Here is a 71,578-nt window from a genome sequence, read left to right as displayed (position 1 = left end):
TTCAGCTCCTTGGCTCCAATTCCCACCTGCTTTCCTTGGAGAAGGAGCTGCCCGAGACACAGAGGGATGTTCATTTCTTGCCAGCCAACAAAGCCAAGGGAAGGCACAGCTCCATCATATGCCAAAATCATTCCTCTGCAAGGTATTAAATCCACTTTGCACAGCAGGCATCGCAGAGCAATGGAAAACACCTGCTGTGCCCAGCACAGATCCCAACAGATCCTCCTGTGCAAACCCTCCCTGCCCCAATTCTGCCCAGATTTGCTCTTTGCACACATGAGTCACACGCTGAAGTGAGGAGCTCCCTCCATACCCAGAGGGAGGAAAAGAGAGAAAGGAGATGAAGAGCTCTCCTGCACAGAGCCAAGGTCCAAGTGCCCCTGCAATGGGAGCCACAACTCATCAGGTTTGTGTCCTTTGGGCTCAGGGACTGGTGACACTCAGAGACAAGAAAGGTTTCTTGCCAAAAAACAGAAGTTGAACATTTGAACAGTTTAATAACCATCACAGCTCTTCCCTTGGATCTCTGGGATGTCCCAGCACCATCTGACATGTCCACCATTCCCCATGGATTGTCGTATAGCAAGAGTTTTGGACAAAGACATAAGAAGTTATTCTATGATAGATATAAAGACAATTAGGATGCTGTCTAATGTGATATTTATTTAAACTTCAGAAAGATTTGACAACTCCCTGATGTTCAATGCATGAAACGAGTCAGTTGAGAGGTACTTGAATGACCAGAGAGCATCTGGATGAGAAAATCTGGGAGCGATGGAAAGGACATAGATGCAGCTGCTCTAAATGAAGAGATGTTCTTAGACAGGGCCATTTCAACAGGAGAGCTGGAAATACCTGAAGGGAAGGTGTGATTAAATATTAGAGTGAATGTTTGTGGCAAAGGCAGAGGGGAAGATGAGTATTTCTTCTCCTGCCTTCAGAAGAAGAATCCAGAACATCCAGGAAATTCCTGTTCCAGAAGAGAAAACGTTTACATTTCTCAAAAGTTCTCAAAAGACCCAGAAAATAAAGATTTGCTTGTATATTATGAAACTAACAGGTATTAACACCTGTGCCCCTTTCCAGACATCAGCTGTGTGCCCATGAACAGGCAGCGCCACTTGTGCCCTGAGGTGCCCAGCTGGGATTGGATCTCTCTGAGAGCACCTGAGGGAGAGCAGAGCACCTTGCAAGCTGCAGATCCCTGACAGCCCCGCAGGGCTCCTGTCCCGTCAACATCTGCTCTGCTCCAGTCTGAAACAGGGCCCAGCATGGTGCCGGGATCATCAGAGAGCTGAGGTGTGTGCTGGAATTCAATGCCCTCCCCATCCCGCAGCAGCCCTGCATTTCCCTGCTGCAGCCTTGGTCTCCAGCACAGCCATGGAGACTCTTTGGGCTCTGGAGTGTTCCTGCAGCCCCCAAGGGCAGCTGAGCTCTGCCTTTGGCACAGTCAGGCCTGGTCAGCACAGGCCATGCTCAGCAATTGCTTGTGTGTGCCTGGCCTTGCTGTCAGCCCCGGCAGCGGCTGCGTGGCCCCTTTGTGGCCCTGTGCTGGCCCAGCCATGGTGGCCCAGCCCCTGTGCAGGCCCAGCCCAGGCCAGGAGCATTGCGGCTGGGAACAGCCCCTGTGCCGTGGTGCCCACAGCAGCCTTGGGGCTCTGTGCCTCATGGCCTCCCTGCTGGGCAGCCTCTGCCAGATCCTGCAGAGCCCGTGGCACCTGTGGGGCTGCACAGACAGCCCTGCCCCGGGCTATGCCACCCTCTGGGCCAGCAGAGATGCCGGCCAGGGCTGGCCATGGCCGGAACAGGCCCTGAGCCCCGCAGGAGGATGGAGCTGGGCCACAGCCAAACTCAGCCCAGGCCAAAGCTGGGCTCAGCAGCCAGGGCTGCCAACACATGGGCACAGAGGCTGGCAGTGACAAATGTCCTGGGCTCCCTCCCTGCTCTGTCCATGCCACCAAGGGCACAGAGCAGCCTCCTCTCTGGGGCACTTGCCTGTTTGCAATGCCTTGCACAGGCGCTGGCCCTGCCCCACAAGGCCTGGCCTGAGTCCCGCCCCTGCACGCTCAGCCAGGCTGAGATGTGTTGGAATCCATAAGGTTAGAGGATTTTTAAGAAATGGTTAAAAAATGTATGCAGGCCTTTGCCGGATTTCTCCCGGCTGATTTATGGCCTGGAAAGGCTTGGAGATGTCCTTGGACAGCCCGCGCTTCAAAGGATGAGAAGAGGCTTCAGGTTTTTTCTCAATCTTCAGTATTTATTAGTTGTTTATCTAAAAGATTTTCTCTCGGCCGAACAGAGGTCTGCACAGCATGTCAGCCATGAGCACACTGAGAGCCCCCAGGGCAGTCACCTATCTTTATACTCAAATTTACGTATACAATATTTACCTTTTCCCTCCAATACTTGTCACCCTTATTGATCAGTGCACTTCTAGCAATAACCAGTCCCAAAGTGCCAACATCACCACAGAAGATGGAGGCGAAGAAGAAGAAGAAGGACAGGACATGCCCCAATTCCTCCATCTTACTTCTCTAAACCCCCCTGTACAGAAATCCTAAACCCTGTGTTTTACACTCTAATTAACTTATCCCTTCACCATTTACCCCAGTGAAATACTCCCATCCTCATACAGGTGTCGTCTCCCATGTAGGATCAAAGTCCAGCCACCAGACACTTCTGGCAACGTTCCAAGACTCCCAAGCCCCCCAAGGGTGGTCTCGGTCTCTCTGCACATCAGTCCTGAGGTGCTGAGATCCCACAGGCCTTAGATTGGAGTTTTGTTAGCATTGCAGAAAAGTTTCCCATGCAAGCAGAAAAGTTTCCTGTGCAAGCAGAAAAGTTTCCCAAGCAGTAGACATGACAAATAACAATAGGCCTCTGTAGAATTTGCTTTAGGATGGCAACAAGGTTATTTATTGTATATCTTTAGAGGTTAGCATGAATAGAACTTTGTTCTTTGTCTCTTATGAACCAGTCTTTTTTTTAGCTACGATTATGTATGTTTTATAAGATTGGATAGAATGCTTGTCAATATGTGTTTTCTGTGTGTGATTGGCTGAAATCTAGACTGAGATGATTTTATGTATTTCTGTATCAGCTATCCCGAGGGGGACATTTTGGTGTGGATCAGTGAGCTGTCATGTCTCCATTTTGTATTTTGAGACTGATGTGCTGGAAATAAAAGCAAAAATCTCTTCACTGGTCTGGTTACAATGTTATCCATATTTGGATATTTTGCCGCGGCCTAGTGGGTTCCTTTTTAAAGACGTGGTTTCCTGACACAATTGGATTATATCTACCCTTCCCCCGCAGAGATGGACACTGATGGTTTCTGGGCCAGGCTCCCTGAGCCCAGCCCAGCTCCCTGCAAGCTCTGCCAGCTGCCCTGAGCTCTGGAAAGCACCAAGGGCCTCTCCCCAGCCCAGCCCAGCCGGCTCTGGCCCCACAGCTCTGCTCAGGCCAGGCTGCTCTGGGCACTGCCCCACGGCCTCAGCCCCTGGCAAGGGCACAGCAGCAGCTGCAGCTGCCACAGGACTCAGTCCCAGCCATGGGGGAAGGATCTTGGCCAAGGCCAAAGGAGGCTCCCTGGCTGCCCTGCTCCCCTCTGCCTGCGGTGCTGAGATCTCAAGGGCCCAAATCCCTAGCCCTGCCCTGCCCCTGATCCCCACAGCCTGTCCCGTTTCCTTCATCCCTGCATTGCCAGGGACTTTTTAGGACAAGGGAGATCTGCTCTGTGCATGGAGGGATGAGGAATGCCACCACTAGTGTGGGAACCACAACTCATCAGGTTTGGGTCCTTTGAGGACTAGGAACTGGTAAGACTCAGAGGCACAGAAAGTTTCTCTTCATGACCAACAGACCACACTTGAAGAAGACATAATTTAATAACAATCTTGCTCTTCCCTGAGCTATGTGCAATGTCCCAGCAGTGTCTGATGAGTCCTCCAAACACAAGTGATTTCCATATTAAAAGTAATTTTAGACAAACGTGGTTCTGTGATAGATATACACACAAATGAGTTCTTGTATCAGGATGCTCATCCTGGAGTGGGAGCAAAACAGATCCAACAATTCCTGATTTGCAAAGCTGTCAGTGGTGGATGGAGATGGGAGGTCAGGCTGCTCTTGGTGTTGAGGAAATGCTGAAACCAGCCTGACTCATTTCATCTCCTCATGCCCTGGCTGATCTCCCCTCCTTCCCCTTCCACCCATTGGCTTTTGTCTCCCCGCAGGCCCCCTGGTGAGGAGCCTGGCTCTGTGTTCTCCATCCCCTCCTCGCTGGCACTGCCAGGCTGGGATGAGGAGCCCCTCAGCCTTCCCTGCTCTGGGCTGGACAAGCCCAGCTCCCTCAGCCTCTGCTCACAGCCCAGGGGCTCCAGCCCCACCTTGGAGGCCCTTCCCAGACCCTGCTCCAGCTGCCAAACATCTTTCCTAGCCTGGGGAACCCCACCCAGGCCACAGTGACCTGATAATCCACGTCCTTGTGTGGGGGCCTGAATATATGTATTATTATAACAGCAATAAGAATACAACAACTGAAATGTAGTGAGAGTCCTATGTATTAGATAAGTGGGTCCTAGCTATTCTAAATGAGTCACTGCTGTGAAGTCCTTAGTTGGGCAGCAGCTGTGGTTCGTAAAGATAGCTGGGATACAAGGGGTCGGTCAAGAGCCCAGGAGGAGCCCCTGTGAAACCATGAGGAACTGTGCTACAGAGAAGGACTGCGTGGTAGAAAACCAGCAAGAAGGTATGGACTTTAGATATGATTGCAACAGTATGGGACTCTAGAAATATGGAATACAAGAAGATAAGAACATCCTTGATGTCCTGGTCATACAGCCCTGGCCCCTTGTCCCCTGTCAAGCTCTGGGATTGATCTTGTGGAACATCCTTTGGTGGAGGCTATGGCTCCAGGTGGGCCGGGGGGATCCCGGGGGACAGTGACCCTGCTGGGCATGGACAGCATTGGACTTGTTGGGAGAAACTGTGAGGGGGAGCTGGGGTGGAGTGACCAACCCAGCGACCTGACACAGCCCTGCTGGGATGTCACAGCCTTCTCTGTGATGGCACAGCCCATTCTCTAATGTCACACAACTGGTCTCTGATGTTACAGCCAACTCTGTGATGTCCTAGTTGCTCTGTGATGTCAGACTGCTGCCCTGTGCTGTCACAGCTTGCTCTGTGATGTCATAAATGCAATCTATGATGCTGTAGCTTCTCCATGACCTCCCATTCTCCACTCTGTGGTATCATAGCCCACTCTATGACTTCATGTTACCAGATGATCAATTGTCTCCACCAGGTGAGCTGACACCTGGAGCTTGTTCTCCACAACCCCAGGCCTATGGAAACCACACAATGCCCATTGTGTGAGAAGGGGAACTGGAAGTTCAGCAGCCTCAGTGTCCTCCCAGCTCAGCCAGACCCACTGGAACATTGGGGTCCACAACCACCAGAGAGACCCCCAGAAGAGAAGAACACGTGGGTATAGGGGATGGGAAATATGTTAATGATTTTAGGGAAATGATTATCATATGTAAGTTTAGTCCAGGAAAATCAATGAATATGTGTGCAAAATAGAGAAAATAAAGAGAAACTTTCCTGCACTCAGCATGCACAGCTTTGGGAGGAACTCTCCCCCGTGCATCCAGCTGAATAAAGAATGCTGATTCTTAATGCTGCATTGGTGTTAAGGAGTTTTCTGGTTTACAGAATTTTTGGTAACACTCCCATTGCCAAGGAAAGCTCTGTCTCCTGCTGTTCACAAACAGAGAAGGGCTGCTGGCAGATGTGGGGTTCAGAGGCTGCCTGGGACAGAGTGACCATGAAATAATCAAGTTTTCAATGTTGTTGAAAGGAGGGGCAGCAAGAAAACTTCTACACTGGAATTTGGAAGGGCAGACTTTGTCCTATTTAGGATGCTGATTTGGGGAGTACCAAATCAGGTCCTGATGTTTTTGAAGGGGAAACAGCCCTTAAAAACAAAGGGATCCAGAAGGATGGACACATTTCAAGATAGTAATCTTAAGGGGGAAGGAGCAGCCTGTCCTAGTGTGGCAAAAGATGAGCTAGTGAGGAAAATTACTGGCCTGGCTGGCCGTGGAGCTTTTGTGGGAACTCAGGGGAAAGAAAAGAGAGCATCAACTTTGGACAGAAGGTCAGGCAACTTAAGAAATGTTTACGGATCTTGCTAGGTTAAGCAGAAAGAAAAGCTGAGACATGAAAGCTCAATGAGAACTTAACCTGGCAGCTTCTGTAAATAAATGCAAAATATTTTTATAAAAAAAATTAAACCAAAGAGAGGGATAAGGAGAACCTCTACTCTTTATTTGATGCAGTGGAGAATATAGTAACTAAAGATAAGGAAAAGGCTGACCTACTTAACACCTTCTTTGTCTCAATTTTCAATATTAGGACAGGTTTACCTCAAGAAAAGTGTTCTCCTGAGCTGGTAGATGAGCACAGGGAGCAGAACAGCCGCCCTGTAATCCAGGAGGAAGCAGCTGGGGACCTGCTGAGCCACTCAGATGCTCACAGGTGTCTCTGGGATCAGATAGGATCCATCCCAGGGGGATGAGGGAGCTGTGGATGAGCTCCCCAAGCTGCTCTCCATCATTTACCATGAGTGCTGGCTCAGCAGGGAGGGCCCAGAGGACTGGAGGTGCCAGTGTGAGCCCATCCCCAAGAAGGGCTGGAAGGAGGAGCTGGGGAACTCCAGGCCTGACAGCCTGACCTGGGTGCCCAGCAAGGTTATGGAACAGATCACCTTGAGTGCCATCACAGGGCACCCACAGGATGACTGAGGGATCAGAGCCAGCCAGCACGGATTTCAATATCTGCATTGACGATCTGCATGAGGGGACTGAGTCCAGCGTCAGCAAATTCGCAGATGAGACCGAGCTGGGTGTGAGTGTGGATCTGCTGGAGGGTAGGAGAGCTCTGGAGAGGGCCCTGGACAGGCTGGATCCAGGGCCCAAATCCAACAAGGTGAGGTTTAACAAGTCCAAGTGCTGGGCCCTGCATGTTGGCCACAACAACCCCTGCAGTGCTACAGGCTGGGGACAGAGTGACTGGACAGCAGCCAGGCAGAAAGGGACCTGCAGGGAGTGATGGACAGCAGGCTGGGCATGAGCCAGCAGAGTGCCCAGGGGGACAAGAAGGCCAATGGCTCCTGGCCTGGATCAGGAATGGTGTGGCCAGCAGGAGGAAGTGATTGTTCCCCTGTGCTCAGCACTGCTTGGGCAGCACCTTGAGTGCTGTGTCCAGTTGTGGCCCCCCAATTTAGGAAGGACATGGAGAGGCTAGAGCGTGTCCAGAGAGGGGCAACAAGGCTGGTGAGGGGCCTGCACCAGAAGAGCTGTGAGGAGTGGCTGAGGGAGCTGGGGTTGTTTGTCCTGGAGAAGAGGAAGCTCAGGGGAGACAAGGCAGTGCCAGGGCACAGGTTGGACTGTATGATCTCCAAGGACTTATCTGGCCTTGCTGACTCTGGGGTTCTCTGGAACCACCCTTGGAGCAGTTGCAGGAGGAGCCCTGGGCCTCCTCTTCAGAAGCTCCAGCAGCCCAGGTCCCTCAGCTTCTCCTGCCAGCCCCAAAGCCCATCCTGTCAGTCCTGTAGAGCCTTTGCAGCTCCTCCTCACTGCCCCGAACAGGGAGCCCCAGAGCCAGACACAGCAGCCCAGATGTGCCCCCCTGGCCTGGGGTGCCTCTGGCAAGGGAGCAGCACGAGGCACTGCAGGAGCCTGCAGACAATTCCTGCAGCACTTGTAGGATGATCCTGCTGCCCAAGGGATGTTCCCATGGTGCCAAGTCAGGAACTGCAATGGGGAGTGGGGCCAGAGAGGAAAGGGCAAACAGGGATGGGCTGTTTGCAGGGCAGGGAACAGGGATGGGAAAGAGGAAGAAATTTGTACAAGCAAAGAGTACAGAAAGCAAAGGTGAAGCCAAGGACATGCTCAGGGCAGTTTGGGAGTGGCTGCCAGGCAGCCCTGGCTGTGAGCAACAGCGTCTGCAGTGGCACAGGAAACTCCCAGCTGACGGGAACAAACTTTCTGGCTGACTGCAGAGGCCAGGACAAAGCTGAGAGGTTTCCCTGCTGTCCCCCAGCCCTTGCTGGCCCTAGGGGCTGATGGCATTTGTGCTCCCTCAGGTTCATGTCCCCACAGCAACAGCATGGGGGTGCTCCCCCTGCTCTGTGCAATGCAAACAGGGGCTGCTGAGCCAGTGCTGCCGTGTCTGTGCCTGCAAGGATGGGGCACCTGTGTGAGCTGGGGGAGAGGCCAGGGCTGCAGAGGGGGGATGTTGTTGGCAGCTCCATGAGGACGCTCTGGGACGCTGCCCTGTGCTGTGCAGCGCACTGGGGATGGATCAGCCCCTGCTCTGCTGCTCCTTCCCAACTGCCCCAGGGCCCTTGCAGAGCCCCAGCCATGCTGTTTGCCCCCAGCCTGCCCACGGCCAGGTGCTCACAGGGCTTTTCTGTGCTGAGCATTCACCTGGCCGTGTTCTTGAGAGAGCCTGGGCAAGGAGCCTGGAGCCCCCAGGGCCTGGCCTGAGGCGTCAGCACTGCCCCAGCAGTGCCCATGGCCTGTCCCTGCTGCAGCCTCAGCACTGCCACTCCCAGGACTGTGCCCGGCCCCGAGAGCACTCAGGCCCTGCAGCAACACCAGGGCCACCAGGGCAGTGGGGCAGGGCCACAGCAGCAGCACTGGCAACACCAAGGGCAGCTGCTGCTGGGTACAGCTGCTGGGCCAGCACTGATCTGCCCCCAGCTCTGCACACAGACATTGCTGCTGCCGCTCCAGAGAAGGCAATAAAAGGGGCATCTCTTCTGAAAACTTGGCTGGGAGATCCTTTAGTTCCTTTAAAGCCACAAGGAAACCAGTCTCTCATTGACACAGTCTTTCGCCACATGGAAGGTGGAGAGAAACAAAATGAGAAATGGCACAAAGAATGACATGTCCTTGTGGACTATATGAAAACAGTAAAAGAAAAGAAAAAACAACCAAACAAACAAACAAGAAGTATCAAAGGTGACTTTCATTACAAATGATTGGCAGAAACTGGCTAGCAGTTTAATATTTCTGAAACCATCCATTCATCAGTGTCCACACTGCAGCCTTGAGCTCCCGGTTCCTCAGGCTGTAGATGAGGGGGTTCAGGGCAGGAGGCACCACCGAGTACAGAACTGACAGGGCCAGATCCAGAGATGGAGAGGACATGGAGGGGGGCTTCAGGTAAGTTAATGTACCAGTGCTGAGGAACAGGGAGAGCACGGCCAGGTGAGGGAGGCAGGTGGAAAAGGCTTTGTGCCGTCCCTGCTCAGAGGGGATCCTCAGCACAGCCCTGAAGATCTGCACATAGGAGAAAACAATGAACACAAAACAACCAAACACCAAACAACCGCTAACAGCAAGAAGCCCAAATTCCCTGAGGTAGGATTTGGAGCAGGAGAGCTTAAGTATCTGTGGGATTTCACAGAAGAATTGACCCAGGGCATTGCCATGGCACAGGGGGAGTGAAAATGTATTGGCTGTGTGCAGCAGTGAATAGAGAAAGGCACTGGCCCAGGCAGCTGCTGCCGTGTGGGCACAAGCTCTGCTGCCCAGGAGGGTCCCGTAGTGCAGGGGTTTGCAGATGGACACGTAGCGGTCGTAGCACATGATGGTCAGGAGGAAAAGCTCTGCTGAGATGAAGAAGAGACAGAAAAACAGCTGTACAGCACATCCTGAGTAGGAGATGGTTCTGGTGTCCCAGAGGGAATTGTGCATGGCTTTGGGGACAGTGGTGCAGATGGAGCCCATGTCAGAGTGGGCCAGGTTGAGCAGGAAGAGGAACATGGGCGTGTGCAGGTGGTGGCCGCAGGCTACGGCGCTGATGATGAGGCCGTTGCCCAGGAGGGCAGCCAGGGAGATGCCCAGCAAGAGGCAGAAGTGCAGGAGCTGCAGCTGCCGCCTCTCTGCCAATGCCAGCAGGAGGAAGTGCCTGATGGAGCTGCTGTTGTACATTTGCTGTGCCTCGCCATGGGGATCTGTAAAAAGAGTAATCATGAAATAGTTGGGTTTGGAGAGGACTTTAAATATCCCAGCACGGCCTGGAGGCACTTTCCCCCCACAGCCTGCCCAGGGCTCTGCTGCCGGGAGCTGTCCCTGCCAGCAGCTGCTTCCCTGTGCCCAGGGCTGGGCCCTGCCAGAGCTCCCAGAGCCCAGCCCAGCCCTGGGCACTCAGCTCTGCCCTGCAGACCCCTCCCAGCTCAGGCACCGCCCAGGGGCAGCTCTGGCTCTGCAGGCTCTGATGGCAACGTCAGAGCAACCCTGAGGAATCTGGAAAAGCAACACTGATGCTCCCTCTAAGGGGTCCTGTGCTGATTTCTGTCACTGCCTAGTTTATTACTAACCCTGAAACGGTAGGTTAAAAAAGGAGGATTTTCCCTTTTGTGCAGCCCTGAGAAGTCTGGAGGAGCAATACTGATGCTGTCTGTAAAGGGTCCTGTGCTGATTTTGTTACTGCAAGGTTTATTAATATCTGAGAGAAAATGTTTTATTTTTCTCAACCTGAACTGAGAGATGAATATCTATGTTCAGTTTCCAACACAGAGCCGTATGTGTAAAAAGCAGGATTTTCCCTTTTATGCAGGCCCTGCCTTGCTCTGCTCCCTGTATAATCTACTTGGAAATGTCATGCAGTTAACTGCCATGCTGGGAGCAGTCCTGAACAATGCAGCATCCTCCCCACACAAGGAGAACACTTCCAAGCCTTACCAGCTGTCTCCTCCCACCCAGATCTTGTCCCCCAGTGCTGGGAGCAGCTGCCAGGGCTGGCTGAGAGCTGCCCCTGGCAGGCAGCAGAGTCCCTGCCCCAGCACAGCACCCTGGGCTGCAGGACCCTGCTCTGCAGGACAGCCCTGGGCACCCCTGGCTCCTCTGCACAAGAGACAATCAGAGAATGTACTCACAGGGTCTGTAGTCATTGGGATGTTCCAGCTTTAGGAGATGGCTCCAGGAGCTGCAGCTGCATTGTCCTGCAGCCAGAGGTTCCTGTGCCAAGGGCTGGCATTGATTCTGCCCCAGGCACTTCTCAGCACCTTCCCAGCCGTGACTGATTGAAGCTCTCTGTGCCTCTGTGCTGTGCCCGGGGTGACTGCAGGCAGTGTCCCAGCCCTGCTGGGCTGGCAGAAGAGCTGCTCATGAAGAGAAATGTGCTTTTGAAGCTCTTCTTGGTTACCAGGAGCTGCCTCTGTGCCAGGAGCCCAGCCCAGCTCATCAGCACAGACACAGCACAAGGACATTAATGAGCCTCTGGGGCTTTGTGCTCAGGCCCTGAACATCAGTCCCTGAGAGGGAGTTGAAGAAACTTCTCCAGAACTCCAAGTCAGAATCCAGCTCAAACTTTCTTGGACTTTTAATGGGTCCCACTGAGGAACACAACTGAGAAAGTGTCCCCAGGTGCCAGGCAGAGCAGAGAACTGGAGGCACTGATGACCGGTGGGGACAAGGAGAAGTCAAGTCTTTGTGCCCTGGGGCACAGCAGTGTCTGTGCCACCAAGGGCTGGGAGGAGACACCTTGTCCTGAGGCCCTGGGGCCTCCTGGCACAGCCCCAGCCAGGCTGGGCACTGTCAGCCCCTTGTCCTGCCCTCAGCATCCCCCCTTAGCCCACATCGCAGTGGCCTCAAGGATCTGCTGGAAGGAGTCCCTGGGGAGCCTTGCTCAGCAATGGCCCCGGGGGCTCCTTAATGCTCACAGAGTTTTTGAAAGTACTTTGGGTTTGGTTTTTGCCTTGGAGTCTCTGAGAGGTTTGTGCAATCATGGCCTGCAATTATCTGCTGTAATTAGTCCCTGGAGAGGCTTTGTCAGTAACTACACTTTGTGGGCTCATTAATGCTTCAAGGTACTTCAATTATTTTAAGGTACTTGGTGTTTCCCTTTAGATAGAGACTCTCTGTGAGAGGTTTGTGCAATCATGGCCCCAATTATCTGCTTTCACGAGTCCTTTGAGAGCTTTGTACTGACACTCAGTGGAGCTCATTAATACTTTAAGATACTCAAGGTTTTTAAAGTACTTTGGATTTTCCTTTCCACACTGAATCTCTTAGAATTTTTTGTGCCATCCTGGCCTCCAAATCTCTCCTCCAAGAAGTCCATGAGGGGCCTGTGTAGCAGATGGACCTCAGTGGGACACATCCATGATTTGAGACACTTTGGGTTTTTTTTCTGACTTGGACTCCTGGAAAGGTTTGTGCAATCTCCTCTCAGGCCCTGAGGTTCCAGGGCTCAGCTCCAAATGCACCACGTGGCTCATTAGGATCAAACAAGTCCTGACAAACCATGGCTCTGCCTTGATTTCCCTCTGCTCTAGTGCAGTTCATCAGAAATATTTCTGTAGTGGTTTTTGTTCACCTATTTGAGATTTCTTGGTAAATGCAGCAATTATTGTGGTGGCTTCAGTGTTGGCTAATTACCAGTGCACTCACTAGAATATCCTTACTCATTTCCTCCTGTGTGATAGGATTAGGAGAACAGCAAAGCAGGCTCAAAACTTTAAGAGGGTATAAGGAAAAGTTCATTAATAGCAACTAAAAGAAGGAGTAATAAGAACAAAACTTTCAGAACACTTCTCCTCTCCCTACAACCTTTTCTTTCTTAGTGACAATATAAAGAGACAAACCTAGAATTTTCAGTCAGTTTAACCCTACTAGAATAGTCTTTCTTGAGTTCACTTAGGGAGAGGAGTCTCTCTTTCATGCTATGGAGACTTCTCCAGAAGAAACTCTTCTGTTGTGGCTCTCAATTTCCATGAAAAGCAACTGCCCAGAAAAATCTGCAATTGTGACATCCCTCCCAGTTGTTCAAAGCTCTTTTACAGTTGTGTTTGTGGGCCAAGTCAACTTATGGGGTATTAGTTTAAAGATGAGCTGTGTAAGAGCAAAGATTCTCCTCATCTATTTCTGAAATCATCTTCATCTCTGAGAACAGAGATCTTTTTCTTCTCCCTCTGAATGCACAGGATCTCATCACTCTTCACTTTTTCAGTGTTCTAACTTCTCATGGGATCACAGCTACTTCAACGTTTGCTTACTTTAGCACGGAGGCCTTTGCTGAACAAGTCATTTCCTCATACTTTTCAATGTGATACAGGGGAAAAGAGAGTCTGATGTCTCAGTTACATCCTTCTCCATGGCTTTACAAGAGGATTTCAGCCCCAAGATCAGGACATCTCCTCATCCCTCCCATCTGGGACTCAACTTCCTCTTCGCTGACCTCAGTGTCTTCATGTTGCTCCTCTATGTGCCTGCACTTTGTCCTTTTCTCTCACTCAAGGGAGAATGGAAGCACTGAAAGAGTTCATATCTCACCTGCGGCCTGCAGATGGTTCCATGACCCCGGCCAGGCTCAATGCTTGCAGCTAGACCTGCTCCCTGTTCCCTCAGTTCCATGGGGCCCCACAGTGTCCCAATGGTCCCTTGCTTCCATGAGGACCTGAGGTGTCATAATGCCCCCTTGGTGACATGAGGCCCTGAAGGGTCACAATAGTCTCCATGGTTTCATCAGGCCCCACAGAGTCACAATGGTCTCTGGGTTCCATGAAGCCCTGCTGTGTCACCATGGCCCCTTGGTTCCATGGGCTCCAGTGGTGCCACAATGATCCCCTTGGTTCCATGGGCTCCAGTGGTGCCACAATGATCCCCTTGGCTCCATGGGCTCCAGTGGTGCCACAATGATCCCCTTGGCTCCATGGGCTCCAGTGGTGCCACAATGATCCCCTTGATTCCATGAGGTCCCCACAGTGTCCCAGGGATCTCCCAGGGATGGGAAGGAAAGAACCCAACCCCAGTGTTGCAGGGGCATCCACCAGAGGCCAAGGCCAGCCAGACTTGATGGTACTGACAGATTTACCTGGGAGCAACCCTTGGATATACAGAATTTTTGAGGTGGAATCCTGTGGAGAGTTTTGTCAAAGAGTGGCTCAAGGAGAGGGGACACAGCCAAATCAATTTGGTAAAGATGTCCTAACTAGGGCAGAGGCCCTTTCGTGGGCAGGGTGTCCTTGTTCACAAAGAAGATGCTGAAGTTATACAAGAACGGGATGCGGAATGCCGAAGTTGCTATTCTTGCTAACCACAGGAATGCAGCTAAAGGCTAAATTAGGTGGGGTTGACATGTAGCTGAATAGCCAACCCTGAGCTCAGCTTTTGCAATATGTATGATGCTCATTATGTACTGTATTTAGGTTGCCAAATCAATCAATAAATTAGACCTGTTGATGACCATCTGGTGTCCTGGTCTCCTTCTTTCGACGTCTGCCTCCATGTCTTGCTGAAAAAGAAAACGGGGGAGGACATGCCATGGTCGAGGAAGTTGGAGTTGGGTCCTTATCACAGCCGGAACGGTGTCGGAATTTTGAAGCACCCTCGAAGTTCACATCGGTGACTCGGGCCATACGTGTCTGCCGGAGCCTGGAAAGCTGCAACAGCGCTGACATATACGAATAGGTATGGATAGGCAAGCAGCATATGATCTTTTCACCGCGTATTTAGAAACGCGAGGAGTAAAGGGGATAGATCTAAAAAAGGAGCTACCAGGGCACAGTTAGCCTACGGCTATGTTAAGGGGGTTTTCCTTAACCCACATACAGTCCACGAGCTCGCGGAATGGAGAAAATTTGGGGATATACTGTGGGAAGCGGTGTTAGAAGATGATAAGACAGCAAAGAAATTGGGCAAGCCATGGTGGGTGGTGCACAATACACTGCTTCAACATGTCTCTGACCGCAAGGCAGCAGAAAGGGCGACAGAAGCTCATAAGAGAAATATAAGGTATGGTCGTGAGGACGATCCTCTTGCGCCTTCGGTAAACAAGGTGTTAATACCAAAGGGTTCACAACAGTGTGGTATGGAGGATCTTGTTACAGGCATGGGGGGGCCATCTGCACGTCCTCTGTCGGAGGAGGAGGACGAGATGGAGGACGACAGAGAGAGCGAGCTAAGCCTGCCGCCCCCCCACAGAGAGAGCGAGCTAAGCCCGCCGCCTCCCCGCAGAGAGGGCGAGCCGAGCCTGCTGCCTCCCCCACCTGAATGGCCTGCGCAGAAGCACCAACAGCGCAGAACTCTTGGAGAGTCAGATCCTATCTCAGGGGCACTCAGTGACATGTGGGAGGAGATGGCTAAACAGAGGAGGGAGGCTTGGGCTGCTCTGGCAAAAGAGGCAATGCAAGTGGGGGATGGTGAGGCAATGGAGGCCGCTTCTGCTCTTGCCTGTCCGGTTACATACACGCCACAGTAGGATGCTCAGGGGAACCACACACAGGATCTGGCGGAGTATACCCCTTTAGACTGGAAGTTGTTATCCCAGTTGCGGTCCACAGTTAGTCAGTTCGGTGTAAAAAGCAAACCTGTAAGGCAGATGCTGGATTATCTCTTTAATACGCAGATTTTGTGCCCAAATGATTTGAGGGGAATAGTACGGTTAATATTTACTCAGCATCAGCAATTGTTGTTTAATGCGCATTGGCAAGCCTTGGTTAATGAGTCGGTTGCGACACAGCGAGCTCAGGGGGATCCGCTGCGTGGAGTGACGATAGATGAGCTCATGGGCTTAGGGGCATATTTGCACAGGGAGGCACAGATGATAGGAGGAGCAGATAAGCTTAGAGAAGCCATGCGGTTGGTATGTGCAGCCATAGAAAGAGTTAAAGAGCCAGGAGGGCTGCCGGCGTACATGGGCATAAAACAAGGTAGAGAGGAATCATTTGGGAGTATTATTGACAAAGCAGCTGCGGCCATAAACCGGGCGGTAGTCGCAGAATATATGAAGGGGGCACTATTAAAGCAGTACACCTTACAAAATAGCAATCCAGCCACGCAAAGGGTGCTAGCCACTCTGGGAGCAAATTGGACCATTGAGGAAGCGCTAGAGCGAATGGCATTACAGCCAGCAGCCTCACAGGCATTTTTAGTAGATGCCTTAAAGGAATTAGGATTAGGGCTGAAAAAGCAAGCAGAATCCACTCAAAATCAGGTGTTAGCTGCTCTTGCTTCTCTCCGAAACGGCTCAATGGCAGTCACACAGGGAGGCTCGAGATCACACCTCATGTGCTACCGATGCGGCAATGGGGGACATATGCGCCGAGAATGCAGAGCAACTGGCGTGTGGTGCCAAAGCTGCCAATCCAGCTCCCTAAACACCACCGCTTGTCGGCGCCGATCGCCGGCCGCGCCCAGACACAAGTTGCCGCCGTGACATCAGCGCCACCTCCTGTCTGAAGCCAGCAACAGCAGGGAACCTCGGCTTGGACATATCAGCAGCAGTAGATGTCACATTAATGACGAACCAGCCTGAAAGGATACCAACTGGAGTAAACGGTCCTCTCTCACTACAAGGACTAAAATGTGGAGCCTTATTACTAGGACGCTCCTCGACATCCATGCTGGGACTATTTGTATTGCCAGGGGTCATAGATGCAGACTATACAGGAGAAAGACAAATCATGGCTTACACCCCTTATCCCCCGCTAAAGATAACATAAGGTCAACGCGTTGCGCAATTGGTACCGTTACCACAGATGACATCGGGTATTCCATCGCTTACTGGACAGAAGCGTGATGGAAAGGGTTTTGGCTCCACCAGCATTACAGTCCTGACTGTAGATCTACAGGAGAGGCCAAAACAGAGAGTTGAGATCACCCATGGACATCAGAGTATAACCCTTTATGGACTATTGGATACGGGAGCAGACACCAGCATTATATCTCCAGAAGCATGGCCACAGCATTGGCCCCTGCTCCCATCAACAAATATGCTCACAGGAGTAGAAGGACTTACCTTGGCAAGCAGAACACCGCCTGTGTCAGTGCGCATTGATGGGCAACAGGTATCTGTTGTGTTTTCAGTTGTTCAGTTGCCTCCTACAGTCTCTTGCCTGATAGGTAGGGACATTTTAACACAGTTGGGGGTGACGTTGACCAATCACCACCCTTTGGGGTAATTGCCATTGCTTGGACTTTCCCCATTCCACTCACCTGGAAAACAGATACACCGGTGATGGTTAAGCAATGGCCCTTGAAAGGGGAGAGTCTTATGCATACCCATGAATTGGTGAAGGAACAATACACGCAAGGACATTTACGACTTTCAACGAGTCCGTGGAACACGCCCATCTTTGTGATCAAGAAGAAGTCAGGAAAATACCGCCTGGTACACGATCTGCGAGCTGTGAATGACCAGATGGAACCAATGGGGGCCTTGCAACCTGGTCTTCCGAATCCAGCCATGATCCCACAAGATTGGCCACTTCTAATCATCGACCTAAAGGATTGTTTTTTCACTATTGGGCTGCATCCCGATGACATGAAGAGGTTTGCCTTTACCCTACCAGCAATAAATCATGGGGAACCAGACAAAAGATTTGAGTGGACGTCATTGCCGCAGGGGATGCGCAATTCCCCAACGTTGTGCCAGCTTTATGTTGATGCTGCATTGCAGCCACTGTGTCAGCAGTGGCCAGCTACCATAATATATCATTACATGGATGATATTTTGTTTGCGCAGCAACAGCCATTTTCCCCTTTGCAGGTTGACAGCATCAGAGACACTCTTGCAGCATCTTCACTTGTTATTGCCACAGAGAAAATTCAGACAACGAAACCATGGAATTATTTGGGATGGACTCTAATGGACCAAACAGGGGTACCCCAAAAATTAAAACTGCACTTGGACATTAAGACTTTATATGATGCTCAAAAGTTGCTAGGAGACTTGCAGTGGCTAAAACCCATTGTGGGAGTACCAAATCACTTGTTGGAGACCCTACGACCCTTGTTAAAGGGTACTGACCCCACTACCCCTGTGTGCCTCATGAAGGAACACCATCTTGCCTTGCAGCAAATCAGTAATTGTGTGCAACAAGGATACGTGTCCCGTCGACAGCTAGATTGCCCTATTGACCTCACCGTTTGGAATAGCCCTTGTCACCTGCTTGGCGCTCTCTCCCAATATGAGAACAAAACGGGGGAGATACGGGTATTGGAATGGCTGTCACCACCATTACAACATAAAAGAACAATATTCTCAAAAATCGAACAGTTGGCTGCGTTGATTAAAAAAGGCTGTCTCAGAATTGCTGAAGTGGACGGTCGAGAACCTGCCACCATTAGGCTACCCATGGAAAAAGAGACGCTGGACTGGTACCTGGTTAATTCAGTGGACTTACAGGAAGCATTATTGACATCATCTGCAAAGGTGGAGACAAGCAAGTTAGTGCCCAGGGTCCTGCAATGGATGACAGAATGGGACTGGATCACTCGGCTGCTGAGAAGAGAGCGCCCCATAGAAGGAGCCAAAAATATTCAAAATTATCCTAAAGTCCCCAGAATCCACCCTAAAATATCCTTAATCCTTCCTAAAATATTTTCAAAATATACTTAAAATGTCTCAAATGATCCTAAAATGTCTCAAATCCATCTTAAATTATCCAAAATCCATCCTAAAATATCCCTAAAATATCCCAAAATAACCTAAAATGTCCCAAATCCATCCTAAAATATCCCAAAATCCCCAAGTTTGTTCCCAAATTCAGCCCCAAATTTGGCCCCAAAATCCCCAAGTTTGGCCCCAAATTTGACCCCAAAATTGGCTCTCAAATCCCCAAATTTGGCCCCAAAATCCGGTCCCAAAATCCCCAAAATTTGGCCACAAATTCTCTAGGTTTAGCCCTAAAATCAGCCCCAAAATTGGATCTAAAACCCCCAAAATCAGCCCCAAAATTGGCTCTAAATCCTCAAAATCAGCCCCAAAATCAGCTCTAAAATCCCAAAATAACCTCCAAAATCGGCTCTAAAATCCCCCAAATCAGCCCAATATTTGACTCCAGAATCCCCAAATTTGGCTCTAAAATATCCAAAATTTGGCCCCAAAATCCCCAAGAGTCCGTCCCAAAACCCCAAAATTTGGCTCTAAAATCCTCAAATTCCACCCCAAAAGCCGGGCCCAAATTCTGCTCGAAAATCCCCAAAATTGGGTCCCAAAATCCCCAAATTTGGCCCCAAAATCCCCAAGTTTTTCTCCAAATTCAGCCCCAAAATCAGCCCCAAATCGGCCCCCAAAAATACCAAAATTTGGCCCCAAAATCAGCTCCAAAGTTCCTGAATTCAGCCCCAAAATCCCCAAGTTTGGCCCCAAATTTGACCCCAAAAATTGGCTCTCAAATCCCCAAAATCAGCCCCAAAATCGGCCTCAAAATCACCAAAATTTGGCCACAAATCCTCCAGGTTTAGCCCTAAAATCAGCCCCAAAATCGGCTCTAAAATCCCCAAAATCAGCCCCAAAATTTGGCTCTAAAATCCCAAAATCAGCCCCAAAATTTGGCTCTAAAATCCCCAAATCAGCCCCAAAATCAGCTCCAAAGTCCCTGAATTCAGCCCCAAATCCCCTTTTTAGGGTTTTTTTTTCTATTTGTTTTTAGGGTTTTTTTGAGGTTTTTGGGGGTTTTTTAGGCCTTTTTAGGGTTTTTTAGTTTTTTTTTTTCTGCTTCTTTTTTTTTTTTTTTAGGATTTTTTGAGGGTTTTGGGGTTTTTTTTAGGGTTTTTTAAGGTTTTTTAAAGCGTTTTTGGGGTTGTTTTTAGGCCTTTTTGGTGTTTTTTAGGTTTCTTTTCCGTTTGTTTTTAGGGTTTTTTTAGAGGTTTTTTGTGGTTTTTTTTAGGACTTTTCAAGGTGGTTTTTAGAGGTTTTTTTTGTTGGTTTTTTAGGTTTTTTTGGAGGTTTTTAAGGGATATTTGTGGGGTTTTTTTAGGAGTTTTTTAGGCGTTTTTAGGGTTTTTTCCGTTTATTTTTTAGGGTTTTTTGAGGTTTTTGGTGGGTTTTTTTGGTTTTTTTTAGGGTTTTTGTGGGTTTTTTAGGACTTTTTCAGGTATATTATAGGGTTTTTTTCTGTTTCTTTTTTAGGCTTTTGTTTCGAGGTTTTTGGGTCGTTTTGGGGTTTTCTTGGCTTTTTTAAGGCCTTTTAAAGGTGTTTTTCAGGAGTTTTTAGGTTTTATTTTCTGTTTATTTTAGGGGTTTTTTTGAGGTCTTTTTAGGGTTTTTTTTGAGGGGGCTTTGGGCTTTTTGGGGTTTTCTTTATTTTAAATTTTTTGGGGTTTTTTTTTTTTTTTTTTTGGACTGTTTTAGGGGATTTTTTGTATTTTTGGGGTTTTTTGAGTTTTTGGTGGAGTTTTTTGGGCATTTTTTGTGGGTTTTGGGCATTTTTTGTTTGGTTGTATTTAGGATTTTTTGGGTATTTTGTGGGTTTTGTGAGAATTTTTTGATGTTTAAATTCTCAATTTTCTGGGCATTTTGGGGAACTTTTCAGGGTTAATTTTTAAATTTTTTTTTTGTAATTTTTGGGGTTTTCAGGGGAATTTTTCTGGATTTTTAATGGGAGGTGGAGCCCCAAATTTGGAGTTTTTTGTGAAATTTTTTGGATTTTTTTCGGGACTTTGGGGGAATTTTTAAAGGGATTTTTGAGAAATTTTTAGGATTTTTGGGGGGGATTTTTTGGGGGGATTGTTTTTAATTTCCCAGGAATTTCGGGGGATTTTTTGTGGCTTTTTTGTGGATTTTTCCAGATTTTTTTTAATATTTTGGGGAATTTCTTGGCGAATTTTTGAGGGGATTTTTTGGGATTATTTTTTTTTTATTTTTGGGGAGATTTTGAAAGAACATTGGGGTTATTTTCTGGGATTCTTTTGAGGTTTTTGGGGGGATTTTAAAGGTTATTTTTTGGAATTTTAAGGGGAACTTTGGGGAATTTTTTAGGTTTTTTTTTATTTTTTGGGGATGTTTTTTGGAATTTTTTCGGATTTTTTTTTGATTATTTAAGACATTTTGGGGAATTTTTTGGGGTTATATTTTCCCATTTTTGGGGGATATTTGATATTAATTTTTTGGGACTTTTTAGGAGATTTTGGGGTATTTTTTTCCATTTTTTGGGGTTTTTTAGATTTTTCTGGGTTATTTTTTGCGATTTTTTTGGTTATGTTTCCCAATTATTTAAGGGGATTTAAAAAAAATTGGGGAATTTTTAGGATATTTTGGGGGATTTGTTTAGATTTTTTAGGTTTTTTTTATATTTTTCTGGGTTATTTTTTGAGATTTTTTTGTGTTACATTTTCCAATTTTTTAGAGAATTTTTAAAAAAATTGGGATTTTTTTAGTATATTGTGGGGTATTTTTTTCGATTTTTTTTTTTTTTTTTTTTTTTTTTAGATTTTTCTGGGGTTTTTTGAGATTTTTTTTCGTTATATTTTCCGATTTTTGGGGGGTTATAATTTTGCTTTTTTGGGGGATATTTTATATTAATTTTTTGGGGATTTTTTAGGATATTTTAGGGTATTTTTGCAATATTTTTTAATATTTTTCTGGGTTAATTTTGGGGGGATTTTTTGGGTTATATTTTCCAATTTTTTAGGGGATTTAAAAACATTTTTGGGATTCTTTTGGGATATTTTGGGGTATTTTTCTCGATTTTTTGGGGGGTTTTTTTGAGATTTTTCTGGGTTATTTTTTGGGGATTGTTTAGGTTATATTTTCCGATTTTTTGGGGGGTTATACTTTCGTATTTTTGGGGGATATTTTTTTAAATTTTGGGGATTTTTTCGGATATTTTGGGGTATTCTGGCCAATGTTTTGATCTTTTTTTTACTTTTTTTGAGATTTTTTGGGTTATTTTTTGGGTTATATTTTCTGATTTTTTGGGAGATATTTTTTAAACTTTGTGACCCTGAAACCCCCAATTCTCTAAGATTTGGGACCCCCCCAAAACCCCCCTGGGACCCCCCAAAATCCCCGAATTTGAGACCCAAAAATCCCAAAATCCCCAAATTTGGGACCCCAAAACTCAAAAATTCCCCCAAATTTGGGACTCCCCCAAAACCCCAAAATCCCCCAAATCTCGGACCCCAAAACTCAAAAATTCCCCCAAATTTGGGACTCCCCCAAAACCCCAAAATCCCCCAAATCTCGGGCGTCAAATCCCCTCTTTGAACCCCAAATTTGGGACCCCAAAATCCCAGATTTGGAATCCCCCAAAAACCCAAAATGCCCCAAATTGGGGATCCACCAAATCCTCCCCGGGTTCCCCCAAAATCCCCCAGATTTGGGACCCCAAAATCTCCAAAAATCCCCAAAATTGGGACCCCCCCAAAACCCTCCTGGGACTCCCAAATTCCTCCAAATTTGGGACCCCGAAACCACAAAAATCCCCCAAATTTGGCACCCAAAATTTCTCCACATTTGGATCCCCCAAAATCCCCAGAACTTGGGACACCAAAACCCCCAAACCCCAAATTTTGGATCTCCCCAAAAAGCAAAAATCCCCAAATTTGGGACCACAAAACACCACCGGGACCCCCAAAATCCCCCTTGAACCCCAAATTAGGGCACTCCAAAATCCCCAAAAATGCCCCAAATTTGGGAATCCCAAAGCCCCCCAAATCCCCAAATTTGGGACTCCAAATCCCCCACGGGAACCCCAAAAATCCCCAAATTTGTGAGCCCCAAACCCCCTGGGGACCCCCCATAATTGCCCAAATCTGGGACCCCAAAATCCCCTAAAATTGGGAACTCCCAAATTTCCCCAAAACCCCCCAAATCCCCCAAATTTGGGGCTTTAAATTCCCCCCGGAACCCCCAAAAATGCCACAAAATTAGAAATCCCCAAAACCCTCCTGGGACCCCCAAAATTCCCCAAAATTGGGACCCTAAAACCTCTCCTTCAACCTCAAATTTGGGACCCCAAAATCCCCCAAATTTGGGACCCCAAAAACCCCAAATTTAGGGCCCAAATCCTCCCCGGGACCCCCTAAAGATTCCCCAAATTTGGGACCCCAAAACTCAAAAATTCCCCCAAATTTGGGACCCCCCCAAAACCCAAAAATTCCCCAAATTTTGCACCCCAAAATTCCCCAAATTTGGGACCCCAAAATCCCCTTTGGGACCCCCTGAAATCCCCGAATTTGGGACCCCAAAAACCATCCCAGGACCCCCCAAAATCCCCCAAATTTTGGACCTCAAAACCCGCAAACTTTCCCCAATTTGGGACCCCACAAAAACCCAAAATCCCCTAAATTTGGGACCCCAAAATCCCCTGAAATTGGGAATTTCAAGCCCCCCCAGGACCCCAAAAATCCCCCAGATTTGGGACTTCATAAACGCCCCCAAAATCCCCCCAAAATTGAGACCCCCCCCCACCCCAAAATCCCCCAAATTTGAAGCCCCAAAATCCCCGAATCTGAGACCACAAAACCCCAAAATCCCCCAAATTCAGGACCTGCTGGGAACCCCAAAAACCCCAAAATTTGGGAGCCCAAATCCCCCTTTGGGACACCCCAAAACGCCCAAATTTGGAACCCCCCAAAACCACCCCGAACCCCAAATTTGGCATCCCCCGGACCCCCCAAAATCGCCCCAAAATTGGGACCCCAAAACCCCAAATACCCCCAAAATCCCCTGCCAAAAACTGCCCTGGAACCCCAAATTTGGGACCCCAAAATCCTCCTGGGACCCCCAAAATTCCCAATAATCGGAAACCCCCAAACCTCCCCGGGACCCCCCAAAATTCCCAACTTTGGGACTCCCCAAAAACCCAAAATTGCCCAAATTTGAGGTGCCAAAATCCAAAAATTCCCCCAAATTTGGGATCTCTCAAAACCCCAAAATACCCAAAAATTCCCCCAAATTGGGATCTCCCAAAATCCCCCCTTGAACCCCAAATTTGGGACCCCAAACCCCCCCGGGACCCCCAATGATGTCACCCATATGGCCCTGCCCCCTTCACGGCATGAGGGCAACTGGAACCAGTTTGGACCAGTTTGGACTAATTTGATCCCAGTTTAAACCAGTTTAGACCAGTTTGGTCCAGTTTGGTCCTGGTTTAGTTCCAGTTTGGACCAGTTTGGTCCCAGTTCCTCCCAGTCCCCCTCCCATTTTTCCCAATTTTCCCATTTTCCCCCAAATTCAAAAAAATTCCCCAAATAATCCCCAAATTTCCCAAACTCCCAAAAAATCCCAAAATTTCCCCCATTTCTCCCCCAAATTTCCTAAACTTCGTAAATTTTCCCCCTTTCCCTCCAAATTTCCCCCATTCTTCCCCAAAAATCCCCCATTTTTCCCTAAAATTCCACCCAAAAGTTCCAAATGTTTCCGTTTTCCCCAAAATTTCCCCAAAATTCCCAAATTTTTCCCATTTCCCTCCAAATTCTCCCAATTTTCCCTCATTTTCTGCCCAAAATTCGTCCAAAATTCCCAAATTTTCCCAAATTCCTCCCAATTTTCCCATTTCCCTCCAAATTCCCCCAAAATTCTCCCATTTTTTTGCCCAAAATTCCCCCAATTTTCCCATTTCCCCCAATTTTCCCCCAATTCCCCCCAAAATCCATCAATTTTCCCATTTTACTCCAAATTGCCCCAAATTCCACAAAATTCCCCAAATTCCTCATTTTCAAAAAAAAAAAATCCCCCAAATTCCCCCCAATTTTTTCCATTTTCCCAATTTTGCCCCCAAAAATCCCAAAAATTTCCCCCCAAATTCCCCATTTTCTTCCCAAAATTCCCCTAAATTTCCCCAAAATTCTCATTTCCTCCCCAAATTTCCTCAAGATTCCCATTTTCTCCCCGATTCCCCTCAAATTCCTCCAAAATCTCCCAAATTCCCCAAAATTTTTCCCTAATTTCCCCCAAATTCTCCCAATTTTCCCCCAAATTCTCCCAAATTTCCTTCAAATTTTCCTCCCCAAAAATCCCCAATTTTATCCCCCCCAAAATCCCCCAAATTTCCCATTTCCCTACAAAATTCCCCATTTTCTCCCCAAATTTCCCTCAAAATTTTCCCTAATTTTCCCATTTTCTCCCCAAATTCCCAATTTTTCCTCAATTTTCATCCAAAATTCCCCAATTTTTTTCCATTTTTCCTGGTTTCTGCCCTATTCCAGCTCCCTGACCCGAATTTCACCTCAGAATTTACCCCAAAATGTCCCAAAAAGTCTCAAATTCACCCCAAAATCCAACCCAAAAATGGCCCAACTTTACCCTAAAATCCACCCTAAAAATCCCAAAATTACCCCAAAATTTACCACAAAAAATCCCAAATTTCCCCCAAAATTATCTCAAAAAAATCCCAACATTCACCCCAAGATTTACCCCAAAATTCCCAAATTCACCTCCCGATGCTGAACCTGCTGTGAGTGACCAAAACCCCCAAAATTCACCCCAAAATATCCCCAAAGCCCTCAAAATTTCCCCAAAAATTCACCCCAAGATTCACCCCAAAAATCCCAAATTTACCCTGAAATTCACCCCAAAAAATCCGAATTTCACCCCAAAATTTACCCCAAAATTATCTCCAAAAATGCCAAATTCACCCTAAAATTCACCCAAAAATTTCCCAAATTCACCCCAAATTCCCCCCCTGATGCTGAACCTGCGGGGAGTGACCCAAAAATGTCCCCAAATGACCCCAAACCCCCAAGATTTACCCCAAAAAGTCCCAGAAATTCCCCAAAAACCCCAAATTTAACTCCTGGCACTGACCCTGCTGTGCGTGAATCCAAAAAATCCCAAAATTCCCCCAAAAATCCCAAACGTCCCAAATGACCCAAACTCACCCCAAATTACTGCAATGACCCCAAAATGCCCCCAAGTTTCCCCAAAATTGACCCCAAAATGTCCCCAATGGACCCCAAAATATCCCAAAATTGCCCCTCAAATGTCCTCAATTGTCCCCAAATGCCCCCAAATCCCCAAAACTGTCCCCGAAATTTCCCCAAATGTCCCCAAAATGACCCAAATTTGTCCCAAAATTGCCTCAAATTGACCCTGAATTGTCCCCAAATGTCACAAAATACCCCCAAAGTTGACCCCAAATTTTCCCCATAATTGTCCCCAAATTGTCCCCAAAATTTCCCCAATTTGTCCCCAAATTTTACCCCAAGTTTGCCCCAATTTTCCCCCAGAATTGTCCCTAAAATGTCCCAATTTGCCCCTAGATTTTACCCCAAAATTGACCCCAAATGTCCCCAAGTGTCCCAAAAATGTCCCCAAATGTCCCAAATTTGCCCCAAAAATGCCCCGAATTGACCCCAACAGTCCCAGAATTGGCCCCAAAATGCCCCAAATTTGTCCCCAGAATTGACCCCAAAATGTCCGAAAATTGCCTCCAAATGTCCCCAAATATTCTGAAAATTGACCCCAAACTGTCCCCAAATTTTCCCCCAAATAAGCAAGAATTGTCCCCAAAATTGTCCCCAAATCTGCCAAAAATTCAACTCCAAAATTGTCCCCAAAATGTCCCCAAATATCCTGAAAATGCCCCCAAACTGTCCCCAAAATTGTCCCTAAAATTTGGCGGCCATTTTGGGACATTTGGGGACACTTTGGGGACATTGGGGGGACATTAGGGGAAATTGGCGGGGGGTTGGTGCCACTCTGATGCCACCTGGTGCCATTTTTGTCCCTTTAGTGCCACTCAGCACCACCTGGTGCCACTTTGTGTCACTTTGCTGCCATTCAATGCCATTTCTTGTCAGTTTTGTGCCACTTTGGCGCCATTTGTGACAATTTGATGCCACTCAGTGCCACTCTGGTGCCATTTGGTGCCACCTGGTGCCACTCTAATGCCACTCAGAGCCACCTGGTGTCACTTTGGTGCCAATTTGGTGCCACTTAATGCTACCTTGGTGCCACTTGGTGCCACCTGGTGCCACTTGATGTCCCTTTAGTGCCACTCTGGTGCCATTTTTGCCACTTTGGTGCCACTCAGTGCCACTCTAGTGCCCTTTAGTGCCACCTGGTGCCACCTGGGTGCCATTTGGTGTCCCTTTGATGCCACTTTGGTGCCACTCTGGTGCCACTTGGTGCCACCTGGTGCCACTTTTTGTCACTTTTATGCCACTTGGTGCCACTTAGTGCCACTTGGGCGCCAGCCACCTGGCACCCCCCGGGTGACACTTCGGTGACATTTGGTGCCACTTTTTGCTGATTTGATGCCAATCGGTGCCACTTCAATGCAAATTTTTGCCACTTTGGCGCCCCCTGGTGCCACTTGGTGCCATTTTTGTCACTTTGGTGCCACCTGGTGCCACTTGGTGCCACCTGATGTCCCTTTAGTGCCACTCTGTGCCATTCAGTGCCACCTGGTGCCACCTGGGTGCCATCTGATGTCCCTTTGATGCCGCTGGTGCCACTTTGGTGCCACTTTGGTGCCACTTTAATGCCACTTTTTGTCACTTTGGTGCCACTCGGTGCCACTTTGGTGCCATTTGGTGCCACCTGGCGCCACTTTGGTGCCACTTTTTGCTGATTTGATGCCAATCGGTGCCACTTTAATGCCACTTTTTGCCACTTTGGTGCCACCTGGCACCCCCTGGTGCCATTTGGTGCCATTTTGGTGCCATTTGATGCCACTTTGGTGCCATTTGATGCCACTCAGTGCCGCTCTAATGCCACTTTGGTGCCACCTGGTGCCACTTGATGTCCCTTTAGTGCCACTTTTGGCCACTTTGGTGCCACCTGGTGCCCCCTGGTGCCATTTCGGTACCATTTGGTGCCACCTGGTGCCACTTTTGTGCCACTTTTTGCTGATTTGATGCCAATCGGTGCCACTTCAATGCCACTTTTTGCCACTATGGTGCCACCTGGTGCCACGTGGCGTCCCCTGGTGCCATTCGGTGCCACTCTGGTGCCATTTGGTGCCATTCGGTGGCATTTCGGTGCCATTTTGCCCCCGTTTGGTGCCCCTCCCCCAGTTGGGCGTGGCCCTGGCGAGGCCCCGCCCCCCGCGGCTCCGGTGCACAGGCGCGGGGACTGGGAGGGACTGGGACAAACTGGGACAAACTGGTTTGAACTGGGATGGACTGGGAGGGACTGGGAGGGACTGAAGGGAAAAAATCCGGGGATTTAAGTGTTAATAATGGAGATTAAAGGGTTAATAATGGGGATTTTATAGGGGGGAAATGGGACTGGGTTATACTTGGAGGGACTGGGAGGGACTGGGGAATGAAAATTTGGTGGTTTTAGGTAAAAGTTTGGGGATTTTCGGGTTAAAAATGGGGATTTTACAGGAGAAAATAGGACTGTGTTATACTGGTTTGTACTGGGAGGGACTGGGGGAAAAATCCGGGGATTTTAGGGTTAAAAATGGGGATTTTAGGGTTAAAAATGGGGATTTTAGAGGGGAAAACGGGACTGGGAGGGGCTGGGAGTGTCCCCAAATTTTCTGATTTTCCCCCCATTTTGTGTCCCCAGAGCTGCGGCCTTTCCAGACTCTCAAAAATCCCAAATTTTCCCCAAATTTCCCCAAATTTTCCCATTTTTAACCAAATTTTGATGTGAAAAACTCCAAATTTTCTGGGTTGTTTCCCCATTTTGTGTCCCCAGAGCTGTGGCCGTTCCAGTCTCTCAAAAATCCCAAATTTGCCCAAATTTCTCCAAATTTTCCCATTTTTAACCAAATTTTCCCATTTTAAACCAAATTTTCCCATTTTGGACCAAATTTCCCACTTTTCCCCCCATTTTTAACCAAATTTTCCAATGTTAGTCCCCATTTTGTGTCCCCGGAGCTGCAGGGAAATTGGGAAAAATGGGGAAAGAATTGAAAAAAATGGAAAAAAGGGGGGGAAATCGGGAAAAATATGGAAAAAATTGGGGAAAACAAAGGGAAAATGAGGGGGAGGTTCTGGCTCAGAGCGTGGTCAATGATGAGAGAAATTGGGGTGAAAAATGGGGAAATTGGGAAAAATGGAAAAAAATTAAAAATTGGGGGAAATGGGGAAAAAATGGCAAAAAATGGAAAAAATTGGGGAAAATGGGGAAATAATGGGAAAAACAAAGGGAAAATGAGGGGGAGGTTCCGGGCTCAGAGCGTGGTCAACGGGGAGAGAAATTGGGGGAAAACCAGGGAAATTGGGAAAAATGGGGAAAATTTAAAATTGGGGAAAAACAGGGAAAGAAATGAGAAAAAATGGGGAAAAAATGGGGAAAATGGGGAATAACAAAGGGAAAATGAGGGGGAGGTTCTGGCTCAGAGCGTGGTCAGTGGGGAGAGAAATTGGGGGAAAAATGGGGGAATTGGGAAAATGAAGAAAATTTAAAAATTGGGGGAAAAATTGGTAAAAAACGTGGGGGGAAAAAAGGAAAAAAATGGGGTAAAACAAAGGAAAAATGGGGAAAAAATAGGAAAAAACCAGGAAAAAAACAGGGAAAATGGGGGTAAAATGTGAGGAAAAAATGTGGGAAATATGTGGGAAAAAATAGGAAAAAACCAGGGAAAAATGGGGAAAAAAAAGGAAAAAAATGGGGAAAAATGGGGAGGAAATGGGGAAAAATAGGAAAAAAAACCAGGGAAAAGTGGGGAAAAAATAGGAAAAAACCGGGGGGAAATGGGGAAAAAATAGGAAAGAAAACAGGAAAAAATGTGGGAAAAATGGGGAATAAAATAGGAAAAAAATGTGGGGAAAATGGGAGGAAAAAAACAGGAAAAAATGTGCGGAAAATGGGGTGGAAATGGGGAAAAGTAGGAAAAATGTGGGGAAAATGGGAAAAAATAGGAAAAAACAGGGAAAAGTGGGGAAAAAATAGGAAAAAACAGGGAAAATGGGAGGAAAAAACAGGAAAAATGTGGGAAAAATAGGAAAAAAACAGGGAAAAATGGGAAAATGGAGGGAAATTGGAAAAATGGTGAAGAAATGGAAAGAACTGCAGAAAAATGGGGGAACTGGGGGGAAACAGGGAAAAATGTGGGAAACCAGGGAAAATCGGGGGGAAATGGGAAAAATAGGGGGAAATGAGGAAAAATAGGGGGAAAAATGGGGGAAAAAGGGAGGGGAAAAGAGGGAAAAATAGGAAAAAATGGTGAAAATGGAAAAAGTGAAAAAACGGGGAAAATTGGGTGGAAAGTGGTGAAAATATTGGGGGGAAATGGTGAAAAACGGGTTAAAATGGTGAAAATTTTGTTAAAATGGTGAAAATGGGTTGAAAATGGTGAAAAATGGGCAGAAAATGGTGAAAATGGGTTAAAATGGTGAAAATGGGTTAAAAATGACGAAAATGGGTTAAAATTGTGAAAATGGGTTAAAATGGGTTAAAATGGTGAAAATGGGTTAAAAATGTGAAAAATGGATTAAAATGGTGAAAATTTGGTTAAAATGGTGAAAATTGGGGTGGGAAACGGTGAAAATGGGTTAAAATGGTGAAAAATTGTGAAAATTGTGAATAATGGGTTAAAAATGGTGAAAATTGGGTGAAAATTGTGAAAAATGGGTTAAAAATGGTGACATTTGGGTGGAAATGGTGAAAATTGGGGGAAATGGTGAAAATGGGTTAAAAATGGTGAAAATGGGTGGAAAATGGTGAAAATTGGTTTAAAAATGGTGAAAATTGTGAAAAATGCGTTAAAAATGGTGAAAATGGGTGCAAATGGTGAAAATTGGGCTAAAAATGGTGAAAGTTGGGTGAAAATGGTGAAAATGGGTTAAAATGGTGAAAAATGGGTTAAAAATGACGAAAATGGGTTAAAATGGTGAAAAAATATTTAAAATGGTGAAAACATTGGGGGGAAATGGTGAAAAATGGGGTGGGAAATGGTTAAAATGGTGAAAATTGGGTTAAAAATGGTGAAAAATGGGTGAGGGACATCAAGATGGAGCCCGAGGACACCGAGGGTGACAATGCCAGCCCAGGAACGGCCTTGGGGACACCAGGATGGGCTGAGGGACACCAAAGTGGCCTCGGGGAGAACAATGGCCCCGAGGTCTCCTCAGATGTCCCCAATGTCCCCAAGGTCTCCAATGTCCCCAAGGTCCCCAAGGTCCCCAATGTGCCATCACCCCAACATCTCCAATGTCCAAACATCTCCAAGGTCCCCAAGGTTTTCAATGTCCCCAGTGTCCCATCACCCCAACATCTCCAAGGTCCCCAACGTCCCCAACGGCCCCTACACGCTCCATGTTCACAAGGTCCCCAAGGTCTCCAAGGTCCCAAACATCTCCAGTGTGCCCAAGGTCCCCATCATCCCAATGTCCCCAGGGTCCTCAAGGTCCCCATTGCTCCAACATCCCCAATGTCCCCAGTGTCCTCCATACTCCCAAGGTCCTCAAGGTCCCCAACATCTCCAATGTCCCCGAGGACCCATCACCCCAACATCTCCAATGTCCCCAAGGTCTCCAATGTCCTCAGTATCCCCAAGGTCCCATCACCCCAACATCTCCAGTGTCCCCAACATTCTCCAATGTTCCCAAGGTCCCCAAGGCCCCATCACCCCAGTGCACCTGATGTCCCCAGTGCCCCCAATGTCCCCATGGTCCCAAAGGTCTCCAACATCTCTGATGTCCCCAAGGTCCCCAAGGTCCCCATTGCCCCAACATCTCCAATGTCCCCAGTGTTTTCCAATGTCTCCAATGTCCCATCACCCCAACATCTCCAGTGTGCCCAAGGTCCCCATCATCCCAATGTCCCCAAGGTCTCCAATGTCCCCATCACCCCAACATCTCCAATGTCCCCAACATCTCCAATGTGCCCAACAACCTCCATATTCCCAAAGTCCCCAACGTCCTCAAGATTCCCAAGGTCTCCAACATCTCCAACATCTCCAAGGTCCCCAGTGTCCCCAAACTCCCCAAGGTCCCCAAGATCCCCATCACCCCAACATCTCCAACATCTCCAAGGTCCCCGAGATCTCCAAGGTCTCCTCACTCGTGTCCCCTCTCCCCCAGGCTTGTCCCGGTGTCCTGCCACCCCGTCCTGGCGGGTGACGCACTGCTCCTGGTGGTGGCCCAGCTGCCCCGGGTGTTCCTGTGGGGCGCCGGTGGCTTCGCGCCGCATGCGGACATCCCGCACAGGGACGTCCTGCACGGGGACATCCCACACGTGGACATCCCGCACGTGGACATCCCGCACAGGGACATCCCGCACAGGGACATCCCGCACACGGACATCCTGCACAGGGACATCCCGCACAGGGACATGTGGTTATGGGGGTCCATCAGGGTTATGGGGTCATGTGGTTATGGGGGTCCATCGAGATCATGGAAGTAACCAGGGTCATGGCGTTATGGGGTTCCATCAGGGCCATGTGGTTATGGGGGTCCATCATGGTGATGGGGTTATGGAGGTCCATCAAGTCTATGGGGTTATGGGGGTCCATCAGGGTCACGGGGGTCCATCAGGGTCATGAGGGTCCATCAAGGTCATGGTGGGTCAGCAGGATCATGGGGTTATGGAGTTCCATCAGGGTCATGGGGTTATGGGGGTCCATCAAGGTTATGTGGTTATGGGGGTCAATCAGGGTCATGGGGGTCCATCAAGGTCCTCGGGGTCCATCAAGGTCCTCGGGGTCCATCAAGGTCATGGGGTTATGGGGTTCCATCAAGGCCATGTGGTTATGGGGGTCCATCAGGGTGATGTGGTTATGGGGGTCCATCAAGGTTATGGGGTTATGGGGTTCCATCAAGGCCATGGGGTTGTGGAGGTCCATCATGATTATGGGATCATGGGGTTATGGGGGTCTATCAGGGTCATGGGTCCAAGGGGTTCCATCAGGGTCATGTGGTTATGAAGGTCTATCAGGGTCATGTGGTTCCATCATGGTTATGGGATCATGGGGGTCCATCAGGGTTATGGGGTTATGGAGGTCCATCAAGGTCATGGGGGTCCATCAGGGTCATGAGGGTCCATCAAGGTCATGGTGGGTCAGCAGGATCATGGGGTTATGGAGTTCCATCAGGGTCATGGGGTTATGGGGTTCCATCAGGGTCATGGGGTCATGGAGTTCCATCAAGGCCGTGTGGTTATGGAGCTCCATCAGGGTCATGGAGTCATGGGGGTACATGGAGGTCGTGGGGTTATGCAGTTCCATCAAGATCATGTGGTCAAGGGGGGTCACCAGGGTCATGCTCGGCCACCACGGTCATGATGGTCACCACATGGCCACGGGGGCCAACTGGGGTCACGTGAGCCACCTCTGACCCCCTGACCCCATGTGCAGGTAGGTGATGGTGCTGGGAGGGCTCCAACCCCACCCAACCCAAACACCCCATGGTCCCACCACCCATCTCATGGTCCCACTGCTGACCCCATGGTCCCACCACCCATCCCATGGTCCTACCACCCATCTCATGGGCCCACTGCTGACCCCATGGTCCCACCACCCATCTCATGGGCCCACTGCTGACCCCATGGCCCCACCACCACCCCATGGTCCCACCACTGAGCCCAAAACCCACCCAACCCAACCAACCCAACTCAACCCAACTCAACCCAACCAACCCAACCCATCTAACCCAACCCAACCCAACCCATGGTTGTATCACCACCCCATGGTCCCACCACCCATCCCATGGTCCCACCACTGATCTCATCATGTCCAGGAGATACGCTGGGGGCACTCCAACCCAACCCATCTAGCCCAACCCAACCCAACTCAACCATCTCATGGTCCCATCACCATCCCATGGTTCCACCACCCATCTCATGGTCCCACCACCCATTCCCTGGTCTCACCACAGATCCCATGACCCCGCCACTGATCCCATGGTCCCACCACTGACCCCAAAACCCACCCCAACCCACCCCAACCCAACCCAACCCAATCAACCCAACCCAACTCAACCTAACTCAACCCAACCAACCCAACCCAACCAAACCCAACCCACGGTCCCACCACCCATCCCATGGTCCCACCACTGATGTCCTGACCCATGTCCAGGTGATGCGCTGGGAGGGCTCCAACCCAACCCAACCCAACTTAACCATCCCATGGTCCCATCACCACCCCATGGTCCCATCACCACCCCATGACCCACCAGCACCCCATGGTCCCACCACCCATCCCATGACCCATCATCCATCCCATGGTCCCACCACCCATCCCATGACCCATCACCCATGCTATGGTCCCATCACCCACCCCATGGTCCCATCACCACCCCATGACCCATCATCCATTCCATGGTCCCACCACCATCTCGTGGTCCCACCTCACGCCCAGGTGATGCGCTGTGAGGGCTCCATGGCCACCACCAGCTTCAGGGGTGCCAGGCAGATCTACACCCACATCATCGAGGACATCAGCACCTAGGGGACCTGTGGTGGTGGCATCTGGAGGGATGTGGGGGTGGTGGCCACCATGATGTTGTGGAGATGGGGACATTAAGAGACACCTGGGGACATCTGGAGGGACATAGGGATGGTGGCCACCACGGTGTTGTGGAGATGGGGACATCAGGGGACACCTGGGAACACATGGTGGCATCTGGAAGGACGTGGGGATGGTGGCCACCATGATCTTGGGGAGATGGGGACACGAGGGGACACATGGTGGTGGCTGGTGGGACGTGGGGATGGTGGCCACCATGATCTTGTGGAGATGGGGACATCAGGAGACACCTGGGGACATCTGGAGAGACATGAGCATGGTGGCCACCACATCACCATGGAGATGGGGACATCAGGGGACACTTGGTGGTGGTATCTGGAGGGACATGGGGATGGTGGCCACCACATCACCATGGAGATGGGGACACCAGGGGACACGTGGTGGCATCTGGAGGGACGTGGGGACGGTGGCCACCATGATCTTGTGGAGATGGGGACAGCTGGGAACACATGGTGGTGGCATCAGGAGGGACGTGGGGATGGTGGCCACCACAACATCATGGACATGGGGACATCAGGAGACACGTGGTGGCATCTGGAGGGACGTGGGGACGGTGGCCACCATGATGTTTTGGAGATGGGGACATCAGGGGACACGTGGTGATGGCTGGAAGGATGTGGGGACGGTGGCCACCATGATCTTGTGGAAATGGGGACATCAGGGGAATCAGGAGACACGTGGTGGTGGCATCAGGAGGGACGTGGGGATGATGGCCACCACATCACCATGGAGATGGGGACATTCTGGGGACATCAGAGACATCAGGGGATATGTGGTGGCATCAGGAGGGACGTGGGGATGATGGCCACCATGTTGTTGTGGAGATGGGGACATTCTGGGGACACCGTGGGGATGTTGCTGCCGCCACCACAGCCTCGTGCAGCTGCAGGGACCGGGGGACGTCCCCTGGGCTCGGTCACCCGAGGGACGCGGGGACATCGGGGAGTGGACACAGCCGGACCTGGGGCCACCCTCACCCCCTGTCCCCACGGCCAGCGGGGACCCGATGTTCCCAAGGCCACCCTCACCCGGTGTCCCCAAGGCCACCCTCACTCAGTGTCCCCAAGGTCACCAGTGACTCAGTGTCCCCAGAGCCACTGTCACCTTGATGTCCCCTCCTGGTGCCACCATGGCCACAATGTCCCCAAGGCCACCATTTACTCAATGTCCCCTCCTGGTGCCACCATCGTCCTGATGTCCCCAAGGCCACCATCACTGACCCGATGTCCCCACAGTCGCTGTCACCCCGATGTCACCCTTGGCTTTGTGTCACTCTCTGGTGCCACCAATGTCCTGATGTCCCCAAGGCCACCATTGTCACCTCAGTGTCACCGCTGCTCTCGTGTCCTCTTCCGGTGCCACCATGGCCTCAGTGTCCCCAAGGCCACCACTGCCCTGATGTCCCCAAGGCCACCATCATCTCAATGTCCCCACAGTCGCTGTCACCCCGATGTCACCCTTGGCTTTGTGTCACTCTCTGGTGCCACCATGGCCTCAGTGTCCCCAAGGCCACCATCACTCAATGTCCCCAAGGCCTTGTGTCACCTTCTGGTGCCACCATCGCCTCAGTGTCCCCAAGGCCACCATTGCCCCGATGTCCCCAGGGCCACCATCACTCAATGTCCCCAAGGCCTTGTGTCCCCTCCTGGTGCTACCATGGCCCTGATGTCCCCAAGGCCACCACTGACCCAATGTCCCCTCCTGGTGCCACCATTATCCCAATGTCCCCAAGGTCACTGTCACCCTGATGTCCCCAAGGCCACCATTGTCACTTCACTGTCACCACTGCTCTCGTGTCCTCTTCAGGTGCCACCATCGCCTCAGTGTCCCCAAGGCCACCAATGCCCCGATGTCCCCAAGGCCGTGATGGCCCCGATGTCCCCTCCCGGTGTCACCGCTGTCCCCGTGTCCCCTCCCCCAGTGACCAAAATCCCATTTTTTCATCCATTTTTATTCATTGACTTTGTTGGGGACATTTGGGGACATTCTGGGGCCATTTGAGGACATTTGGGGCCATTTGGGGACATTTTGGGGACATTTGGGGACATTTGGGGACATTTTGGGGACATTCTGGGGCCATTTGAGGACATTTGGGGCCATTTGGGGACATTTTGGGGCCATTTGGGGACATTTTGGGGACATTTTGGAGCCCTCCCAGTTTGTCCCAGTTTGTCACTCACCGTACTGGAACGGTCTGGAGGCACCTGGGGGGGAGGGGAGGGGTCAGAGACCAGTATGGACCAGTACGGACCAGTATAAACCATTATGGACCAGTATGGACCAGTATGGACCAATATGGACCAGAATGGACCAGTATAAACCAGTACGGACCAGTACGGACCAGTATAGACCAGTATGAACCAGTACAGACCAGTATGGACCAGTATGGACCAGTACGGACCAGGATAAACCAGTATAAACCACTATGGACCAGTATGGACCAGTATGGACCAGTACAGACCCTCCCTCCCAGTATAAACCACTATCCTCAGTTTGTCCCAATCCCTCCCAGTATAACCCAGTCCCTCCCAGTTAATCCCAGTTTATCCCAGTAACCCCAAAACCATCCCAGTTCAGACCAGTTTGTCCCAGTTCCTCCCAGTAACCCCCCAATTCCCTCCCAGTGCCCTCCCAGTATAAACCAGTACCCCCCAGTCCCACCCAGCCCATCCCAGTTCCTCCCAGTTCAATCCCAGTTCCCTCCCAGTCAATCCCAGTTCCCTCCCAGTATAAACCAGTCCCTCCCAGTTCATCCCAGTCCATCCCAGTTCCTCCCAGTTCATCCCAGTCCCTCCCAGTATAACCCAGTTCCATCCCAGTCCATCCCTGTTCAATCCCAGTCCATCCCTGTTCAATCCCAGTCCCTTCCCAGTTCCCCCGTCTCCCCCAGTCCCTCCCAGTTCCCTCCCAGTATAAACCAGTATCTCCCAGTCCCTCCCAGTCCTTCCCAGTTCCCTTCCAGTCCATCCCAGTGCCTCCCAGTATAAACCAGTTCCTCCCAGTATCACCAGTGCCCGCAGCCGCTCTCGCTCCATTCCATGACCTTTGAGGGAACTGGGAGGGACTGGGATAAACTGGGAGGGACTGGGATAAACTGGGACGGAATTGAGGGATACTGGGAGGAGGGAATGGGACAGACTGGGACAAACTGGGGGATACTGGGAGGGAACTGGGAAGGGATTGGGACAAACTGGGGGGGGACAGGAGGGGAACTGGGACAAACTGGGAGGGACTGGGAGTTACTGGGAATGTACTGGGATGAACTGGGGAGTTACTGGAACGGACTGGGGAGTACTAGGGGTTACTGGGATGAACTGGGAGTTACTGGGATGGACTGGGAAGTTACTGCAGGGTTACTGGGAGTTACTGGGGAGTTACTGGGAGTTACTGGGATGAACTGGGATGAACTGGGATGAACTGGGGCCCCACGCACCTTCCCAGAGCAGCCGCTGGAACTGGAAATGGGGGGGGAACTGGGAGGAGGCGGGGCCAAGGGAGGGGGCGGGGCCAAGGAAAGAAGGGGCGTGGTCATAGAAGGGGCGGGGGCAGAGCTGAGGAGGGGCCGGGGAGGGACTGGGACAAACTGGGACAAACTGGGCATACTGGGATGGACTGGGAGGGACTGGGACATACTGGGAGCGGACTGGGGCAAACTCGGACATACTGGAAGTGATACTGGGATGAACTGGGAGGGACTGGGATGGACTGGGAGTGATACTGGGATGGACTGGTCTGTAGTGGGATGGGCTGGGAGATACTGGGAGGCACTGGGGCAAACTGGGATGTACTGGGAGCGATACTGGGATGGACGGAGAGGCACTGGAGGGTTAAAGGGGCTGTTCCCGCCTCCGCCGCCTCCCATTGGCTGACGCTCCCGCCCGTCACTTGCTGAGACCAATCAGCGCCCGGGAATACGACCCTGGGGCGGGGCCTGGAGGCGGTGCCATTTTAGAAACTTTTAGCCTTCAACTCCCGTCATGCACCGCAACCCTACAGACGCCTAACGGAGCCGGGCCTACAGCTCCCGTCATGCCCCGCGCTCCCCACAGCGCCCGTTATAGCCTTCCCGTGCCCCATTGGCGCCCCCAGACCCTGCGGGACCCTCGGCTGCCCCCCAGAGCTCACCCGGGACCCCCAAACGCCTCCTGGGACCCCCAAATGCCCCAGGGCACGCAGAGGCCTTCTAGCACCGCTTTCGGGCTTACATCTCCCGTCATCCCCCGCGGCCACAGAGCCCCCTCATGGCCGAGTTCCGGCCCTGCCACTCCCGTTCACGTCCCGCGCCCCACGGAGACCGCTCAGAGCCCCCCCAGGTGCCCTCCAAGGGCGCCCCGAGGCCACAGGGTCCTCTCAGGTCCCCTCCCGGATCCTCGAGCGCTCGTCACAGGCAGTTCTGGGACTACAGCTCCCATCGTGCCCCGTGGCTCCATTAAGCACCATTAAAGCAGGGCCTCTATCCCCCATGATGCCCCGCGACCTGATTAAAACAAAGCCTTCATCTCCTGTGATGCACCGGGGCTCTAATAAAGCAGCGCCTACATCTCCCATCATCCTCCGGGCCCCATAGATCCCTATTGTATCCGTGCATACAACTCCCATCATTCCCTGAGCCCTATAGAGCTCTATTACACCGTGCGTACAACTCCCATGATCCCCCTCACTCCATAGAGCCCCCTTATACACAGGCCTCCAACTCCCATCATGCCCTGTGCTCCATAGAGCTCATTATACCCACGCCTCCAACTCCCATCATCCCCTGAGCCCTATAGAGCTCTATTATACCCGCGCAAACAAATCCCATGATCCCCCGCGCCCCACAGAGTCCCATCTGTACGGCGTTTACATCTCCCATCAACCCGTACGCCATAGATCTCTATTATATCCACGCCTACAACTCCCATCATCCTCCACGCCCCGTTGAGCCCCATTATACACAGGCCTCCAACTCCCATCACCCCCCGCGCCCCACAGATCGCCGTTAATTCCCTCCCACACCCCAAAAACCCCCCAAAATGAGGAAAAAACCCCAAATTTCTTTGACCACCAACACTCAGACACCTCCGAGCTCCCAAATCCTTTAATATTCACAATTTCCCCCTGTTTAACCCCTCCCTCCCATCGAGTTCAGCTCAGCGGGTTTGACTGAGCTCCGTCTCCTCCACTGGGGGTTTTTGAGGGGATTTTGGGGTTTTTGGGGGGGTTTTTGGGGTCCCTCAGAGCAGGGCCCGGCCCCGCTGGGTGGGCAGGACCCCGAATCTCCGTTTCAGGGCCAGGCGGTGCCGCGAGAATTTGTCATCGGGGGAGAAGCGGGCGGGGTGGGCCGAGCGTGTGGGGAGCCCGGCCGGGGACACTTTCTGAGGGGAAAATTACACAGAATCCTATAAAATCCCACAAAATCCTACAAATTATCCCAAATCCCCCCTCAGGACAAGCAAACTCCCCAAAATTCCCCCAAAATCCTTAAAATTCCCCCCCCCCCCCCCCAATTCCTCTCCTCAGGACACACGAAATTTCCCGCCAAATTCCCCCCTCAGGACACCCCAAAATTCCTCCAAAATCCCAAAGCTGGCACCTCAGGACACTCAAAATCCCACAAATTCCCCCCAAAATGCCCCAAATTCCCCCTCAGGATCCCCAAAATCCCACAAATTCCCCCAAAATTCCCCCCTCAGGACATCTAAGATCCCTCAAATTCCCCCAAAATCTCCAAATTCCCCCAAATTCACCCTAAATTTCCCCCTCAGGACACCCAAAATCTCCCAAAATGCCCCAAATTTCCCCCAAATGCCCCAATTTCCCCCAAATCTCCCAAATTTTCCCCTCAGGATCCCACAAAATGCCCCAAAATCCACAAATTCCCCCTCAGGACACCCAAAACCCCTCAAAATGCCCCAAAATTCCCACTCAGGATGCCCAAAATCCTCCAAATTCCCCCAAAATCCCTCAAAATGCCCCAAATTCCTCCCCAAATTCTCTAAATTCCCTCAAATTCCCCCTGTACAACAAAAATCCTCCAAATTTCTCCCCCAAATTCCTCCAAAAATCCCCAAATTTCCCCTCAGGACACCCAAAATCCACAAAAATCTCCCCAAAATTCCCCAAATTCCCCCAAAATCCCCTCTAAGGACACCTAAAATCCCCCAAAATGCCCCAAATCCCCCAATTTCCCCCAAGTCTCCCAAACTCCCCCCTCAGGACACCCAAATTCCCCAAAAATGCCCCAAATTCCCCCTCCGGACACCTAAAATCCCCCAAATTCCACCCAAAATCTCCAAATTTTCCCAAATTCCCCTCAGGAGAACAAAAATGCCACAATTTCCTTTCAAATTCCCTAAATTCCCCCTCAGGACACCCAAATTCCACCCAAATCCTCCAAAATACCCCAAATTCCCCAAAATTCCCTCTCAGAATACTCAAATTCTCCCAAATCCCCTCGAATTCGCCTCTCAGGACACCCCAAAATCCAAAAAAAAATCTCCACAAGATCCCCCAAATTTTCTCAAAATCCCCCAAATTCCCCCAAAATTCTCTAAATTCCCTCAAATTCCCCCTCAGGACATCAAAAATCCTCCAAAATTCCCAGATTCTCCCCCAAATTCCTCCAAAATCCCCCAAATTCCCCCTCAGGACACCCCAAAATCTCCAAATCTCCCAAAATTCCTCAAATTACCCTCAGGACACCTAAAATCCACAAAAATCTCCCCAAAATTCCACCAAATTCTGCCCTCAGGACACCCAAAATCTCCCCAAATGCCCCAAATTCCCCCAAATGCCCAATTTCCCCAAAATCTCCCAAATTTCCCCCTCAGCATCCCCCAAAATCCACAAACTGCCCCTCAGGACACCCAAAATCCCCCAATTTCCCTCAAATTACTTCCAAACTTTCACAAATTCCCTCAAAACCCTCGAAATTTCTCCCCAAATCCCTCAAAATCTCCAAACTGCCCCAAAATCTCCCAAATTCCCCCTCAGGCTCCCCCAAATTGCCCCAAAATCCACAAACTGCCCCTCAGGACACCCAAAATCCCACAAATTCCCCCAAAATTCCCCAAATTCCCCCTCAGGAAACCAAAAATTCCCCAGATTTCCCCCAATTTCCCTCGAAAATCCACATTCAGGACACCCAAAATGTCTCAATTTCCCCCAAAATCCGCAAATTCGCCCCTCTGGACACCCAAACCCCCCAAAATGCCTCAAAAATCCCCCAAATTCCCTCCAAAATCCTTCAAATTCCCCCAAAATTCCCCAAATTTGCCCTTCAGGGCACTCAACTTCCTCCAAGTTCCTTCCCCCAAATTCCCTCAAAATCCCCCCTCAGGACACCCAAAATCCTCCAAATTTCCCCCAAATCCCCCAATGTCCCCCTCAGAACACCATCCTCCAAAATCCCTCAAAATTCCCTCTCAGAACACCCAAATTCTGCCAAATTCTGCAAAGTCCCCCTCAGAACACCCAAACTCCCCCAAATTCCTCCCAAACTTCCACAAATTCCCTCAAAATCCTCAAAATTTCTCCCCAGATCCCCCAAATCCCTCAAAATTCCCCCAAATTCCCCCTCAGGACACCCAAATTCCACCCAAAATTCCCCCTCAGGAAACCCAAAATCCCCAAAATTCCCCAAAATAACCCAAATTCCCCCATCAGGACAACAAAAATCCCCCAAATTCCTCTCAAATCCCCCAAAATTCCCTCTCAGAACCCCAAAATTCTCCCAAATTCCCCCCTCAGGACACCTAAAATCCCTCAAACTCCCCAAAGTCCCCAAAATCCCCCCAAACTCCCCCTCAGAACACTAAAAATAGCCCAAATTCTCCCTCAGAACACTCAAACTCCCAAAAATGCCCCAAATTTCCCCCTCAGGATGCCCAAATTCCCCCCAAAATCCCCCAAATTCCCATAAACTCCACCAAATTTCCCTAAAATTCCCCAATTTCCCCAAAATTTCCCAAATTCCCTCCTCAGGACAACCTAAATCCCACTAAAAAACCCCTTAGGACACCCAAAATTCCCTCAAATTCCCCCCAAAATTCCCCCCCAGGATGCCCCCAATCCCCCAAATTCTCCCAAAATGCCCCAAATTCTTCCCCAAATTCCCCCTCAAGACATCCAAACTCCCCCAAAATCCCCCTCAGGACACCCAAAGTCCCTCAAATTCCACAAAATCCCCCCAAATTCCCCCTCAGGACACGCCAAAACCCCTCAAAATCCTCCAAGACCCTCCCAAATTCCCTCAAATTCCCCAAATCCCCCGAATTATCCCTCGGGACACCCCAAATTCCCCCCCCAAAATCCTCCAAATTTCCTCCTCAGGACACCCGAATTCCCAAGAATTCCCCCCAAATTCCCCCAAAATTCCCCTCTCAGAAAACCCAAACTTCCCCAAAATGCCTCAAATTCCCCCAAATCCCCCCTCAGGACACCCCAAATCCCCCAAATTCTCCAAAATCCCCAAATTCCCCTTTGGGACACGAAAATCCCCCAGATTCCCATTTTTGACCCCCAACTTCCCACCTGATCACCCAAATTCCTATTTTTAGTCCCAAACTTTCCCTTCATTGACAAAAATTCTCCTTTTTTAGTCCCCAATTTCCCTTTCTGGCCCCAAATTCCCCTTCTTTGGTCCAATTTTTCCCTTTTTTAGACTAAAATTCCCCTTTTTTAGATCCAGACTTCTCACCTGAGCACCCAAATTCCCCTTTTAGGCCCAAATTCTCCTTTTTTGGTACAAATTTCCCTTTTTTGGACCCAAATTCTCCATTTTCAGCCCAAATTCTCCATTTTTGGCCCCAAATTCTCCATTTTTGAACCCAAATTTCCCTTTTTAGTCCCAAATTTCCCTTTTTTGGACCCAAATTCCCCCTTTTTTTGTTACAAATTTCTCATTTTCGGACCCAAATCCTCCCTTTATTCAACCCAAGTTCTCCATTTTTGAACCCAATTTTCCCCTTTTTAGTCCCAAATTCTCTCTTTCTAGTCCCCATTTCCCCCTTTTCAGTCCCGAATTCCCATTTTTTATTCCCAAATTTCCCCTTTTTCTAACAAATTTCCCCTTTTCGCCTCACAACTCACATCCCTATTGTTATGAACAAAAATTCTGTTGATTTTTTTCTGTGAGAAAAAGGTTACCACTGTTGCTGCAGGGGTTCTGCCTGTGTTATGGTAATTACGGGTCGTTGTTGTTAATGGTTGTTTTTGTATCAGTAAAAGCCCTGGCTGGGGCAAGTTGATGGCCCTTCTCTGAGACAGTGAAGGGTGGGGTACCTCCTGAACAGTGAGGAGAAGAGACTTTGGAGGGGAGGGATATGCAAAATAACTCCAAGGACCAGCATGCTGTGTGGGACCCCTGCTCCGAATGCACTGAGAAAACCCCAAAAAAAACGAGCCACCTAAGAGTTGAGAGATTGGAGTGATATCTGGATGAGAGGAGCGGAGTGCTGGGCCTGCAGAGATGCTGAAAACCTTCGTTGTTCCTCACCCTGTGTTCGAGAGCCCCCGGGCCAGGTCTGGGAGGAAGCAAGACTGAGACCAATTCAACATTGGAGGGTCTTGATGCCCTAAAGGCTCCCACGAGGACCGGACCCCCAGCTCTGCCCTTAGTGACAAAGCTGCACATGTCATCCTCCTCCTCTGAGACACCCTGGGAGAGGCAGCGGGAGACTGCAGCCCCGCGGAGCTGCCCAGTCCTGAGCTGATCACTTATAATAAAGGCATTAAAAGGAGAAAAAGTCTCCTGGCCCTATTTATTTCAGCTGGGGTGCTCGTCCAGGATAGCCACGCCGAAAGAGGACACCAGGACTGGCCATCTTGGACCTCCAGGACAGCTGGCTACCAGGACCAGAGGGATCGGCTCAGGAGCAACGATGCAGAGGAGCACCGGAGCACCGGACTGGTGAGAAATCCGGTGGCGGGATTGGGAGACGTGCACATGTGTGTGTGAGTGAGACGAGGCCGGCAGCCAGACCCTCAACCTGAGAGTGGACCCCTAAGTACCGCGTTTCTGAGCTTTCGAGAGAAAGCCAGCTGGGAACAGGGGCGGTGCTTGGAACTAGTGTGAGTGAGTCGTCTCCTAAGGGGGGAAAAGGGCCCCCCCCCTCCGGGCGTGCAGAGGCAATATTTGTATGAGTGGCACGCACCCAAAGTAAGTCCTGACAGAGGGAAGTCAGGCAGATTTGTAAGTCCCGAGAAGGATTCGGGTAGCTCACAAGTGCTGCAGGCAAAGTAAGTCCTGACAAAGGAGTCAGGCACAAACCCCAGCGAAGGAAGCTGCGGTTTGCTTTTAAGTCCTGATACGGTGAAGCCTAAGAATTGGCAGGTTAGGCAAACTAAAAATCAGGCAGTTGTTTTTCCTGACTGAGGGAGTCAGGCACGACCCGGATTCTTAGGCCGAGGTTTCGTGTATTCAAGTCCTGATAGATGTAAGACCTGATGTTGGGAAAGTTGGGCAATCAGGAGATCGGGCAGTTGGTTCAGTATAAAGTCCTGAGCATCAGGCAGAAATTTGAAGTTTGGTGGAGGAGGCTGAAGCTCCTCAGAGGAGTTTTTTTTGAAATTACCTGTCAGTAGAGGCACCTTTGGAATTTTTTGCTATTGAGATCTGAAAAATGGGAGGGTGTAATAGTAAAAAGACCGGCAAGAGGCTGAGGTATATACATCCCAATAGTCCCTTAGGAGAACTGTTAGTAAAATGGAATTCTACAGAGGCCATGGAGGGATTAGATAAAGTGAAAATGATCCACTACTGTGTAGAAGTCTGGCTAGAATTAGAGTTGCAAGGAGGATGGCCTTGGTGTGGGACAAAGGATAAGTGGATGTGCCAACAACTAAATAATTATCTGACAGCTCGAGGGGATATTGATCCTGAGCAATTACTGTATGTATCTTGCTGGGTAAAGAGCGCTGTTGAAGATGAAGAAGGTGCAAATTTGTAAGGTACAGAGGAAGAAAGAGGGGAATGAAGGAGGGGATGATAGGACTAGTAAAAGATGGAACCCCCTGGATTATTTGCCTCCTTCTCCCCCTCCACCTTATAATCCTTTTCTTCAAGCACCTCAAATGGCAGGTCCGGTTCTTCCCCCGGCTGCCATCTCATTACCACCTGCTCAAATTCCTCCTTCTACCTCTTCAGCTTCCCCTATGATAAACTCAGTATCTCCTCCAGCAACCACTCCCTCACCACCCCCTTCAGCTCCTCCAGTTCCTTCTGCATCACCACAAGTGCCTACTCCACCTGCTGCATTCTCCACCCCTTCTCCAGCTCCACTTAATATCCACACTCAGGCTCTTCTCCCCCTCCTATTGCTGTCCCTTTACCTCCTCCTAGTTGGGACACAAATGCCGCCTCACCCAGTAAACAGCTATCAGCAAATACACCTGCTGATGTGCAGAAAGTTCAGGGTAACCCAGATATCCCTCAAACTAGTTTGGCATCTGAAGATGGGCCTTACTGTAGCACCAGATCCAAGACCTCCAAGGCAGAGAGACTCTTTCCCCTCAGAGAGGTTCCTATGGGAGGAGTAGCGGGAGGTGTTGGCTTTGTGAATGCTCCCCTAACTGCTTCTGAGGTGAGAGGATTCAAGAAAGAGTTGGGACATTTAGTTGAGGACCCAGTGGGCATAGCCAACCAAGTGGATCAATTTCTAGGTCCAAATATCTACACTTGGGGGGAGATGAATTCCATCCTGAGTATATTATTTTCCCCAGAAGAGGTCCAGATGATAAGGGCGGCTGGCATAAGAATTTGGGAGAAAGATAACAGTCCAGGACCCCAGGTGCCAACAGGTGAATAGAAATTGCCACTAATGGATCCCAGCTGGAACCCTAATCAGGAGGAGGGGAGGAAGGCCATGAGGGAATATAGGTCTTTGATAATTCGGGGGATCAAAGAGTCAGTTCCCAAAGGAACTAACACCCAATTGGCATTTGAGGGTGCACAAGAGAAGGATGAAGCTCCTTCTGCCTGGCTTAACCGCCTAAAGCAGAACTTCCAGTTGTACTCTAGAATAGACCCAGACACCCTAGAAGGTCAAATGCTACTAAAAGTCCAATTTGTTACCAAATCTTGGCCTGATATAAGGAGAAAATTGGAAAAGATGAAAGATTGGCAAGAGAAGGACATTAATGAGTTATTAAGAGAGGCATTGAAGGTGTATTTAAGGAGGGAGGAAGAAAAAGCAAAGGCCAAGGCTAAGATCATGGTTGCTGTAGCTATAGAAAGTGCAGGGTGGGAGGGTCCACCACCAGGAGAAGGCAAGGATAGGTCAGTACTGTCAGGTACAAGAGGGATGGAGAGACCTCAAGGCTCTTTGAGAGAACGACATTGCTCTTACTGTGGAGAGGCAGGACACATCAGGAGGTTTTGTAGAAAGCTCAGTCTCGATGCGGCAATAGCCAGGGAACAAGATAATTTAGGGAAGATCCTTAGAGGTGACAATTAGAGGGTCAGGGGCTTTACACTTTAGGGCACCTGATGCAACATCTAGAAGAGCCCTTGGTAAACTTTGAGGTGGGACCCCTAAATGAAGAATTAGAATTTTTTGACTAGATACAGGAGCAGATAAGTCCTTTCTCAACAAGGTAACATCTGAAGTTAGACAAAAACAGCTAAGTAGAAAGGATATCCAATAGCACCAAAACTGGCCAGTAACACTAAACTTGTAATAAGTGATGTGAAAGTAAAAGGTACCTTATTGTTTTCTTGCTGTGTGTGTGAGAGTGAGTCACAAGCAAAGTCAGCCTCAACTTCCCGGGCTGGTGGGAAGGGGGCAGTAGAAGTGTGTGTGACCTGCAAACCAGGCTTGTGTCCCCTGGGAAGGTGGGGGCTGTGGCTAAAGTGTGTGTGTGACCTGCAAACCAGACTAGTGCTCCCCAGATGTGTGAGGGAGCCGTAGCTGTGAGAGCGTGAGTGACACGCAGAGAGCCTCACAGGTGAATGTGCACCAGAGGCAACCAGAGTCAGGGCCCTTCCAAGAGGCCCAGAGATACTGAGACCTGTGGGCCAACCCCAAGTTGAGGGGGGGCTACAGGGACCCGTGATTTTCTAGCAATAATGATCCAGTTTGTGTCTTGAGGGTGTGAAGGAATGTGTGATAGTGAATGAGAAATAAAAGACAGTGAATATAGACGAATTAGAATAGAGGTAATGTAGATTGTGCATTACAAGTTTTACCACATCTCCTTAGAGGGGAGAGTATTGTGTAGAAGAATGGTGTAAGAAAAAAAAATTAAAAATTTAAGTGTAAGGGGTTGAAAGAAAAGTAGTATTTAAGCTGTAAGTGAAAGTAAGAAACAGAAGAAAGAGATAAATAAATAAGATCTTGAAAACAGAACAGAAAACCAGTGAATTAAATACACAGAAAAATAAGAGAATAAAAGCACTCTGGGAGTTAAGTTAGCTAACCGAAATACAACTCCCTGCAAAATTCAGAGTGTGCAGAAGTTGGTAAGAGAAACATACAAGCTATGGAGAGGTTAACCAATAACATTAAACCGAGAAACTGAGTTTTGATAAAATCATAAAATAGCAGACCATCAATGCTTATGTTTGAAAGCCTGTTTCAGGTACTCTTCATTACTAATTCGACTGTGCAGACCAAAAGAAAGAGGTTGGACTCACATCACTCTCACCTCCTGGCATTGGACCAGGATTCAGCATCAGTTTTTTTCCCTCTGGCATTCTGGCATTGGACTGGACTCCACCCCATTCTCCCTCTGGCACTGGACCGGACTCCACCCCATTCTCCTTCTGGCATTGGGCCAGACTCCAGTTTTTCCTTCTGGCATTGGGCCAGAGTCCACACCACTCTCACCCCCGGGCACTGGATAAGGATTCAACCACATCACAAGTTAATTCAGCTGAGTATACTGTGACTTAAAGTTGACTCTCAGAAGGAAGAGTCAAAAAGACTGAACTGTATGGGAAAATAATTGGTATCAGAGTTCTAACATTGCTTAAAATGTTTCAAGATGATTCTGTGTAAACTATGTTGGTAAAAAATTTAAGACTGTGAATAAGTAATTATGGTTAAGTTCCCAAGTTAATTCTAAAGACTCCAGGTTAATCCTCTACAGAACACTCCCCTGGGAGGGGAAACCAAAATTGGTAGGGAACAGACCAAGAGAGGTTTAACCAGAGAAGCAGGCAGAAGGGACTCTAAAGAGCTTGGAAGCTTCTCTTCAGTAAAATTCCCCAAGAGGCAAGGCCAGGTGGGCAGGCTGTGCAAGATGACCCATACCGGACTCTTGGGAAGGGTAGTACTGATGGCTCTGATTGCTGGTGGTGCTCTGGGGAGCCCAGCTGAGCTGTGCAGTGAATGCTACCAACCCCTCTGTGAGGAGGAAGTGAGCTCCTTGTCCAACAGAGTCCACATCAGTTCTAACCCTGATTGTGTTAACCTCTCCCAATTGGTCCTTTATCAGAAAAATAAGAGAGTGTATTGGAGAGCATACAATACTGCCACTTTTAGGCAGCCACTCCTAGGAGAGTGCCCTATAGGGGAAGCCTGGTTGTGCTTTGAATGTGATGCTGCTGAAACAAGCTCAGTAGATCTAGTAAAAAGCAAAGAAATGGTGAAAATGGTAAGAAAAATTGTTTGTAACAAGTATTTAGCAGTGGAGTATTCAGCCACCCAGTGGATCCCAAGAGATCCAAACAAATTAGAGTCTGTTGAAAAAAAAAGAAAGAGACAAGTGTGATCACCAAGAAGTTTATGAATGTCATGAGTGTACTGAAAAAGAGATAAACCCCTTTTGGAAAATGAAAGAACTGTGTATATGTTGGGAATGCCCAACAGAAGCTGAAAACACATTTCAGGGGAGCTCAAAACCCCAAGGTTTAGTCTCTGATAACACAGCACACACAAAATTGTCAGGTCTGGCAGATGCACCGCTAGAATGATAAAACCAATTTTCTTATTATTACCCAAAGAAACTGGATCAAGTTTAGGAGTTCCTATATATAATGATTTGGGAGAAATTAAACAGATTAAGCAAAGTGAAATAGAAATTGAGGAAATTCAAAATTGTAAAGGACACGTTCAGACCCCAATATTTATGTTAAACAAAGTCATCAGGCTCCAGGCAGTATTAAAAATAAAGAATGCAATTATTAGAAACATTTCAAATGAAATAAAAAATTAGCATGTGTAAATAATCAAGAACAAACTCCTACACTTGATTCCAGTTGGTGGGAGAACCTGGAGATTTTCAAAAAGGATGTATGGGAAAAGGTAGTTTTTCTCACTGTGTGTATACTTGGAGGATTGCTCTTTTTACTATGCTTATTTATCTGTTTCATTAAAATAGTATTTGCAGTGCAGACCAACCTAAGGAAACCAAGGAAAGTAACAAAGTTAAGTAACCATGATTACCAAAGTGCAGAAGAAATTTATAGTCAATTTGAAAAATTAAATATGAAGCCCATGAGTCCAAAATTGTAAGTTGATGCGAGCTTAAACTTTAAGCTCAATCAAAGAAAAAGAGGGGGGACTGTTATAAACAAAAACTTCTGGTAATTTATTTTTGTGAGAAAAAAGTTACCACTGTATGCTGCTGGGCTGCTGCTTGTGTTATGGTAATTACGGGTCGTTGTTGTTAATAGTTGTTTTGGTATCAGTAAAAGCCCTGGCTGGGGTGAGTTAATGGCCCTTGTCTGAGACAGTGAAGGATGGGGTACCTCCGGAACAGTGAGGAGAAGAGATTTTGGAGGGGAGGGATATGCAAAATAACTCTAAGGACCAGCATGCTGTGTGGGACCCCTATTCCAAATGCACGGAGAAAACCCCAAAAACAACGAGCCACCTAAGAGTTGAGAGATTGGAGTGATGTCTGGACAAGAGGAGCAGAGTGCTGGGCCTGCAGAGATGCTGAACACCTTCGGAGTCCCTCTTGCCCTGAGCACGGGAGTTGTCCCTGGCACTGAGGGCCGGCTAAGACAGCCAGCAAAAGTAACATCGGGAGGGATCACCACGCCCTAAAAGGCTCCCAGAAGGACCTGATCCCCAGCTCTGCCCCTAATGGATAAAGCTGCGCATATCCTCCTCCTTGGAGTCGCCCTGGGAGAGACTACGGGAAGCTGCAGACCCGTCCACACTGCCCAATCCTGAGCTGATCACTTATAATAAAGGCATTAAAAAGGAGCAGAAGTCTCCTGGCCCTGTTTATTTCATATAAGGTGTGAATTCAGTTCACAGCATGACAGCATATGAATTACCAAGTGCCATGGCCAGCCCATACAGCTAACAGTGTTATAAATAAGAAGCTTGACTAGGCCAATATTCAAACAGCAATCAATTTATTATTTAATATGGTAAAGTATGAGCAATACAGCACTGGGTACAATGGAGGAAGTTTTCCCTCCAACTGCACACTGATAGTTGAGGCTTACAGGTATTTATAAGGGTACTCATCAGGTTTTTCAGCAGTTTCTATTTCCAATTTTTTTTACTCATCAGCAATTTTTATTCCACATTATTACATCACAATTGTGATTTTAATTTCTCAGGATGTATTCTCAAAGGAGTATCCCCAGATGGTGGTGGTGCATTTTCCGAAAGAAGAAATACAAATCCCATCTGGTGGGGTCCAGCTCCCCAGATGTGTGTCCACCTTTTAATTGCTGAGACTATAAATCTAATAACAGTGATGTCTTGCTTACTTTTGGTCTAAGCCATAAATCCTTGAGGTGATGTTCATCTTCCTTTCTCAAGCTGTTTTTCTCTGCTTCAATGAGGTGTGAGATAAGCATATTTCCTTTATATGTATTCCAAAGCTACAGTTTCCAGGATACAAGTAATATTCTAAAATTATACTTCAAAAGGTTATTATTGCAAAGCATTTTATGGATTAAATGCAGGCAAAAAGCAACATCCTTAACACCTTAATTCCAATGCTCCTAAATCAACCAGGGTTAATTGCAAACAAAAGATAGGTTCAAAGGCCTTTTTCCATGCTTTATTTTCCTCAGTTATTATTAGAATTCACAGCTCTCCCATTGTCGGGGTCCACACATCTCGCATTCACAAATGCACATATTGCCTGTTTGTACCTGACATGAAATACAGCTTTGCATCTCACAGAGGCCACTTTGGGGTCCCTTAAAACATTTCTGGGGAACATTTGGGGCAGTTTTGGGTCTGGTGAGAGAATTCAGAGTGAACTTGAGGGTCTGGAGGACACTTGGATGAGCCAGGTGGGAACTTGGAGGGGTACTCAGGGATTCTGAGGGACAGTTCAGGGTCCGGGACAAAACTTGGGTGTCCAGGGGGGCCCTAGGAGGTCAGGGAGGGGAATTTGGGGCCCTTTAGGGTCCGGGTGGGCCCTTGGGGGACTCAAACGGGGCTCTCGGGGGCGCAGGAGGTGACGGGACTTTTAGGCGCGGGTATCAAACGGTTTAAAGAGGCCGCGGAGCATCATGGGAGTTCTGGGCGCAGCTGCACTGGCTCTCGGTGGGGCGCAGAGCATGATGGGAGCTGTAGTCCTGGAAGTGGCTCGAACACAATGTTTGGGGTCCAGGAAGGCTCTTGGGGGACACTTTTGTTTCCAAGCCGCGACTTGAGGTCCTTGGGGAAACTTAAACTGTTTGGGAGCGCTTGCCGGGAGCTTGGGGAGCTCTAACCGGGCTCTTTAGGGTGCAGGGCACGGCAGGAGTTTTAGGCATAGGACTGTGTTCTGAGGGGCCGTGGAGCTGTGGGGATGACAGGAAATGAATTCCCAGAAGTGGCTGTACCCGGCATCTGTGTGGTTCAGAGCACTCAAGGGGTCCGGGGACACTTTGAGGGGTCCCGAATGGGTGCTGAGGGAGCACGGAGGGATCCTGGAGGGTCTGGGGGAAAATTATGGGAAAGATGTGGGCGGATACCGGGATTCTACCGGGGCATGACGGGCGTTGTAGGCCCGGCTCCAATGAGGCTGTAACAGGCTGCGGGGCATGACGGGAGTTGTATGCAAAAATAAAATATGGCGCCCATCTAGGCACCAACCCCAGACTCGGATCCCTGGTGCTGATTGACTGCAACTGGTGATGGGCGGGAGCCTCGGCAAATGGGACGCGGTGGAGGCGGTAACAGCCTATTCACCCTCCTCCAGTCCCTCCCACTAGAGCTCAGTTCATTCCCAGTACAGACCAGTAAACCCTCAGTAAAGCCCAGTTCATCCCAAGTACAATCCAGTACAACCCCAGTGCCCCTCCAGTTCCTCCCAGTAGAGCCCAGTCCATCCCAATACACCCGAGTTGATTCCCAGTTGTTTCCAGTTCATCCCAGTGTCATCCACAGGATGCCCCAGTGTCCCCAATCTTCTCTGCAATAACCGCAGTGTCCCCGTTATGTCCCAGTATCCCCCAGTGTGACTCCCAGTATGTCCCAGTGTTTCCCACAGCATTCCCAGTGTTCCCCAGTATGTCCCAGTCCTCCCCAGTGTCACTCCCTGTATATCCCAGTGTCTCCCACAGCGTTCCCAGTGTTCCCCAGTATGTCCCAGTCCTCCCCAGTGTTTCCAAGGACAGTTTCATTTCTCACGGTGGCCGTGGCAGCCAAACCCAGCAGTGAGGTCAGTGCAGTGCCCATGGCCACAGCCCCTTGCAGGGCCCAGTGCAGCTTGGGCTGATGATCCACCCTCACAGCTGGCCCAGGGCAGCTCTGCAGTGCCTTTGGTGGCACCTGGGGCTGGCACACACCTGAGCAGTGTGTCTGTTTGCAGTGGGGAAACTCAGAAGTTTCAGATTGCTTCGAAAAATCCCAAAAAAGGGAAAACCCCTCTGAGGCTGGGTGCAGCCAGCTCTGCAAGCACAGCAGGGCCCAGGGCAATGAGGACAGACAGGATGGGGCTGGGCAATGTGGAGCAAGGTTGTCCACACTGGGTCAGAGCTCCAGGCACAGCTTCTGTGAGCAGGCCAGAGCTGCTGAGGAGAGACCCTGGGTCAAAATCAATCACAGAATGCTGCAATCACCTCTTCTCCAAGTAAAATAAAATAAAATAAAATAAAATACAATAAAATAAAATAAAATAAAATAAAATACAATAAAATAAAATAAAATAAAATAAAATAAAATAAAATAAAATAAAATAAAATAAAATAAAATAAAATAAAATAATCCTTTAAAATAGGAAAGTGTATTTTTTACAAGTCTTTGAAATATTTCTCTAACACTGGACTAGGAAAATTTTAATGACCCTCTCAGGGTTTTGGTGTTGTTTACATCAGACTCAGTCCCTGGGAGTGCCTTTAAAAAACTTCTCAACAACTCAAAATTAAATTGAAACTCCAAAGTTTCTTGAGGTTTAATGGGTCCCACATGAGGGACACAACTGACAAAGTGTCCCCAGGTTCCAGTTAGAGCAGAACACTGGAGGCAGTGATGACAGCTGGGGACAAACAAGGCCAAGGTGTCTCCGGTGCTGAGAAAAGATGGATGTGTTTCAGGAATGCCAAGGGCCAAGGCCTGAGCCCCAGCCCCTGGCCAGGCAGATCCTGTCCCTCCCTCCTTGCTCAGGGCTCTTGCTGGGATTGGCACTGGCATGTGGGGATGGGCAATGCCAAGGGCAGGAGCATGGGGCGACCCCTGCCAGGCTGCTGAGCTGGGACAAGGAGGCAATGAGGCCCCAGGCCTGCAAGGGTCACTTGTCCCCTCATTGCCTCAGGCCCAGGCCCAGCAGCCATGGCCAAAGTGCTGCCCAGGCTGGCTCTGGCAGGGCTGTCTTGCAGCTGCTGCCCATCCCTGCGCCCTGTGCAGCCCAGGCTGTGCCACGGTGTCCCTGCCCTGCACCTCTGTCCCTGCAGGCTGTCGGCATCCCCCGGCTGCCCCACCTGGCTGGGCCCTTCCTTTGCTGACAGCTCTGCCTCCTGCCTGCCTCTGCCTGCCCACACAAAGCCTGGGGCCAATACCAAAAGGGTTCATTTCATTTTTACCCTTCCTGTGGACTTTCAGTACAGGAACAAGGCATGCAGGGGCTGCTTTCCCAGCAAGGATGGTTGGAAGAGAAGAAGAAGACATCTGGCTCAAGGGTGCAGGGATAGAGAAAACAAGGACTGAATCTGGGAACTTGTGGTGGGTTTTATGGAAATGGATAAATTGTAATTCACATTTAGCAACTGTACATATGCAACACACTGGTAGAATTACAGGTCCGTGTAAGGTCAGGAGTTATCCCTCACTGGGATAGAGCTCTGGCGTGAATAAATAACACCCTCTGAAATATCAAATTAGTGTTAAGAAGCCTCTTCTGATATTTCAGAGTATGGTGACAGCGGGGCTTCACAGACCCAAGGAGTCAGCTGTGACACTGTGCAAACTCATGGAACAAAGGGTCCATTGTGACACAGCAGAATCCCTGGAACCAAAATCCATTTTGGCACATTGGGACCTAATTGAACCAATGGTCCATTGTGATACTGTGGATCCAAGGAAATCATTGTGACCCTGAGAAACCTCTTAGAACCAAGGGGCAATTGTGACACAGCAAGGCCTGGTGGAACCATGGGTCAATTGTGACACTGCAGAACCTCATGGAACCAAGGGGACCGTGTTCAACGGCGGAACCTCATGGAACAAAGGGTCCATGGTGACACTGCAGAACCAAGGAGACTGCTGCTGGCAGTGTGAAATCTCATGGAACCAGAAGTCCATTGTAACACAGCAAGGCTTCGTGAACCAAGGAACCATTGTGACACTATGGGGTCTTGGCAGGCCAAGGGGCAGTTGTGATACTGTGTGGCACCATGGAACCAAGGAGTCCATCGTGACACTGCAGGGCCCCTGGAACTAAGGATCCATGGAACAGTGGAGGACTCCACGGAACCAGAGGTCCATTGGGACATTGTGGGGCCTCATGGAATCCTGGAGGCCATGATGACACTTGGAGACCTTGTTGAATCAAGGGGTTCTGCAGGGCCTCATGGAACCAAGGAGACCCTTCTGACACTGTGAGTCCCCATGGAACCAAACATCCATTGTGATACTGCGGCAACCAAGGAGACCCCTGTGACACTGCAAGGCCTCATGGAAGCAAGGACCATTGGGTCACTCTGGAGCCCCATTGAAACAAGAGGCCAGTGTGACACATCTGGGCCTCATGGAACCAAGGATCCAATATGACACCACCACTGTGACACTGCAGGGTCCCATGGAAACAAGGGAACAGGGAACAGGTCTGGTTGGCTTGGCTTGACTGGTCCAACTGCCCTTGGCATGTTGAGGGTCTCTTCTCTTGTACCCCTGAAACGCTGGGGCTCTGGGCTTTCCTTGAAATGGAAAAGAACTGCTTTTCTCGTTGAAGTATCCATGGCCAAAATGGGATTCCCTCTCCAAAATTCCCAATATCCAGGGATTGCTCCCAGAAAAAAGCCGCCATTGCCAACAAGTCTGCCTGCCTTTGGCTTCCTGAGACCTGGGTCTCACATGCCTCATGAAACCTTGGAGAACATTGTGACACTGTTGGGCCATTGGAAATGCAGGAGCCATTGTGACATTGCAGGATACCATGGATCCAAGAGATCATTGTGAAACTATGGGGCCTTCTGAAATGCAGACATCATTGTGACACTGTGAGGACCCTGTGGCACCAAGGCCATCACTGTGGCTCTGCTGGGCTGCACAGTCCCAAGGGGCCAGTGTGGAGCAGCAGGGCTTTGTGGAACCAAGAGGCCATTGCTGCATTCCAGGGCGTTGTGGAAACAAAGAGCCGTTGTGATCCTGCAGGGCACCGTGGATCCATGGAGAGCATTGTGGAATTGCAAGGCCCCATGGAATCATGGAGACCATTGGGACACTGTGGGGCCCCACGGAACCAAAGGGCCACTGTGACCCTGCAGGGCCTCATGAAAGCCCAGGGCCACTGTGACACTGCAGAAGCAAGGAGAACATTGTGACACTGCAGGGCCTCATGGAACCAAGGGGAGATGGAACAGGTCTGGCTGGTTTGGCCTCCCAGGGGCCACCTGACAGGTCCAGCTGATCTTGGAATGCTGAGGGCTGCCTCTCATCAGCCCCTGGAGCACTGGGGCTTTGTGCTTTCCTTCCTATGGAAAAGAGCCATCTGTCTTCCCAGGTTCTCACAGCCAAAATTGATACTCCCCCTGAAAAATTCCCTATATGCAAGGGTTCTCCCTGACAAAAGCCGCCAGGACAGAGAGCTCTGGCTGGCTTTGGCCTCTGGTGTCACCTCTCATCTCAATGAAGCCCCGAGGAAAGTATTTGAACAGGTTTGACTACTGGAACATCAGTGGGTCTCTCATCCTCTGAAAAACTCAGATGATATTCTGATCATATGTGTCTTTTTTTCCTCAGTGTGTATTATGCATGAAATATTATTTTCAGCTACATAATATTATTCTTCTCACCCTACCAGTGTTATCTGACACAAAACCCCTCCTCTACATATGGATCCAGGTCACCTGTACATGCAAACAAAAGAGAGAATGCAGCAGGAATGATTTGTGTCTGCTCCCATCTTCTCTGGAGTTGGAGGTGCAGCCCCAGCACTTGGCAGGGCTCAAGGGCTCACAAGCTCAGCTCCCACACAGAGAATTTGCAGACCCTGGGCTGCTCTTCTTGGCCCCTGCACGCTCAGCCAGGCTGAGATGGACATTGATGGTTTCTGGGCCAGGCTCTCTGAGCCCAGCCCAGCTCCCTGCAAGCTCTGCCAGCTGCCCTGAGCTCTGGGCAGCACCAAGGGCCTCTCCCCAGCCCAGCCTAGCCAGCTCTGGCCCCACAGCTCTGCTCAGGCCAGGCTGCTCTGGCCACTGCCCCACTGCCTCAGCCCCTGGCAAGGGCACAGCAGCAGCTGCAGCTGCCACAGGACTCAGCCCCAGCCATGGGGGAAGGTGCTTGGCCAAGGCCAACCGAGGTTCCCTGGGTGCCCTGCTCCCCTCGGGCTGAGGTGCTGAGAGCTCTGCAGCCCCTGCTGCCATCCCATCTGCCCAGGGCAGCACAAGAGCCCCGGCCTTGGTGCCCTCAAGAGCTGGTCCTGCTCCAGGCCCAGGGCCCATGCCAAAGCTGGGGCAGCCACAAAGCTGTGCCCGTTTCTGTTCATTGCTGCTCTGATCAGGATGGATCCTCAGCACCTTGAAGTTTCCCATATGAATTTTACTTCTCCAGAGGCTTGTTCTGCCTTCAGCTTTTCAGTTCAGGAATTCAGAGCTGGAGGGGTCATTAACATTTTAAAACACTCTGACAAGACAAGACCTTGTGAATAATTTAATTTAAGGTCTACAAATTTTTGTGGTAATTAGACGGATTTCAGAGTCATATTTGAACTGAATCTACTATATTGAAAACAATGCAAAGATACTCTTTTTTCTTGTTAATTTTCTTTTCCTGTTTGTTAATTGATATCAGCAATTTCCTGTTGATATTGATCTTTGCACATCCTAATGCAGTGTGAATAGACATGAACATCAGGACCCTTTGTGGCTGACAATCAATCAGACTTTTTCCCGAACCCCTCCCTACCATTTCCCTCATCCAACCCCTGGGGCCATGAGCAGCCTTGTGCAAATCTGAGCTTCCTCCACTGAAGGCTGCATCTGCAGCTTTCAGCTCCTTGGTATCAACTCCCACCTGCTTTTTTGCAGAAGAAACTGCCTGAGACACACAGGGGATCTGTGCTCTCCATCCCCTCCTGGCTGGTACTGCCAGGCTGGCATGAGGAGCCCCTCAGCCTTCCCTGCTCCAGGCTGGACAAGCCCAGCTCCCTCAGCCTCTGCTCACAGCCCAAGAGCTCCAGCCCCACCTTGGAGGCCCTTCCCAGACCCTGCTCCAGCTGCCAGACATCTTTCCTGCCCTGGGACCCCAATCCAGGCCCCAGCGACCTGGATAATCCACGTCCTTGATGTCCTGGTCACACAGCCCAGCCCCTTGTCTCCATGTCAGTCTCTGGGGTGGATCCTGTGGAACATCCTTTGGTGGAGGCTGTGGCTCCAGGTGGGCCAGGGGGATACCAGGGGATAGGGGACCCTGCTGGGCATGAACAGCTTTGGACTTCTGGGGGGAAACTGTGAGGGGGGCCTGAGGCAGAGTGACCAACCCAGTGACCTCACACAGCCCTCCTGTGACATCACAGCCTGCTCAGTAATGACATAGTTTTTCCTCTGATATCGCTATGCTGGTCTTTGATGCCACAACCCACTCTGTGAAGTCACAAAGCCCTCCTGTGATGTCACACAGCCACCCTCCCCTGATGTCACAGCCAGCTCTGTGATGTCACAACCCATTATCTAAAGTCAGATAGCTGGTCTCTAATGTCACAGCCAACTCTATGATGTCATAATGTGCTCTGTGATGTCAGTCCTCTGTCCTGTGATGTCACACCTGTCTCTGTGATGTCACAGAGACAGCCTATGATGCCATAGTTGCTCAGTGACCTCGCATAACCCACTCTGTGATGTCATAGCCCACTCTGTGATCTCATGTCATCAGATGATAAATTGTCTATACCAGGTGAGCACACACAGTGCTGGTTCTCCAAAACCCCAGGCCTATGGAAACCAAACAATGCCCATTGTGTGAGAAGGGGAACTGAAATTCACCAGCCTCAGTGTCCTGTCAGCTCAGCCAGGCCCACTGGAACATTGGGGTCCCTGAGCACCAGGGTCCAGCAGAGAGACCCCCAGGACAGGAGAATGCATGGGTAAAGGGGAGGGGAAATATGTTAATGACTTTGGGGAAATGATTATCATATGTGTGTTTAGTCCAGTACAATCAATGAATATGTGTGCAAAATACAGAATATAAACAGAAACTTTCCTGTACTCAGCATGCACAGGTTTGGGAGGAGCTATCCCCCTGTGAATCCAGCCAAATAAAGAATGCTGCTTCTTAATGCTACACTGGGGTTATGGAGTTTTATTATTTTGCCAAATTTTTGGTAACAGACCCACTCCCAAGGAAAGCTCTTTCACAAACAGTAAAAGGGCTGGTGTTCACAAACAGAGAAGGGCTGGTGGGAGATGTGGTGGTTGAAGGCTGCCTGAGGCAAAGTCACCATGAAACAACAGTTTCCAATATTCTATGGAAGAAAGAGGGGCTGCAACAAAACTTCATCACTGGAATTACAGAGGGCAGACATTGGCTTATTCAGGGTGCAGATTTGGAGAGTACCAAATCAGATACTGACTTTTTAAGGGAAACAGTTCTTAAAAACAAAGTGTCCAGGAAGGATGGGCACACCTCAATAAAGAAAACTTGAGGGAGAAGGAGCAGCCTGTGCCTCTGTGCAAAAGTTGAGCCAGCTAACTATTGTCCTGGCTGGGCATGGAGCTTTTGTGGGAACTGAGGGAAAAAAGAGGGTGCATCACCTTCAGACAGAACATCAGGCATCTCAGGAAGTGTTTAAGGATGTTGTTAGGTCATGCAGAAAGAAAAGTAGAGTGGTAAATGGTCAATTAAAACATAACCCAGCCACTTCTGTGAAAAATAATAAAAACTGTTCTAAAATGTTCCTAATAGCATAAGGAGGGATAAGTAGAACATCTACACTTTATTGGAGGCAGTGGGGAATACAATAAGTAAGATAAGGAAATCTGAGCTGCTTAACACCTTCTTTGCTCCAATTTTCAAGAATAAGTCAAGTTGTCCTCAAAACAAGTGTTCTCCTGAGCTGGTAGATGGGCACAGGAAGCAGAACCGCCCCCTGTAATCCAGGAGGAAGAAGCTGTGGACCTGCTGAGCCACTCAGATGCTCACAGGTGTCTCTGGGAGCAGATGGGATCCATCCCAGGGGGATGAGGGAGCTGTGGATGAGCTCCCCAAGCTGCTCTCCATCATTTACCATCAGTGCTGGCTCAGCAGGGAGGTCCCAGAGGACTGGAGGTGCCAATGTGAGCCCATCCCCAAGAAGGGCTGGAAGGAGGAGCTGGGCAACTCCAGGCCTGTCAGCCTGACCTGGGTGCCCGGCAAGGTTATGGAACAGATCACCTTGAGTGCCATCACAGGGCACCCACAGGATGGCCAAGGGATCAGAGCCAGCCAGCGTGGATTTCAATGTCTGCACTGATGATCTGCATGAGGGGACTGAGTCCAGCATCAGCAAATTTGCAGATGACGCCAAACTGGGTGTGAGTGTGGATGTGCTGGAGGGTAGGAGGGCTCTGCACAGGGCCCTGGACAGGCTGGATCCAGGGCCCAAATCCAACAAAGTGAGGTTGAACAAGACCAAGTGCTGGGTCCTGCACTTTGGCCACAACAACCCCTGCAGTGCTACAGACTGGGGACAGAGTGGCCGGACAGCAGCCAGGCAGAAAGGGACCTGGGGGTACTGATGGACAGCAGGCTGGACATGAGCCAGCAGTGTGCCCAGGTGGGCAAGAAGGCCAATGGCTCCTGGCCTGGATCAGGAATGGTGTGGCCAGCAGGAGCAGGGCAGGGATTCTTCCCCTGTGCTCAGCACTGGTGAGGCCACACCTCAAATGCTGTGTCCAGTTCTGGGTCCCCAATTTAGAAAGGCCATGGAGGGGCCGGAGTGTGTCCAGAGAAGGGCAACAAGGCTGGTGAGAGGTCTGGAGCACAAGTCCTGTGAGGAGCAGCTAATGGAGCTAGGGTTGTTTATCCTGGAAAAGTGGAGGCTTAGGGAGACAAGGCGGTGTCAGGGCACAGGTTGGACTTGATGATCTCCACGGCCTTTTCCAGCCTTTCTGATTCTGAGATTCTCTGAAACCACCCTTGGAGCATTTGCAGGATGAGTCCTGTGCCTTTTCTTCAGCAGCTCCAGCAGCCCAGGTCCCTCAGCTTCTCCTGCCAGCCCCAAAGCCCATCCTGTCAGTCCTGTAGAGCCTCTGCAGCTCCTCCTCACTGCCCAGAACAGGGAGCCCCAGAGCCAGACACAGCAGCCCAGATGTGCCCCCCTGGCCTGGGGTGCCTCTGGCAAGGGAGCAGCACCAGGCACTGCAGCAGCCTGCAGACAATTCCTGCAGCACTTGTAGGATGATCCTGTGCCCAAGGGACGTTCCCATGGGGCCAAGTCAGGAACTGCAATGGGGTGTGGGGCCAGAGAGGAAAGGGCAAACAGGGATGGGCTGTTTGCAGGGCAGAAAAAAGGGGTGGGCAACAGGAAGAAATCTGTAGCAGGGAGAGCAAAGAAAGCAAAGGTGAAGCCAAGGAAATTCTGAGGGTAGTTTGGGGGTGGGTGCCAGGCAGCCCTGGCTCTGAGCAACAGCATCTGCAGTGGTACAGGAAACACCCAGCTCATGGGAACAAACTTTTTGTCTGACTGCAGAGGCCAGGACAAATCTGAGTGATTTCCATGCTGTCCCTCAGCCCTTACTGGCCCCAGGGGCTGATGGCATTTGTGCTCCCTCAGGTTCATGTGCCCACACCAACAGCATGGGGGTGCTCCCCCTGCTCTGTGCAATGCAAACAGGGGCTGCTGAGCCAGTGCTGCCGTGTCTGTGCCTGCAAGGATGGGGCACCTGTGTGAGCTGGGGGAGAGGCCAGGGCTGCAGGGGGGGATGTTGTTGGAAGCTCCATGAGGACGCTCTGCGATGCTGCCCTGTCCTGTGCAGCACACTGGGGATGGATCAGCCCCTGCTCTGCTGCTCCTTCCCAACTGCCCCAGGGCCCTTGCAGAGCCCCAGCCATGCTGTTTGCCCCCAGCCTGCCCAGAGCCAGCCTGGGGCTGTTCACGGGGCTTTTCTGTGCTGAGCGTCGGCCTGGGTGTGTTTTTGAGAGAGCCTGGGCAAGGAGCCTGGAGCCACCATGGCGTGGCCTGAGGCGTCAGTGCTGCCCCAGCAGTGCCCATGGCCTGTCCCTGCTGCAGCCTCGGCACTGCCACCCCCAGGGCTGTGCCCGGCCCCGAGAGCACTCAGGCCCTACAACAACACCAGGGCCACCAGGGCAGCGGGGCAGGGCCACAGCAGCAGAACTGGCAACACCAAGTGCGGCTGCTGCTGGGCACAGCTTCTGGGCCTGCACTGATCTGCCCCCAGCTCTGCACACAGACATTGCTGCTGCAGCTCCAGAGAAGAGAACAGAAGGGGCATCTCTGGTGAAAACAATGCTGGGAGATCGTTTCGTTCCTTCAAAGCCACCAAGAGACCAGCTCCTCACTGATGCAGTCTGGGGCCACGGTTAAAGTGGAGGGAAACAAAAGAAGAAATGGCACAAGGAATGACAGTCCTTTGTAGAAAATAGGAAAAAAAAAAAAAAACCAAAGGAAAAAACACCCGCAACCAAACCAACAACAAGTATCAAAGATGATTTTTATTATAAGTTTTTATTTAAGAACTTGGAAATTGGCCAGCAGTTTAATGTTTCTGAAAAGCATCCAGTCATCAGTCTCCACACTGCAGCCTTGAGCTCCTGGTTCCTCAGGGTGTAGATGATGGGACTAAGGACTGGAGACACCGCTGAGTACAGAACTGACACTGACAGATCCAGGGATGGGGATGAGATGGAGGGGGGCTTCAGGTGGGCAAATGCTGCAATGCTGAGAAACAGGGAGACCACAACCGGGTGAGGGAGGCAGGTGGCAAAGGCTTTGTGCCGTCCCTGCTAAGAGGGGATCCTCAGCACGGCCCTGATGATCTGCACATACGAGAAAACAATGAACACAAAGCAGCCAAATGCTAAACAGACACTGACAGCAAGAAGCCCAAGTTCCCTGAGGCAGGATTTGGAGCAGGAGAGTTTGAGGATCTGGAGAACTTCACAGAAGAACTGGCCCAGGGCATTTCCATGGAACAGGGGCAATGAAAATGTATTGGCTGTGTGCAGCAGAGCATTGAGAAAGCCACTGGCCCAGGCAGCTGCTGCCATGTGGGCACAAGCTCTGCTGCCCAGGAGGGTCCTGTAGTGCAGGGGTTTGCAGATGGACACGTAGTGGTCATAGGACATGACAGTCAGGAGGAAATACTCTGCTGAGAGGAAAAACAAAAAGAAAAACACCTGTGCAGCACATCCTTTGTAGGAGATGGTGCTGGTGTGCCAGAGGGAATTGTGCATGGCTTTGGGGACAGTGGTGCAGATGGAGCCCAGGTCGCTGAGGGCCAGGTTCAGCAGGAAGAAGAACATGGGTGTGTGCAGGTGGTGGCCTCAGGCTACGGTACTGATGATGAGGCCATTGCCCAGGAGGGCAGCCAGGGAGATGCCCAGCAAGAGGCAGAAGTGCAGGAGCTGCAGCTGCCGTGTGTCTGCCAATGCCAGCAGGAGGAAGTGCCTGATGGAGCTGCTGTTGGACATTCCTTCACTCTGGGCATGGTGCACTGTTGAAAAAGACATTGACAAGCTTGGACAGATTTCCTTTTTGATTTCAGGCTTGTGCTCCTTCTGAGTTACTGCTTTACTTTCAGCATTGCACTCAGCCTGAATACTGGGGAGACCTGAGGGAAAACAGGGCTCCCTGTGCCACAGGGCAGTCAGACCTGCTGGAACCACACAGGTGCCCTTTGTTCATTTAACCTCTCTCTATTTCACCGTGATCACGCTTTAATATTTTTTGAAAAATGAAGTAGACTTTTTGAATTCTCCAGCTGAATTTTTTTTTCCAAACCCTTCTCTCTTTCCCTATGCATATGAACAGGAAAGGTTACCAAGGGCTGGTCTGGCTCTCTGCTGCCTCGAGTTGTGCCTACTGGGAACTGTTTCTCTCTATCCAAGCCTTGTCCCTTCCTGTGCTGCCAGGGCCCAGCCCTGCCCTGGGGTCCCAACTCTGTCCTGCAGACACCTCCCAGCACAGGGCACTGCCCAGGGGCCTCCCTGGCAGCAGGGCCTTAAGGGCAGGCCGGACAAACAGAGATGCTGCAAGCCAAGGTGCTGCTGCTGCTGCTGTCTGTAGGGAGAGGAGGCTGAGGAGGCACTTTCTGAGGGAGATCTGAGGCCCATCTGCTGATGCCCAGGCTGACAGTGCAGGAGTCTCAGTGACACAGCCAAAGCTGACAGCCCCTTTCCTTTCCCTTGAGGAGAAAGCTGAGAGCAGCCCTGGCCATGCAGCACCATCTCCACAGCAGGAGGAATCTGCCCTGATGGGGGTGGCTCCTTCCACCTCCAACTTCTCCCCTGCAGTGTCCATGGGGAGCTGCCAGGCAGGCTGAGAGCTGCCCCTTGCAGGTAGCACATGCCTGGGCTGGCCAAGAGCTCTGAGGGCTGCAGGAGCTGCTCTGCAGGACAGCCCTGGGCAGTCCTGGCTGCAGCCTCACCTCCTGCAGCTGTCCCTGGCAGCAGGAGCCATCCTGACCTGTCCCTGTGATGGTGCCCAGGGCAGCCCCGCTCTGCAGCACATCCTTCTCCTCCTCCTGCTCCTGTGCCAGAGAGAAACTCGGAGAGTCCTCCATCTTCTGCCTACACAGGAGAATCATCTACCGACACAGGAGAATCATCTATCGATGGTATTAAGCACCTCTTACAGGTGCTTTTTTCTTTCATGGGCATCCCCAAGGAGCTGAAAACTGATAATGGGCCTGCTTATAAATCCAAGGAATTCGGGAGCTTCCTGCAGCAATGGGGAGTAGAGCACAAAACTGGCATCCCCTACTCCCCTACAGGTCAAGCCATTGGAGAAAGAACTCACTGTGATATAAAAAGGGTCCTGGACCAGCAACAACAGGTTCTGAAGGTAGAACCTCCCCACATCCGGTTATCCAGGGCGCTATTCACAATAAATTTTCTGAATTGTTCTTTTGACAGCCTGAACCCACCCATCCTACGCCACTTTGGGGGGAGCAATCATATGTTAATGAAAGAAAAACCTCCAGTTTTAGTAAAGGACCCTGAGACTTGGAAAATGGTGGGACCTTACAAATTAGTTACTTGGGGACGTGGATATGCCTGTGTGCCCACCCCCTCTGGTTTAAGGTGGGTTCCTTCCAAATGGGTAAAGCCCTATGTTCCCAAGGTGTCAGAGAAATCTACAGAAGCACCCCAGGTTGCTCATGCTGCCTGGAGAAGAAAACGCCGCACGTGTTCTCTGGAGGAAATTCCATTTAAGCCTCCTATCTGGAATAGTTTGTAATATATGTTTGTTTCAAGTTTTTGTACCAGTTTAGATCCCACTGTTCATGTGTAGCCTCGAGACGCCATGAGACCGAGCCTGCTTCTCGTCCTACTCGTGATCATCCCTCCTGCGATCTCCTGCATAGTGCCACAGCCCAAACCACATATGGACTACCTTGACAAAGACTCTCGGACATCAACAGAGAAACTGACAACTGGCTAAATGGACTGTTCAAAGGCTGGGGACTCTCGGGCTGGTTGGGATCTATTCTGAAAACTGTGTTTTTAGTGCTGTTTATTTTTTCTATAGTTTTGTAATTGTTAGCATTGTTTTTGGACTAATCAAACACATGGTTCTCAAGTTAATTTCAAGCTCATCTCCCCCTCCTGAGGTCTACCATTTGGAAGCCCTCAGTGCTCCAATGGATGACCTGGAAGCCTCAGTGGAAAACACTGACCCTCCTGTAGAGGAAGAACTGATTTACCAACCATGGTTTGGCAATCATTCTGCACCACAAACACAGTCCTCTTCTTTTTAAACAAAACTAGGGGGAGATTTTGCAGTGTGTTGTAAACTTCCTTCCCCAGGTATGCCAGTACCTCTCTTCCCCTTCCCCCCTCGCCCCCTGCTGGGCTGTCAATCAAGTTTAACATTCCAGCAAGGCGTCGTGTGGTTGGTCAAGTTCAAAGGATGCCCCTATGCCCAGAGGTCATTGGCCTGTCTAGGTGTCATCCCCCCCTGAGACCCTGCCCCTCTCACCTGGTTGGGTGGCTCACCTGTTCCCTCCCCTTCCCCTGTCCCTGAGCTTAAAAAGGTGATCAGGCCATGTGGTCGGGATTCTGTTGGAGCAGTTGCTCACGTTCAGACCTCTGTAACCATGGAATAAACCTCTGGATAGAAACCCTCCAGTAGAATCCATCTCCTTTTCCTCTTCACCATCGCCTGAAGCTTTCCTCCTGAGGTGAAAGGAGTTCCTAACAAGCCTGGACTTGTTCAGTGCCCAGCTGCCACCACCAGCAAGCTAAAGGTATCTCTGGGGTGATAACACCACAGTTGGTGCCTTTGGCCCAGCAGCAAGGGTCAGACTGGCCCAGGCACATTCGCCCAGGTGGAGGGGAATTGAAGTTTCTCTTCAAAAGACTCTGTTCACCAAGGTTGGGGGAGACCTGATAATCTTAACATATACAGATTGGGAGTGGCCAGAAGATGCACAGGAGGCAAATGAACATTAATGAACATCACCTCCAGTGTGGTGAGACACCTGGACTGGGAAAAGATTGAGAAGGGAATCAAAGAATGAGGACTTAATTGACATCAGAGGCGAATGGAGCAATCATCAATAGGAGATCAAATACTAAGAATTGTGTAATTTAAGAGCAAAGAACATTAATTTCTTTGAGTTTTGTCTGTCTAAGCATATGAGAAACATAGTAAAAAGCAATGTGTGATTGAATGATTTTCACTGTGCAACCCGGACATGTGTGGATGGAATGGTTTCTATTGCACGTGCTGCCCACAATAACATCCTGGCAAGAATAAAGTAATGCCAAAATTCTGTAACACTGAGAAGATGATGTTGGAGTTTCTGTTTTTCATGCAGTTTCAGTGTCAGTCCCAGTGAGGTCCATCACCAACACAGGCTCCTCCTGGACTCTTTAGAGAACTGGAGGCCACGACTGCACAGACCTCTCAGAGACTCCAAGGCAAATGCCAAACCTGAAGTCCTTTGAAAAACCTGCAGTACCTGGGAGCATTACAGAGCCCCCAGGGCCATTCCTGAGCAAGGCTCCCCTGGGACTCATCCCAGCAGATCCCTGAGGCCAGGAGTGCAGGGAGGCAGGGGCTCTGTGCAGGCAGCTCAGATGCTGAGTAGAGCCTGGGCTGGCTGGAGGCAGCAGAAAGGCCAAGGCCTAAGCCCAGTCCTGGGGAAGGCAGATCCTGTCCCTCCTGTGTGCCCAGGGCTCAGCTGGGGGCACTGGGATGTGGAGGGATGCTGAGGGCAGGACAAGGGGGTGACAGTGCCCAGCCTGGCTGAGGCTGTGCCAGGAGGCCCCAGGGCCTCAGGACAAGCTGTCTCCTCACAGTGCTTGGTGGCGCAGACCCTGCTGTGCCCCAGGTCACCAAGACTTGGCTTCTCCTGGGCACTGCCAGCCCTGCCAGGGCCCTTGGCCATGTCCAGCACAGCTTGTCCTGCACTATCCCACAGCTGCTGCAGTATCCCTGCAGGCTGCACACTTCCATCTTGCTGCCCCCTGGCTCTGCCCTGCCACTGCCAGCCCTGCCCTGACCTCTGCCCACGCTCACCCTCTGTGCCTGGGGACACACACATGCACTGAGCTCAGCCCCCTCCTTCTGGGTGCTTCTCCTGCCACAGCACTGCCCTGGGAGGGTTCATTTCTCACAGGAGCTGCTGTGTTTTTACTGGTGCATTTTATAGCTCTGCTTCTGCCTCTCTAGCAATTCTCTTTTCAAAGAGCTCTCCAAGGAAAAGATTCATTGAATTGTGGAATAGCAGAGGTGAGAAGAGCCCCCTGAGCCCCCTTGGCCTGGGTGTGGCTGGCATGGAGTTCCCTTTGCCAAGACACCCCTGTCCTGCTGTGCTTGGCTCTCGTGGCTGCAGCAGGGTCGGTCCCAGCCCAAGGCTTTGCCTGTCTCTGAGCAGGGCTGGCCCCACATGAGGCATCTCTGCAATCCTCCACCAGTAGGCTGGGGGAAGCAGGTGTTCCTGGGGGCATAGGGATGGAACAGCTGGGCTGGACTGACCCCAGGGCTCTTCCATTCCATGTGATGTCCTGATCAGCAGGGAAATGAGTGGGTCAAGAAGGTCTCTGGATTTTCTGTATTATTATATTTGTCTTCCAAAGCAACCACTATGTGTGCTGAACTCTTTTTTTCCCGTGGTTTTCCTTGCTTCTGAATGTGGCCTTTGCTTTTTAGTCCCTCCAGTATTAATCTCCCTTTATGATGACCCCCAATGTTTTCACCTTATTTTCTCCTGTTTTCTGATGAAGGAGGGACAGTGACAGAGACACTTGGCTGTCACTTGATGGCCAGGGGGGTTTAACCACAGTCACCTTGACCAACTCTTCTCTTACGGGCACAGCCAGCAATGTCAGGGCTCTGTCAGGTGCCCACCACTGAGCTGGGCTCATGCCCTGCTCACAGCCCCAGGGCTGTCCAGGCACACAAGTCCTTCCCTTGCACACACACACACAGAGTTCATTGCAGCATGGGCAGGGGCTCCCTGGGCTCTGCTGCCACTGCCAGAGCCTGGCAGGGACCTCAGCCCTGCGGGTGTCACCCTGCCCTGCCCTGCCCTGCCCTTCCTGAGGTGCCCCATGGCCAAAGGGATGAACATGGGGAGCTCTGTAATCAGGAGCTCATCCCAGCCCTGCCCTCAGGGGTTCCCAGGGGATGTTACTCTCTGGAAGCTCCAGGAGCAGCTGAAGGTGTTTGTGCTCACAGGGTTTATGTCCCCTCACACACACAGGATGTTCAGGGCTGTGGAATGGCCTGAACTGCAAACACGGACTCCTGACCCCGTCACTTGATGTCCCTCCATGAAGGGAAGAACTACCTCTGTGACCTGGGGTGAGAGGCCACTGTTGTAGCAGTGCTGGCTTTGCAAGGGCACTGCTGGGACAGCCCCATCCTGATCACTGCCACACTTCTGCTGGTCACTGCTGGTTTCCTCTTCAGGACCCTGTGTTGGGCACATCCCTGAGAGCAAACTGGGAAGAGGATTGCAGCTTTCAGGTCCTGCACTGGGGAGAGGCCCTTGCACAATGGAAATGCTGCTGCAGAGCCAGCTCTGTCCCAGAAGTGCCCACGCTCTGTCCCTGCCTGCACTCCCTGGACAGTCACACAACAGGACAGGGACTGAGCTGGAAGAGCCCTGAGGCCTAAAACCAGCACAGGGGCACTGAAGGGGAGTGTGGGAGTGAAGGAAGGGGAGGTTATGGAGGAGAAGCCCAGGGCCTCCCTGGCAGGGAGGAGCACTGGGGTTCCCTTTTCTCCTCCAGGTCTGCCCAGAGGCACCAACCCTGCAGCTCCAGAGAAGCCAGGGAGGAAAGAGGTCAGGCACACGTAGCAATACAGAGTTCTTTATTTTGTGTAAGCACATAGGTAGTACAGAGGTAGTACAGATCCTGGTTTATACAGTCTCTGGGTGCGATACTAAAGAAAAATACTAAAATAAAAACAGTAGAGTCAAAAATTGTTGTGTGAACAAATTCACAAAAGTGTAACACCTGTGTAAACAGCAAAAAATACAGGACACAGAGTGAGAATTATTGAGTAACACCATAGAGCTATGTGGAAGAATGAGAGTTTATTGCTTCTGAAAACCATTTGTCATAATTTTCCTCAGACCATTCTTGAGCTCCTGGTTCCTCAGGCTGTAGATGAGGGGGTTAAGTACTGGAGGCACCACCGAGTACAGAACTGACAGGGCCAGATCCAGGGATGGGGACGAGATGGAAGGGGGCTTCAGGTAGGCAAATGTGCCAGTGCAGAGGAATAGGGAGACCACGGCAAGGTGAGGGAGGCAGGTGGAAAAGGCTTTGTGCCGTCCCTGCTCAGAGGGGATCTTTAGCACAGCCCTGAAGATCTGCACATAGGAGAAAACAATGAACACAAAACAACCAAAAGCTAAACAGGAGCCAACAGCAAGGAATCCAACTTCCCCGAGTTTGGAGTGTGAGCAGGAGAGCTTGAGAATCTGTGGGATTTCACAGAAGAACTGGCCCAGGGCATTGCCATGGCACAGGGGCAGGGAAAATGTATTGGCTGTGTGCATGAGAGCATAGAGAAAGCCACTGGCCCAGGCAGCTGCTGCCATGTGGGCACAAGCCCTGCTGCCCAGGAGGGTCCCGTAGTGCAGGGGTTTGCAGATGGACATGTAGCGGTCGTAGCACATGACAGTCAGGAGGGAAAGCTCTGCTGAAAAGAAAAATACAAACAGAAATACCTGAGTAGCACATCCTTTGTAGGAGATGTTCCTGGTGTCCCAGAGGGAATTGTGCATGGCTTTGGGGACAGTGGTGCAGGTCATGCCCAGGTCGCTGAGGGCCAGGTGTAGCAAGAAGAAGAACATGGGCGTGTGCAGGTGGTGGCCGCAGGCTACGGCGCTGATGATGAGGCCGTTGCCCAGGAGGGCAGCCAGGGAGATGCCCAGCAAGAGGCAGAAGTGCAGGAGCTGCAGCTGCCGTGTGTCTGCCAATGCCAGCAGGAGGAAGTGCCTGATGGAGCTGCTGTTGGACATTTCTTCGTTCTGAACATTGTGAGCTGTTCAAAGACAACATTGACAATTTGGACAAAGTACCTTCAGTGAATCCTATGCTATTTTCTTACACAAGCACTAAAAATTGCTTCCTTTTCTTTGGGAAAATTTCATTTCCCTTTTTTTTTTTTTTAATTTAAGTGTAGATTTGGGCTGCTAGAGTAGCTGTGTGGTTTTTAGAAGGGTCAGAAGTCCTGTTCTTAGCATTGCTCTCAGGCTGAACACTGGGGAGCCCAGAGGGAAAACAGGGCTCCCTGTGCCCCAGTGCAGTCAGACCTGCTGTTCCCACACAGGTGCCATTTGCTCATTTAACCTCCCTCTAGTAAGGATGTACAAATTTAAAACTGTATTTAAAAATAATGTGGCCTTTTTGAAGACTCCTGTTTCAAAATCAATCTCTCCAACTCTTTGCTCTTTCCCTTTGTAGCTGGACAGGAATGGATACCAAGGTTTGCTCTGGCTCTCTGCTGCCTGAACTTGTGCCTACCGGGAGCTGTCTCTCTCTGTCCAAGCTTTGTCCCTGCCAGTGCTGCCAGAGCCCAGCCCAGCCCTGGGGGCTCAGCTCTGCCCTGCAGACACCTCCCAGAACAGGGAACTGCCCAGGGGCATCTCCCTGGCAGCGGGGCCTTAAGGGGAGGCCAGAAAAAGAGAGATGCTGCAAGCCAAGGTGCTGCTGCTGCTGTCTGTAGGGAGAGGAGGCTGAGGAGGCACATTCTGAGAGAGGGCAGAGGCCCATCTGCTGATGCCCAGGCTGACAGTGCAGGAGTTTCACTGACACAGCCAAAGCTGACAGCCCCTTTCCCTTCCCTTTAGGACAAAGCTGAGGCTAGCCCTGACCATGCAGCACCATCTCCACAGCAGGAGGAATCTGCCCTGATGGGGGTGGCTCCTTCCACCTCCAACTTCTCCCCTGCAGCATCCGTGGGGAGCTGCCAGGCAGGCTGAGAGCTGCCCCTGGCAGATGGCACATGCCTGGGCTGGCCAACAGCCCTGGGCAGTCCTGGCTGCAGCCCCAGCTTCACCCCCTGCAGCCATCCCTGGCAGCAGGAGCCGTCCTGCCCTGTCCCTTTGACCGTGCCCAGGGCAGCCCTGCTCTGCAGCACGTCCTTTTACTCCTCCTGCTCCTGTGCCACAGAGAAACTGGGAGAGTCCTCCTGACACATCCCCCAGGCTATAGGGTGCACTGGGCTTCAGGAGATCCCTCCAGGAGCGCA

General features: G+C 50.2%; 1 protein-coding gene across 1 annotated transcript; it reads right to left on the bottom strand.

Annotated features, from left to right (window-relative positions):
• Positions 1 to 34,834: 34,834 nt before the first annotated feature.
• LOC134413701 (olfactory receptor 14J1-like) lies at positions 34,835 to 69,965 on the bottom strand (the record flags this gene model as incomplete). The annotated part of the gene is made up of 4 exons (XM_063147743.1): positions 34,835 to 34,911; positions 36,349 to 36,372; positions 37,602 to 37,623; positions 69,504 to 69,965. Coding segments are annotated over 4 exons (585 nt in total), but the record flags the coding sequence as incomplete, so codon positions are not given.
• Positions 69,966 to 71,578: the final 1,613 nt, after the last annotated feature.

This window comes from Melospiza melodia, unplaced genomic scaffold (assembly GCF_035770615.1).
Source record: "Melospiza melodia melodia isolate bMelMel2 unplaced genomic scaffold, bMelMel2.pri scaffold_48, whole genome shotgun sequence".
NCBI classification, from domain to species: Eukaryota; Metazoa; Chordata; class Aves; order Passeriformes; family Passerellidae; genus Melospiza; species Melospiza melodia.
This window is presented reverse-complemented; position numbering and strand designations above follow the sequence as displayed.